The sequence below is a fragment of the Gossypium hirsutum genome, chromosome D04, assembly GCF_007990345.1.
Source record: "Gossypium hirsutum isolate 1008001.06 chromosome D04, Gossypium_hirsutum_v2.1, whole genome shotgun sequence".
NCBI lineage: Eukaryota > Viridiplantae > Streptophyta > Magnoliopsida > Malvales > Malvaceae > Gossypium > Gossypium hirsutum.
Genome location: NC_053440.1, coordinates 9,662,747 through 9,734,065, shown reverse-complemented (window position 1 = coordinate 9,734,065; position 71,319 = coordinate 9,662,747). Strand labels below are relative to the sequence as shown.

At 35.2% G+C, this 71,319-nt stretch overlaps 5 protein-coding genes and 3 long non-coding RNA genes across 9 annotated transcripts; 3 read left to right on the top strand and 5 right to left on the bottom strand.

Annotated features, from left to right (window-relative positions):
• Positions 1 to 10,788: 10,788 nt before the first annotated feature.
• LOC121216313 (uncharacterized) lies at positions 10,789 to 11,669 on the bottom strand. Its single transcript, XM_041091918.1, has 2 exons — positions 11,240 to 11,669; positions 10,789 to 11,030 (listed from the first exon to the last, which is right to left on the bottom strand). The coding sequence occupies exons 1-2, from the start codon at positions 11,667 to 11,669 to the stop codon at positions 11,023 to 11,025; spliced, it is 438 nt and encodes a 145-aa protein (XP_040947852.1). The 3' UTR covers positions 10,789 to 11,022.
• A 2,456-nt stretch (positions 11,670 to 14,125) lies between these two features.
• LOC107926031 (bidirectional sugar transporter SWEET6b) lies at positions 14,126 to 16,550 on the bottom strand. The gene is made up of 6 exons (XM_016856797.2): positions 16,382 to 16,550; positions 15,801 to 15,837; positions 15,217 to 15,436; positions 14,846 to 15,001; positions 14,628 to 14,747; positions 14,126 to 14,534 (listed from the first exon to the last, which is right to left on the bottom strand). The coding sequence occupies exons 1-6, from the start codon at positions 16,413 to 16,415 to the stop codon at positions 14,388 to 14,390; spliced, it is 714 nt and encodes a 237-aa protein (XP_016712286.2). The 5' UTR covers positions 16,416 to 16,550; the 3' UTR covers positions 14,126 to 14,387.
• A 10,319-nt stretch (positions 16,551 to 26,869) lies between these two features.
• Positions 26,870 to 29,755, bottom strand: LOC107926039 (bidirectional sugar transporter SWEET4). Its single transcript, XM_016856806.2, has 6 exons — positions 29,713 to 29,755; positions 29,574 to 29,610; positions 29,026 to 29,242; positions 28,762 to 28,923; positions 27,687 to 27,806; positions 26,870 to 27,404 (listed from the first exon to the last, which is right to left on the bottom strand). The coding sequence occupies exons 1-6, from the start codon at positions 29,753 to 29,755 to the stop codon at positions 27,246 to 27,248; spliced, it is 738 nt and encodes a 245-aa protein (XP_016712295.1). The 3' UTR covers positions 26,870 to 27,245.
• Positions 29,756 to 43,825: 14,070 nt separating this feature from the next.
• On the top strand, positions 43,826 to 55,573 carry LOC121216312 (uncharacterized). The gene is made up of 3 exons (XR_005912473.1): positions 43,826 to 44,025; positions 55,296 to 55,436; positions 55,524 to 55,573. It is a non-coding gene; the product is annotated as an uncharacterized lncRNA (long non-coding RNA).
• Positions 55,574 to 55,727: 154 nt separating this feature from the next.
• Positions 55,728 to 56,945, top strand: LOC107926038 (uncharacterized). Its single transcript, XR_005912472.1, has 4 exons — positions 55,728 to 55,768; positions 55,849 to 56,047; positions 56,295 to 56,396; positions 56,551 to 56,945. It is a non-coding gene; the product is annotated as an uncharacterized lncRNA (long non-coding RNA).
• Positions 56,946 to 57,575: 630 nt separating this feature from the next.
• LOC107925992 (uncharacterized) lies at positions 57,576 to 59,031 on the bottom strand. Its single transcript, XR_001692102.2, has 4 exons — positions 58,743 to 59,031; positions 58,352 to 58,494; positions 58,126 to 58,276; positions 57,576 to 58,043 (listed from the first exon to the last, which is right to left on the bottom strand). It is a non-coding gene; the product is annotated as an uncharacterized lncRNA (long non-coding RNA).
• A 2,598-nt stretch (positions 59,032 to 61,629) lies between these two features.
• Positions 61,630 to 64,918, top strand: LOC107926088 (uncharacterized). Of its 2 annotated transcripts, XM_016856881.2 has the most exons (6): positions 61,692 to 61,917; positions 62,865 to 63,200; positions 63,281 to 63,387; positions 63,493 to 63,625; positions 63,798 to 63,992; positions 64,406 to 64,918. In XM_016856881.2, the coding sequence occupies exons 2-6, from the start codon at positions 62,880 to 62,882 to the stop codon at positions 64,688 to 64,690; spliced, it is 1,041 nt and encodes a 346-aa protein (XP_016712370.2). In that variant the 5' UTR covers positions 61,692 to 61,917; positions 62,865 to 62,879; the 3' UTR covers positions 64,691 to 64,918. The 2 variants fall into 2 exon arrangements, with proteins under 2 accessions (XP_040947851.1, XP_016712370.2); XM_041091917.1 differs by having other exon boundaries at positions 61,630 to 63,200.
• Positions 64,919 to 67,627: 2,709 nt separating this feature from the next.
• On the bottom strand, positions 67,628 to 70,665 carry LOC107926001 (cyclic nucleotide-gated ion channel 18). Its single transcript, XM_016856768.2, has 6 exons — positions 69,941 to 70,665; positions 69,650 to 69,862; positions 69,254 to 69,564; positions 69,054 to 69,165; positions 68,727 to 68,963; positions 67,628 to 68,647 (listed from the first exon to the last, which is right to left on the bottom strand). Exons 1-6 carry the CDS (start codon positions 70,415 to 70,417, stop codon positions 67,853 to 67,855), a joined length of 2,145 nt encoding a protein of 714 aa, XP_016712257.1. The 5' UTR covers positions 70,418 to 70,665; the 3' UTR covers positions 67,628 to 67,852.
• Positions 70,666 to 71,319: the final 654 nt, after the last annotated feature.

Here is a 71,319-nt window from a genome sequence, read left to right as displayed (position 1 = left end):
TTCTCTATCCAAAAACAACGTAAATCAATAAATTTTAAAAAAAATGACCTACTTTTTTTAAATAAATTTTTTCAACATATTTCTAAAAATTAACTGCTTAGCAATCCATGAAGGAGAAAAATGCAAAAATAATAAAAATTGCAATATTATAAAAATTCAATAAAAAAATCCAAACCCTCTACTAAAATATCACTATAAAGTTTAATTAACCTAGATTAAGTGCTAGAGCTAAAAGGGAGAAAATATGGTTGCTTTTAGGAGTTAAGGTGGCCAAAGTTGTTGCACAAATTAATAGTAGTGGCTGGGGCTCACACATGCCCATGCCATGACACCAAATTTGCTTCTTCCATCCAAGCTGTAGTGTCATGGGTTGCGCATGGGAGCACGCAACCATGACAAACTTGTGCGATCCATCGTATTTGAAGGAGGTCATTTGACCCAACCAAACTGGCCCGTTGCCTGGAGAGATTAAAAGCCCATCTCAAGAGCCTGGAAAATATGGAAAGTGATCCAAGAAGATATGATTATGTAATCTTAGAGTTCTAATTGTATACAGCTTTTAATTGTGTAATCTTAGAGTTCTAATTGTATACAGCTTTTAATTGTAGCCATTGATGTACTTGGATTTACACCGATGATTTTAGGGAGGCTCAACTATAAATAGAGACCTCTTTGCTCATTGTAATTCATTCAGTTGTAAATAAGAATTTTGAGAGTATTCACTCAAACTTTTCTCTCAAGTGTTCTTTCTTTTCTGTGGCTTTTGTTCATCCTTCTGTAGTTCGTTCTTACTTCGTTCTTCTACTGTTCTTCGTGGGTGCCTTGAGGGAATTTTGTTGAATCCTTTATCGTTGCGAGATTAGGCTGACTTAGGTGTTTTTACTGTTGAATCCTTTATCATTGTGAGTTAGGCTGGCTTAGGCATTTTTAAGCAAAGAAACTGCCTAAGGCCACATGGATCGCGTGGAAAAACTCTAAGTCCGTGACAGTTGGTATCCGAGCTAAGGTTAGGAGCCACCGTTGAAAGATGTCGAAAGAAGTTGAGGGAATAGAGACCCGTGGGAGGGTAGGAAAGCTAGCCGCTCGAGGGACATATTGTCAGCTTTAGAGGATCGTGTCGTCACTCTCGAGAATTTCGTGGGGGATATCAAGGAGAGGATTGATGATGTCGATGATAGGCTCCATGATGGATTGCAGTCCATGCAGGAGCAGCTCAAAGTGTACGTGTTGGACAATGTGAAACAGTTGACGGGTAGAGATGATGCCATTGAGACTATGGTGGCGGCCTTGAAAGGGGAGATTGCGGAGCTCAAGGGTGAACTCACAATCTACAAGGCTACTTTAGGCAATGGTGGGTTAGCTGTTGTCGACCCAAGCCTAATATTGATGTTCCCAAGCCCAAGGAGTTCAAGGGAACAAGGTCCGTAAGATATGTAGACAACTTTCTGTGGGGAGAACAATACTTCCGTGCCAAAGGTATCACAAAGGATGTCACTAAGGTAACTACTGCTGCGATGTATTTATCTGACGTTGCTTTGTTATAGTGGCGTCGTAGGTCTACTGATGTGAGACGTGGTGGGATCGAAATCGAAACTTGGGAGGAGTTTCGATGTGAGTTCAAAACATAGTTTTACCCAGAGTACACCGAGGATGAGGCTCGGGCAAAGTTGTGTCGGCTTGTGCAACAAGGCACTATGAGGGAGTATGTGCAGGAGTTTAGCGAACTTATGCTTTAAATCTCAGATATGGGGGAGAAAGAGGCATTCTTTTTCTTCATGGACGGATTAAAATCGTGGGCGAAGTAGGAGTTGCAACGCCGATGAGTTCAAGAACTCACCAAGGCTATGTCTGTAGCAGAATCGCTTGCTGAATTTGGTGGGAAGAAATACAATGCCAATTCTTCTAAGCCTAGATTTAATCAAAAGGGTAATAGTAAGGGAGATAAAGAAAGGCCCACTAGGAACGGCAATGGTAAGAAGCCTTGGGACAAGAAAAAGAGTGGGCCTATAAGTTGCTTTCACTGTGATGGTCCACATATGATCAAGGACTGCCCGAAGAAGGCCGCTCTCACGGCTATGGAAGCAAAGGAGGAGTCCGATGTGGAGGATAACAATCTTGGTTCGATACTAGGGGGTTTCGAAGATAGAATGAGCCATGGTTTGATGTTTGTAGACATCATTGTGGCTGGAAGAAAATTGAATGCGCTCGTTGACACAGACGCTTCTGATTTGTTCATGTCCGAGGAGGCTGCTTGTAAACTGGGCCTCAAAATAGAAAATGAAGTGGGTCGGATCAAAACAGTGAACTCAGAAAGTGTTCCAATCAAGGGGGTTGCAAAGGGAGTGGATCTTTAGCTCGAAAAATGGTCCGGGAAGGTATCCATTAAGGTAATACCACTTGATGATTATGATTTTGTGGTTGGACTAAGCTTCCTAGATCAAGTTAATGCTCTTATTGCCTCTTCGAGTAATTACATGGTGATTTCGGATGCGAAACATCAATGCATGGTGAAAGTGACAAGGAAAAGAAGCTTTGAGGGAAAACCACTGTCAGCAATTCGATTTGCTAAAGGTGTACGTAGAAATGAAGTCTCATATTTGCAACCTTGAAGATCAAAGAGACCGCTGAGTTTATTAGTGAAACCTGAAAGAAGTGGGTCAATTGTTGCAATCATTTCGAGATGTAATGCCTGTTCAGTTGCCTAAAAGTTTGCCACACAAGAAGGAGGTGGACCACAAAATCGAGTTAGTGTCCAATGTGGTGCTGCCAGCAAGGGCCCCCTATCGTATGTCTCCACCAGAATAATAAGAGTTGCGGAAACAATTGAAGGAACTTTTGGATGCTGGATTCATTAGACCATCTAAATCCCCATACAGTGCCCCAGTGTTGTTCCAAAAGAAACATGATGGGTCCTTGAGAATGTGCATCGATTATCGAGCTCTAAACAAGATTACTGTGAAGAATAGGTACCCTATTCCTCTTATTGCAAATTTGTTTGATCAGCTTGGTAGTGTAAGATGGTTTAGCAAGTTAGATCTGAGATCGGGGTATCATCAAGTTCGGATAGCCGAGGGAGATGAACCAAAGATAGCTTTTGTGACACGGTACGGTTTGTATGAGTTCCTTGTGATGCCTTTCAGACTCATGAATGCCCCAGCTACATTCTGTACCCTAATGAATAAGGTATTTCAACCATTTCTCGATCGTTTTGTGGTTGTTTACCTTGATGATATTGTGGTGTATAGCAAGTCTCTTGAAGAGCACATGGGACACTTGAGGGAGGTGTTCCAAACTTTGAGGGAAAATGAGCTATTCATTAAGGAGGAGAAATGTTCATTTTCTCAACAAGAGGTGTCATTCCTAGGCCACATTGTGGGAGGTAGTAAGATCCGAATGGATAAGAGCAAGGTTCGAGCCATTTCAGAGTGGGCGCCTCCAACCAAGGTAACAGAATTGAGATCCTTCCTTGGGTTGGCAAATTACTATCGACACTTTGTTGAAAAAGGAGAAGGTATGAGATTAGAAACCGGAATGTGAGAAGACCTTTAATCAATTGAAGTAAGAAATGACAAGGGAACCCGTACTTGCCTTGCCAGATTTTGCAAAGCCTTATGAGGTACGCACGGATGCATCAGATTATGTTATTGGGGGAGTACTGATGCAAGATGGGCAGCCAATTGCTTTTGAGAGTCGAAAGCTTAATGAGACGGAGCGTAGATATACGGTCCAAGAGAAAGAGATGACTGTGGTAGTACACTGCTTGCGCACATAGAGACATTATCTATTGGGTTCCAGGTTCGTGGTCCTTACCGATAATGTTGCCAATAGTTACTTTCTAACCTAGAAAAAGTTGTCTCCCAAGCAGGCTCATTGGTAGGTTTTACTAGCAGAGTTTGATTTTACAATGGAATATAAACTAGGAAGTGCCAACATTGTGGCTGATGCACTCAGTCGAAAGATGGAATTCGTAGCAATTAGTCAACCTGATGGTTCTTTGTTGGAACGCATTCGAGAGGGATTGTCCCATGATCCTACGACCAAAAATTTGATTGAGCTTGCCAAGGAGGGAAAAACAAGAAGATTTTGGCTTGATGGGGAGCTGTTATACACTCGTGGACACCGCCTCTATGTGCCTTATTATGGGAAACTCCGTAAGGAAGTCATGAAGGAGTGGCATTACTCGAAATGGGCAGGCTATCCAGGGATGCATCGCACTTTGGCCCTTTTGGAGGAACGTTATTACTGGCCTCACATGGGTGCTGATGTGGAAACCTATGTGAAAACTTGTCTAGTGTGCCAATAAGACAAGGTTGAGTTAAAGACTCCAGCCGGTTTGCTTCAACCCTTGCCAGTTCCGAAAAGGCCATGGGAAAGTTTGTCCATGGATTTCATTATTGGTTTGCCTAAGTCTGAAAGTTTTGGGAGTATTCTTGTTGTGGTGGACAGGTTTTCAAAGTATGCGACATTTATTTCGGTGACCAATGAGTGCCCTGCTGAGGAAGCAGCTCGGTTGTTTCTTAGACATGTGGTGAAGTATTAGAGAGTGCCACTGTCTATTATTAGTGATCGAGATTGGCGATTTACGGGCTAGTTCTGGACGGAGTTGTTCAAGTCAATGGGCTCAAATTTAAACTTCTCTACGAGCATACATCCACAAACCGATGGGCAAACTGAACGAGTAAATGCATTGTTAGAGGCATATCTTCGACACTACGTAAGTGCCACACAAAGGAATTGGTCAAAGTTGTTGGATGTGGCCAATTTTCATACAACTTGTAGCGAAGTGGGGCCACGAATCAAAGTCCATTTGAAATAGTGACGGGTCAACAGCCACTCACACCCAACGCTGTTGTGACCCATTGTACAGGACCAAATCCGGCAGCCTATCGATTCGCAAAATATTGGCAAGGGAAGAATGACTTGGCTAGAGCTTGTTTACACAAGGCAAATAAGTGTAGCAAGAAGTGGGCTGGTAAAAAACGAAGGGATGTGCAATTTCAGGTGGGTGCCTCAGTCCTTGCTAAACTACACTTGATTTTACGATATACTGGCTTGCACATGGGTCTTGTGCGAAGGTATGAGGGGCCATTCAAAGTTGTGAAGAGAGTAGGCAAGGTGGCCTACAAGCTTGAGCTGCCAGCAAAACTTAAAGTCTATCCGGCTTTCCATATAAGCATGCTTAAGCCATTTTATGAGGATAAAGAGGATCCGAATCGAGGCAAGTTCGAACGAGCACCGATGGGGGTAAAGGTGTCATACGATCGTGAAGTCAAAAACATTGAGGTAGATCGGGTAATTAGACAAAAGTACCACCGACCACGACATGAGTACTTAGTTCGATGGAAGGGACTTCCTGATAGCGAAGCAAGTTGGGAACCTGCCGAGGCATTGTAGCAGTTCCAAGGGAAGATTGACCAGTTCCATAAAGAAGATGCGACGAGGGCGTCGCTAGAACAAGTGGGGAAGAATGTCATGGGTTGCGTATGGGATCACACAACCATGACAAACTTGTGCGATCCATCGTATTTGAGGGAGGTCATTTGGCCTAACCAAACTGGCCCGTTGCCTGGAGAGATTAAAAGCCCATCTCAAGAGCCTGGTAAATATGAAAAGTGATCTAAGAAGATATGATTATGTAATCTTAGAGTTCTAATTGTATACAACTTTTAATTATGTAATCTTAGAGTTCTAATTGTATACAGCTTTTAATTGTAGCCATTGATGTACTTTGATTTACACCATTGATTTTAGGGAGGCTCAACTATAAATAGAGACCTCTCTGCTCATTGTAATTCATTCAATTGTAAATAAGAATTTTGAGAGTATTCACTCAAACTTTTCTCTCAAGTGTTCTTTTTTTTTCTGTGGCTTTTTTTCATCTTTTTGTAGTTCGTTCTTACTTCGTTCTTCTGCTGTTCTTCGTGGGTGCCTTGAGGGAATTCTGTTGAATCCTTTATCGTTGCGAGATTAGGTTGACTTAGGTGTTTTTACTTTTGAATCCTTTATCATTACGAGTTAGGCTGACTTAGGCATTTTAAGCAAAGAAACTGCCTAAGGCCGCACGGATTGCGTGGAAAAACTCTAAGTCCGTGACAGTAGTGCCAGCTTTCTAAGTTGCGTCCCACACCTCTTTTTTCTCCTATTCCATATTTTTTTTAGTTTTCATTCCTTACTTCACTTTCAACTGTCTCCAAATTTACATCTTTAACTCTCAAAACATCTCATTAATTAATAGATAGTAAATCATGAAAAATTAAATCATAAATATTTAAAATGTTAATGTATGCAAATCTCACATTGATTTTGCAAATTAAGCTAAGAATGATATTTTATTTGAGAATCAATGAAAAGTAAGTAATAAAAACCTAAATTATATGATGTATGAGTACTTATCAAGAACAAATCAAGCTCTCCATACATGACTTTTGTAAGACTCTTAATCTTAATTGAACACTGCTACACCCAATGTTTGAAGACACCAACGATAACTCTAATGACTCCATGATATTATATTAAAACTTAGAGCTATTTTGATTAGAGGAGATGAATGACTAACCGGTAAAAACCAAAAATCGAGCTCAATGAACTCATCATCAAATGTTAAACAAGTTTGGCTTTAGGTATCAATACCTTTTAAGTAAGGTATCTATATTCTCAACATTTTTAGCCTTGACTGAAACAATTGCGTCTTTCACAATTTTTGCACATACAAAAAAACAAAAAATTTCCCCTTTAATTCCTTTAAAATTTTTAAAGTTTTAAGTTAATTTAATGGTACAATTGTATTTTGGCATTCCTAAAATTTAAATTTTAATTATGTCCTCTTTAAAAATGAAATATTTACATTTTAATCCCTTAAAATTTTATAAAATTCTATGTTAATACAATGAAAAAATTGCATTTTCAAATCTGCTCAAAAATTATAATTCAAATTCGACCATTCCAAAAAAAAATCTAGTTTCTCTCGCCAACTACATTTTCTTGTAAAAATGGGTTAGCAACACCATCATTGTCATTAATATCAAGCACATTGCTAGCATCAACCACATTAACGGTTTCCATATTCTCAGGCAAAACAGTATTTAGTGGATGTACCACTAATTTTCTCATAAGGTAGTGGGTGTATTGGAACACCTTAAACTATAAAAGGGCATTGCTCCTCACGATCCCTGCTATCAACTTTGCGCTAGACCAGTCTAGTTGTTCTTCTATTTGCATTGTTGTTAAAAGCTCCGACATTATCAGCAAAAAACACTTGGTTGGGGTCAATGGTTGTTGCATGGTCTAGTTTACGTTCAACGAAAGCAAGTTTCTCATTCATCATGTGCTCAATCTCATTGTTGTGTACTGCACAATTTGTGTACGTGTGCCTAATCCTGCCATGGTAACGAGGGGACCTACATATATTTGTATCGTAAATGCACCTCACATTATAGGGCCATCCTTACTCTTCACGAAACATCCTGCTAATAAGGTTTTCCAGGATCAATGCAGACCCTCACTCTTAGGGAACAAATATTAAGAGGGAAAGTCTCTCGCCATTCTACAGAGATAACTTCTTCAATATTGTAGCCAATCTGTACACCAATCTCATAATATGAACGGTACTCAAAGAGGAAACCCCACATTTGTACCCAAACCATCACAAAATGAGGATAAAGGTCATTGATCAGATCATCTTGACACCATGCATCAAAGATAAACAGTTGACCATCAAACGACCATAAGCTCTCAGTCAGAAATTAAATAATTGACATAAAAATAGAGAATAAAGTGACTTAAAATATGATTCTTTTTGTGTATCAACATAACACAAACATTACAAACAGTAATGGATTTATACAAAAAGATAGTAGAGAGAAACCATGATACGTGTCAACTAATCATTGACAATGGTTGTTAAGAAATGTGCTGATGACAGCTCGTTGAGTTGGTTGAGATAAAATCACACATGTTAATCTTTTGATGATGCAGCAATTTCATGGTATTGAGAAATTTTGTTGCAGTATAATATTTGACATTCTCTCGCCTTCTTCTTTTCTATGTTGCAAACTTTGTAGAGTTAACAAGACATAGCCGATTGCTAAAATAAGAAAAATTATGTGGTGGTATTAGCTTTGTAAAGATATCAGCTAGTTGATTTGCTGAGGGGACATAATTTACACTTAATTGACCAGCAAGAACTTTTTCACGAACAAAGTGTAGATCAATATCTACGCGCTTCATTCTAGCATGATGTGTAGGATTAACAGCAACTGAAATGGCAGCTGAGTTATCACACCAAACAAGGGGTGTATGGGAAGTCTTTACTCTAAGTTTTTCAAGAAGATGTTGGAAGCCAATAAGTTCAGACACACAATTAGTAAGACTATGGTATTCTGCTTCAGAAGACGATCGTGATACAACTGATTGCTTCTTTGTAGACCATGCCATGGGAGTTGACCCAACGAAAATGTGAAAACCTGATGTAGAACGTCTATCTTCAATCGAAGAAGCCCAGTCGGCATTAGAAAAGGCAACCAAAAAGGGTCACCTGGTGTGATACATAGACCATGATGAAGAGTGCCAATGAGATACCGAAGAATACGTTTTTCAGTTTTTCAGTGTGTATCCAATGGATTGTTCATATATTGGCTAAGTTTTTTGACACAATAACAAAGATCAGGACGAGTGAGGCAGATATACTGAAGTGAGCCAACAATACTTCCGTAAAGATGTCTATCGGGAAATGGTGACCCATCAGTGGAAGATAGCAAGGGACTTTCAACCATAGGTGTTGGAGCAAGAGAAGCACCAAGAAGTCCAGCTGTAGATAGTAAATCCGTGATGAACTTGTGTTGTGTTAGGACAAGACCAGAAGAATTATGAGTAACTTCGATGCCAAGAAAGAAATTAAGATTACTAAGATCCTTTAAAGAAAACTCAGCATGCAACTGTTGCACAATATTAGAAATTTCACTAGGAGAACTTCCCGTAATAACGATGTCATGAACATAGGCCATAAGATATAGTTTTGAACAAGAAGAGAGCCGAACAAACAGTGATGAATCAATCTTGGAGGGCTGAAAACCAAGTTTACCAATAAGAAAACTACAAAGAGTATTGAACCATGCTCTGGGAGTTTGACGTAACCCATATATGGCATTCTTTAATTTACAAACGAGTTGAGTACCATTGTCATCAAAAATTTCAAAACCCAGTGGTTGAGTCATATAAATCTCTTCATCAAGGGAACCCTTAAGAAAGACATTATTTACATCTACTTGTCTTAAGGGCCAATTGTTCATCACTGCTAAAGTTATAATAGTACGAATGGTAGTCGGACAAACAACTGGACTAAAAGTTTCGACAAAATCAGATCCAGCTTGTTGTGAGAAACCCTTTGCCACCAATCGAGCCTTGTACCGATCAATAGAGCCGTCTGACTTTTTCTTGAGTTTAAATAACCATTTACAACCCACTGCTCGTTTGTTAGGTGGTAGAGCGCATAAAGTTCAGGTCTCATTTGCCATCAAAGCACTTAACTCATCATGAACTGCTGCCTGCCAATGTGGAAACCTCATGACAACATGTATGTCAGTAGGGATAACATTGGAAGAATCGATTGCCTCCGTAAGGTATGTTTTTGGTTTGAAAATATCTGCTTTACTACCAGTGAGCATAGGGTGTTGATTAATACTGGGTTGGGGTAATAAAGATGAGCAAGACTTGGGATTAGTTATAGGTGCAAATGGTGTAGGTGAAGATAAGGGGCATAAAGGAGACGTTAAATTGGTGGATAGTGTTGTGGTGGGATCCATAGGAGTGGGAAGATTGGTGGGTGTTGTTGTGATGGGGGTAGAGATAGGAGAATATATGTGGGATGATGATGAATTAAAGTTTAGAGTGGTAGGGTCTGCAACAGAAGGGTTGTGTGTAGGAGATAATGAAGGGTGAATAATATGTGGGGGTTGTAAAAGGGTATTGGGAAAGGAATTAAGTGTATGTGGTGGTAAAGGGAACATGAGAGTAGAGTAATATATAGGTGACAGATGTGGCAGATTTTTTTTAAAGGGAAATTCATTTTCTGAAAAAGTTACATTGACTGATATGATTGTTTTACCATCAGGGGTTAAGCATTTATAGCCTTTGTGAATGGGAGAGTACCCAAGAAATGTATAAGGGGTCGATTGAAAGTCTAATTTGTGGGAGTTATATGGTCTAAGGTTTGGAAAACAGAGGCAACCGAAAATATGAACAAAAGTATAATCAGGTTTTCGAATAAATAGTTTTTTATAAGGTGAAATATTACCGAGGGGTGCAGATGGCAACCGATTGATCAAAAAGACAGCACTACTGAAGGCATCGTACCAATACGATAGAGGCATAAAGGCATGAGCAAGAAGAGCAAGACCAGTGTCAACAATGTGTCTATGCTTGCGTTCAACCAATCTATTCTGAGCCAATGTATGAGAGCAAGAGAACCGATGAATAATGTCATGCTGCTGAGTATAAAAATTAAGAGCCTTAAATTCTCCTCCATTATCAGATTGAAGGGTTTTTAACTTACAACCAAGAAGCCTTTCAGCCTAACTATGAAAACTCATAAAGGCAGCCAAGACATCTGATTTATTCTTAAGAAAATAAACCTAAGTGTATCGAGTATAAGCATCCGTAAAGGCAACATAATAACGATACCCATTTGAAATCATTGGAGTTGGCCCCCATACATCCGTAACAACAAGGTCAAGAGGAGAGTTATACATCGTATGAGATATAGAAAATTGTAAATTATGTTCTTTTCCAAGATGACACGAAACACAGTTACTAAGTTCTTTATTGCCATGAATGGAAACATTACAATCATTTAAAGCTTTCTTTAGTATTGAGCTACATGGATGACCCAAATGTTGATGCCACAAGTCTAAAGAAGTACGAGTCTCAGCAGCACAACAGCGAGCAAAAAATTTAAATGAAAGAGCGAATGACGGTGTAGATGGCAATCGATACAGCCCATTGTGAATAAAACTTTGAAGAAGTACATCACTTGTCTTCAAATCACGAACAAGACAATGATTAGGATGAAATTCAAAAGCAACATTATTTTCTCTTGTAAACTTTGACACAGATGAAATTTTTTTTGTTATTCCGGGAACATGAAGAAGAGAGTTCATATAAAGTGGACGAGTAGAAGACAAGAATGACGACTAACCAACATAAGATATAGGTAAAGAATTTCCATTACCAACAAACACTTTACCTGAACCGAGGTAAGGAACACTAGAGGTTAAAGAAGTCTCGAAATTTGTCAAGTGATGAGTGGCACCAGAATTAGAATACCAAGCATTATCATCTAGGAGAGCTTGAGTTGCAATATGCGCTTGAGGAGTTTGAGAAACTGATCCTGTAGAAGCATTTGAAGTCCTAAAAATAGTAGTAGCACTTGGTCTTAAGATAGGAGCACCAATAGGCCAAGATGAAACAAATGGATTCTGACCAGTTTGTGGAAGAAGTCTCGTATTCCAATGTATATTTGGACTATGTGTCATGGTGGACCCAATTAATCCTGTGTGCATCAGGGTAGTTGTATTATAAGGACCAGTAGTAGCCCAAGATGAAGCATAACCACCCAAAGGAGATGGAGAGGCACACATGCTGTACATAGCTTGAACCGGCAGAGAAGTGGACATTTATACAACAGATGGTGGTGATGGAAATGGTCGAGAAGTATTTCCTTTAAAGGATGGATCAAACCTATGGTAACATCGGTCAACAGTGTGGCCAATTTTACCACAAAATTGACATTGAAGACGAGATGACGATCGACCCCTCCCTCTACCTCGAGAACCTCCACCAGATGACGGCCTGTAACTTGGAAAAGAAGACGGCAAAAAGGCAGTAAAAGTAGTATTAGACTCAAAAATATTAGCTGATGAAGGAAATTCAGTTACCATAGATTGTTACGGGATTCAGTATCAAGTAGCATTGTAGAAACAGCATGAACTGTGGCCGGTGTGGGAGTGGCAGAAATAATAATAGAGTCAAATTCAGAGGGAAGTCCATTGAGAATGGCTGTGACTTGTTTAGGTTCACTTATAGCCTCCCCACAACTTGCAAGTTGTTGGCAAATAATCTTGATTTTCATAAGGTAGTCCTGCATTGCTAGATCCTCTTTTTTTTTAGAGTGTAATAGCCGACAGTAATGCATGAGCAGTGATGTAGTTTTGCTTCCAAAGAGAGTTGTGAGAGCACTCCAGATTTGGGAGGCGGAATCAATACCAATTAGATGAGAGAGAATAGTAGGGCCAACAGAAGAGAGCAGCCAAGAGGCAAGAGCGCTGTCCTGCTCCTCATACACTTTAAAGGCAGGGTTGATCTTGACACTCCCAGATGAATCCATAACAACCCGAGGCGGTGGCTCAATCGAACCATCAAGATACCGCTGAAGTTTGAAAGATTTAACAGCAAGAAGAATCTGCTATTTCCAAAACAGAAAATTTGTATCATCCAAAATGAGAGTAAGTTTCTTAGAGAAGATCTTACTGCCAGAAGAAGAATCAGTAAAGGTTGAAGAAGAACCATCATCCGCCACCAACGATGGTGGGTCAGACGGAGGAGAGGAGGGCATTGAAAACCTACTTAGATACCAAATCAGAAATTAAATAATTGACATAAAAATGGAGAAGAAGATGACTGAAAATATGATTCTTTTTGTGTATTAACATAACACAAACATTACAAACAGTAATGGATTTATACAAAAAGATAGTAGAGAGAAACCATGATACGTGTCAACTAATCATTGACAAAGGTTGTTAAGAAATGTGCTGATGACAGCTCATTGAGTTGGTTGAGATAAAATCACACATGTTAATCTTTTGATGATGCAGCAATTTCATGATATTGCGAAATTCTGTTGTAGTATAATATTTGACACTCTTCTCATGAATCAACTACCTATAGCTCATTTTTGAAGTGAATGATGTAGAAATTGTCTTCTTTTCCTACAATAGTAATTCTCCCCTTCAGGTTCCATGGTTTCATTGATCAATCTTGTTTTTGGCTTGCTCATACTAAATACCAAGATCAGTCATCGGTTTGAGCTATGAAGAGAGTCAATTATTTTTTTTATTAATATTGAAAAATTCAATTTGAACTCATAAATAATATTTGTTTTTTTACAAAGTTTCATTCAAAAAATTTGACTAATTTGTTTTAATTTGAATTTAAATATGAAATTTATTCAAGTTTAAAACGTTAGTATTTTAGAATTCATCAATTTGAAAAGTTAACCTTTGTAATTGATTTGTTTGGAAAAATTAGGTTTGAGGAATCTTATAAATTAGAAAATAACTATAAAAGAAGAGATATATTAAAAATGGATTCAATATGGATATCATTATAGTTGTAAAACTTTATTGATAGTTTTAATAAAATAAAAAATTTTAAAATATAATTAGAATTAAATAAAAATAAATTTTAAATTTTTTTATCTTATAGTGTGACCATGTGAATTAAATCCAATAAAATTGAGGAATTTAAAAAAAAACATATTTAAGTGGAACTTGAAAAGGAAAATTGAACTCCTAAAATCCTATATTGAAATTACTCATTAAATTTAAAATTTTCCAATATATTTACTCAAATTTTCTTCAAATCTCTCACCTAAAACACCTAATTTTCTTTAAATAATGATGATTATTTTGATTATTGTATATAATTAATAATCAGATCAGATTTGTAAAAGAAACCATTTGGAAGCTGATATGATTTTTTTATTTAAGTCTTCTTTTATTAATATGTCCAAGTCTTCCAAAAATAGCAAGTTCCAATGAAAGACCCAATGGCTTGAAATTTTGACATTGCCCATATTATGAATTACTCAACATAAAACATTGCGTGTGCAAAAATGGAAAGCTATCTTTTTGGTACATGAAAAGGAAAAAGATATTAACCATAAATAATATATAGCATATTTCGATTTTTAACCAAAAAGAAATCTCTCCCTTTAAATAAAATTTAATGCAATGTATATGCATTATAAAAAATAAAATAAATTTATAATTTTTTTTACCAAAATATTGAGGCAGATATCAGCATTCGAATTTTTAATGGACCAATCGAGCATGAGAATTGGCAAAAATCATAAGAGGAAATAGAAAAAAATATTCCAAATTATATGAAAAATATCCAACTAAAGCATATGAAAAGAAAAGAAAAGAAAAGAATTAAACCTAATCCATTACCAATAGGCAAGGTAACCAAGTCATAAAGCATAAACCAAAACTTAGAAATCCTCTGGACTACTTGAAAACTAAAAAAAAATAATAATAATAAAAAGAAGCAAAATTGAAAATTAAAGTTTTTGTTCCCTTTGGAACTCAAAATAGAAAGGGGCTTTAAAGTTTTCAGGCTGCTCCCGTGGGGTGATTAGAGAGCTGAACCTCTGATTGCTTCTTCGCTCCCTCTTTACTATTCTTCTCCCCATAGAAGTAAAAGTAACAATATAAACCCAGCTGAATCACACCAAATATTGCTCCTAGCCCATTGCTTACCTACAAACATCCACAATACTCACATTATTAATTTAATTAATTAGTTAATTAATTATTAGTATCATCATTATTATTTTAGTTTTAATTTATTACCAGGAGGAAGAGATCAAATGGTATGAGGCCATAGATGGTCCAACAGATGCCATTAGATAAGCCTGCGACTGAGAGCCAGAATGGCATATACTCCACACTTTTTGTAGTGATAACTTTTTTCTGTTAATACAATGCCCAAAATCAAAGACGGTTAAATATGTTTTCCACCATGCATATATCTGATTATGGATATGAATATTTAAAAAGAAGATTTTTACCCAGATGCCTAGAGGTGCAGCATACATAATGATGTTAAAGACATCAGCTATAATTCCAACGAAAAGAGATCTGTGTTTGTCGAAGCAGAGCATTGCAATGAGAACAACGGCTACTGTCAATGCTGCTTCAGCCAAGAGGATATGAGCAACACGAAGCTGAAATAACAATAAAAAAAACACAATATTTAAAACCCCAAAACCACATACCAAATATTGATGCGTAAGTTCAATCTAACAAATGTTCTCATCCTAAAATTCTACCAATAATGATGCCTACGTTCAATCTTTATACATACATACGGTGAATTTGATAAAATAGAAAAGAATGTAAAGGCCAATAAGCATGCAAATTAAGGTTCATGTATAATTACCCTTTTCTTCCGATCATTAGCATAAACCACGTATACGGTTAAGTAGAGCAACTCAATGACAAGGCCAACGCTGTTGATGGTCAAGACTAGAATGTTGTCTTTTTTAACAATGGGAAGACCATAAAACATCCAGAAAATACAGTTCAGAACTGTGCACAAATACGGGTATGGCTGAAACTCCTCAACTGCCTTGTTCTTATAAATTCGGAAAAAAGTTGGCCTATTAACATTTATTCACAAAAACCAACAATTGTCAGTGAGAATTTTGAACCAAAAGAAAAAGTTATGAAAAAGAAAAACTTCATTATATATATTCACATATTCAAGAAAAAAACCCAATTTATAGGTATATTTATATAATCATTTATCATTCTATATATACAACACCTGGAAAAGGAATAAGAGATTTAAGTCTATAATACTTTTAGAATTATAGTAATAAATTTACTACGGACCAGAAAAGGAAATTTGTTAAGCTTTTTTTTTTTACCAGCTATTCGTTAAGCTTTTAATTAGGTAAATCTAAAATAAAAAATAATAAAATAATAAATTCATAGCAAGATAATTAGACAGAAGATGAGTACACTGGCGAGAGGAAGAGGCCGAAGGAGATGACATTCCCTGCAAAACAATATATAAATATATAAATAAACGAAACAACGTCAAACAGAAAAAAGAAAACCTCTCCAGTCTTCGATCTTCATAGAATCGTAGATTCATTAATAATGTAAAAACTTAACATGATAAACATTTAAGTTCATATTTACTTAATGAAAAGCTGAAAAGAAATTTGAAAACTCTTATCAAAGCTTTTAAACTCCTGTAAATCTAAACGCATTAACGTCAACTCATCGCTTAATTATCATGATGAAATTCAACAAAAAGCAATTAAAACCTCTAAAATCTCCAAAACTTAACCTCATGAGCACTAAAGAACACTAAAGTTCATATTTAGTTAATGAAAAACTGAAAAGAAGTTTGAAAACTATATTGGCTTATCGAACTAAAAAAAAAAAAGGAAAACGATTAACAAAACATCGATCACCGTTGATCAAAGCTTCAAAACATCTTCAAAGCTTCTAATCACGATCAAAATCAACACACAAAAAAAAAACTATTCAAAACCTCTAAAAGCTCCAAAACTCAACAGAGAAACATAAATTACCAATAATGCCAACGACATTGCGAGCAAGTCCCATCTTCGAAGGCTTAAGCAGTAACGAGAGAAAAGGAGAGGATGAAGGATGAAGGATGAAGGATGAAGGATGAAACAGATTTGAAAGTTATATATAAAGGAAGAGATAGAGAAGGATTTTGAGTTGGAGTAGAAATCCGCGTAGATAAGATTTTACCCTTTTAAACTAAAATTCCTTTTTTGAAACACGAAATTTTAATTATCCACTAATCCTAATTAAATTCTAATTCCTTTATAAAATTTGGTACTATTTTTTGTGCATGCAAATTGCATGGCGTCGTGGCTTTGGATAATTGGGGAGAACTGGAGAAGCAAGACGCGGCGTTTAAATCGTTTGTGTGTTTGTTGTTACGGAGGATATTAATTCGGTGTTGGATTTCATCTAAATTACGACTGCTGCCATTACCTGAATATCAATGTATTCTTATTATGCGTGCCGAAAAAGAAATCGAGAAGATTTTCGTCTTTCCAAATTTCCATTTAGCCAATACAATTTTGCCATGTCAGCTTCAGTTAAGATTTTACAAATTATTCAATTTTATTCAAATATAAATTTTAAATTTTTTTGATCAATATTCAAACTGGTTTGACTCAGTTTGAATTACTAATTAAATAATAAATATTAATTTAAATAAACAGATTTTTTTGGATTGAGCATTTATAAGTTCAATTAACTCAAAATTTCAACATTAATCACCTTCAATTACTGTAATTGGTCTATCACAATATTAAATTTGATAGAATATATCCAATCTATAATTAATACATATATAATCCTTTTCACTGTCTGTCTTATCCATAGTGGGTACTAATTAAGTTATTAAATAATTAAAACATCTTTATTTTACCAAATTAAGCAATTCATATTTTGAGGTATAATTTTTTTTATATGAAAAAAAAAATACATGGGACTTAATTCGAGACATCATAACATTTACTTACTTAACTTTATTATTTCAACTAAAGTACTATTTGATTTTAGTGTCGATTATAAGTAAATATATTACATAAATTTTTTTACCCGCATCAACGGTATGCTATAAACTAATATCATAAATAGATTTTATATTATGATTAGATAATTAAATTAAATACGAAACAGATCTAATCTTTTTATGTTAAAAATAGGATAAATTCACATGATTTTGGTTCATTTTCTTTTTTACAATTGAACCATGAAAATTACAGCATAGTAATTAACTTACAACGTTTTGATCCCTCGATTGTTAAAAGTGGTGACAAACTTAATAGAGAAATCAAGTGGCATGTTAAGTTTTCCACGTAGGCACAAAGTATCATTCGTCTGTTATCATAAAACAAGAAACTAGAAAATTAAATTTAAAATTAACCCTTTCTAAGACCAAAACCCTAAAATTGGCGGCCTTCAGCTTATTTGTTTCTTTCTAGACACAACAACAATGAAGCCAAGGAAAAAGAAGAGGCCGACAAAGAAGGAAGGAGGAGGAAAAAATGGTGTTACTCGATTTCATCCGGTATGCTTTTTGTGTGGAAATTTGATTGATTTAAGAATGTCATGGTCTAATGAAGCAGAAGATTTTTTTTTTATTGAGAAAACTTCGGCCATCAATTTTGTAATTCATGTAGGTTTTTTAATTATGATCCGCCCATGACACCTCGTGCAAGAGTTGTGCTGCTTGGGCTGTTAAGAAAAATTAGAACAATGGAGATGGAGAGAAGGAAGGTGTGGATAATGTGATTATTTGCTTTGGTTGCTACGTTGATGTTAGTTTGGATGATGAAGTGAAGTTTTTGGGAGAAAAATGAGATTGAATAGTCCTATTGGTTTGTGGAGTAAGGTTTATCTTGTATTAGTTTGGCTTCTTAGTGTAGGTTTAGAGAGGTTAGGGTTGCTTTTTTGTAAACGAAGGTGAACCAAATGTAATATGGGTTGTGATGGGATTGTGAGATGAAATTTAGAATATAAAATTCAGTTTCAAAAGTATGGAATTGAGAATCCATGGTTGAGCTCAATGTTGTTATTTTTTCAAGTTCCAAATTAAATTTATAACATGAAGTTAAGTTCAATATATTAATTAGAAGGATAGTTTATTATTTTATTGTTGAGGGAAGTTGGGTCTTCGACCTTCCATGGAAGGTATTGTCCTATTAAAGGATTTTATCTCTTTATTCCAAGTAGAACCTAAAGAATTTATGAAGTTGGGGAGTACCTCGATTGAGGTAGATAGAATGCATAATTAATACTTCTAATAATACTCACACCTCTCTAATGAATTTACAGGCCGTATTTATATCAACTGAGGCACTCCTAATTCTGTGAACCCTTTCGACTCTCCTCGAAGTAGGGAGATAAAATATCTGAATGGGACAATACATTTCGTCGAGGGTCCAAGACCCAACTCCTCTCCACATGTATGAAGCGAAAATATTGTAAAAAGGATACATAATAAGTGTTTCATCGTCTATCAAGTTACAACATGAAAGTTTGTAAGAATATAAGCGTCTAATATTGTTGGAAGAAGGTACAAAATTAGTGTTCAACTTGCAGAAAATAAGAAATTTCATTCCATTGAATATGGTAAGTACTTACAAAATCGATGTTTCATACTGTAAATTTCAATTTACTTAATGACTATTCTACAACTTCACTAACCAACCAAAAGCTGATACAAAAAACTGCCCTGCTTAATAAGCTGCCAAAAAATACCTAAACTGGTCATCTGTAAAATCAACAACTATAAAAAAGTTGACACAAAATTAAACTAGAAATTACAGCCAATGCAACATATACTGTTTCTGTACCATGTGTGTCTTGTGTAGCAAAAACATATGGTCAACAGACAGTCAAATATAAGAGCATTTATCAGGTCTGAAACAATCAATGCTCAAAAAACATACAAAATATATTCAAGTATCTTCAATCAGTCTTTGGCCTCTTTGCACTAAGTGAGTCTTCTGTAGTAGGGTTGGAGACAAAAAAAACTTTCTTGACTTCGGATCCATCTAACAATAGTAATAGATGGATGTTAGATTTGGTTGTTGGTGTTAGGATCTAGTGCTTAGTGCATTTTTTTTTGTTAATGTTAATTAGATTGATTTAATAAAATTTTATCGTTCACGTTAAGATCATTCGTATTTGTTTTTGATGATTTTTGCACATAAAGTAAAATGTATAAAACAATATTGGTTCGTTGGTTATCTAACGTTTAACTAATATTAAATTGCACTATATGACCAAGTCATAATGTGAGAAGATAACTTATATTAATAAGCAATTTAAATGGTTCGTTGTCTAATAAATCGAAATTGAGCAAACAATTAAATGACTATTATGTCGTCTATCAAGTCCAAATGAGTATCAGAACGAATGACTCCCATAAATAAAAACATAGGTGTGATTATCTGGACTGACAAGACATTGAACATGACCCAAATAGAAGAAATCTTAGATTTGTTTGTAGACTTATTCACTTATGACATTCATAGTGTGGCTTATCTCAATATTGAGTAAGTGACTGATTATGCGTGACTCGTATACTTTGATGTACGAAAAGCTTGAGATCAATTGATAATAGAGCCAAAAGCTGGTGCATTGGGTATAAGACTTCTACATGGCATGACCTCATTTAGAATAGTGGAGTTCATAGTCCAATAAAGGGTAAATAATATCCTCTTATATGTATTACATAGATGGAAAAATAATATGGTCATAGGTCGTTTGTTTTAGGAAAAATTATTAAATTTCTATTTGTTAGTAACCAATTTTTTCATGAAGGAAGATGTAATGGTTATAATGAGATAAAATAGGATTATATTAGGTGAACGAATTTAACCTAAAGAGATTAATGATATCCTATACGGGTAACACACATATGACAATGTCAGTTGATGAGCACTTAATGAGTTGCTTTCGTAATAATATATATTGAGGAGAGTTTAGTCATGACACTTTTAATGGATTGACTCATTGACTAAATGATGTTGTAAATTAATAGACAAAAAGTCGAAACTTAATTAGAAATTATTTGAGCCCTAATTATATATATTCAATCAATACCTTTGCTAACTCGGTATAACTCATGACGGTTTGCATTTGAAATGATACTATGAATAAATGAAAACGATGAATTAGAGAAATAGATCGTATATATCATATCTACAGTGAGTGTGTTTTCTCACTACGAACAAGAGATGACTTGGATGTTAATTTTTTTAAATTATTATTTAATTGATTGCAATTAATTAATTGAAGTCCGAAGTGAAAATTAAATTAAATAGTTTAAAAGATTAAAGAAAAACATATAATTGTACAATACATGGATAAGGCACAATAAGCCCAATATACATGGGACGGGGGGCACACAAGGTTCCTAGAGGAAGTGTGCTGTCGCCCGCCCCTATTAGTCCTGGTAGGACTATGTGTTTTCTAATAAAATATTATTATTTGGTTTCTTCTTGTTCAGCTAAAATTGTTGTGTTTTTTCTCTATAAATAGAGACTATGAGTTAGGTCAAATAAAACGACACAAAGTATTGTTACTTTGTCAAATTTTAGTGAGATTTATTCTACAAATAAATTTTATTTTTGAGAGAGTTTGCTCTGAGTTTTTAGCTCATAAAGAGATATTGATCTTCCCCACTTGAATATTGATAGAGTTTTCATTGTGTTTCTTGGTCTAGAAATTTAGAGCCTATACTCTAAACAAACCTAAGGTTCAAGAATAATAGAAAAGAACGTGCTGTAGAAAGTCAATAAAATAATTTAGACGACTTATTTTAAAACATAAATAAAAATTTAATAAAAAACTTATTATTATAAATATCACAACTACACGATTTAAAAAAAAAATAGTATACAACAAAATCTCTTTATAAACGGAATTTTCCCAACATATGCTTCTAGCTTGGAAAGACCTTGAAGATTAAGGACCTGTCGCAGCAGATGAAAATAGTTACTATAAATAGCTTTCATGGCATATGCAAATTAAAATGTGATGCATTAGAAAATTAATGCATAGTCAGAACCTGATTCAATCATATATTCTCTGGTTGTAGCATTTCTTCCCATCTTTTTTTGCTGACTTTACCGGTAGTAAATTCATCAGCTTCCTTCTTCCTATTTTTATTAGGCCTCCTGTTGATAAGTTAAATTAAAAAAGGGGTTGAAAAGTCAAAAATGGTGGGAGGTGCAATTGGCACCGAAAGAAAAAAAATAGTTGGCAAGTTGTTTAAAGTTGAAAGGGATAATTGCAATTTTGGTCCCTAATTTTTTAGGCCATTTGCAAGTTAGTCCCTGAACTTCAACTATAAATAGGCCTAACCATTTCTCATTTCAACCATCCCAACCAATCTTTCTCTCTTAGTTTTCTCTCTTCTCCCATTTGAGAATTCTTAAGGAATTCTATTTGTTTGTAATATTTTGGAGATAGTAAAGTTATCATCTGGTGTTAGTGCCCGAGGACGTAGGTATAATTTACCGAACCTCGTTAAATCTCTTGTGTTCTTTCTTGTCCTATTTTTCTTTCAATATTTGAGGGTATAATAGTAGTATTTAATTGTGCTATTAAATTACTATAGAAGGGATATTCTGTCTAAGGAAAGACTTGGTATTTAAGAGATCCATGTGATCCACCTCTCTTCCCTGGGAATTGAACTTTGTGTGATTTTTTAGTACAATAATTTACACGCTTCCGACCCTATTGGAACAACAAGTGGTATCAGAGCCGAAGGTTAATCGTAGTATGCTCTGTGGTTGCAGTTTAAACTGATCTTCCACATCAGAAAAGATTTCCTTAGGTATATTGAAAGATTATGGAGAAAACGGTCGGTGTAGGAGCTTCAACATCGTCCATGTGGACAAGACCGACAATTGCAAACGCAAGATTGGCCGTGGAGATCTTTGATGGCACGGGCCATTTTGGTATGTGGCAAAGTGAGGTTCTAGATGCCCTTTTTCAGCAGGGTCTAGACATTGCCATTGATGAAGAGAAACCAGATGATGTACAGAAGAAAGATTGGAAGGCGATCAATCGGTTGGCATGTGGCACAATTCGATCATGCCTTTCTCGAGAGCAGAGGTATGCTTTTTCAAAGGAGACTTCTGCAAATAAGTTGTGGGTGGCACTTGAAGAAAAATTTTTGAAGAAAAACAGTCAAAATAAGCTCCACTTGAAGAAAAGACTGTTTCGCTTCACATACGTCCCAAGTACCACAATGAATGATCACATCACCAAATTTAATCAGTTAGTCACTGATTTGCTGAATATGGATGAGACATTCAAAGATGAAGATTTGGCTTTGATGCTGTTGGGGTCACTTCCTGAGGAGTTTGAGTTCCTAGAAACTACTCTACTTCATGGCAGGAGTGATATATCTCTGAGCGAAGTCTGTGCGGCCTTATACAGTTATGAACAGAGAAAGAAGGACAAACAGAAAAACTCAATCAGAGATACAGAAGCTTTAGTAGTCCGAGGTCGTTCATACACTCGGAAGAAAACTTAAAAGGGGAGATCAAAGTCAAAGTCCAGACTCGGGAAAGATGAATATGCTTTTTGTCATGAGAAAGGCCACTGGAAGAAAAATTGTCCAAAGCTGAAGAATAAGGGAAAAGCTGCTGTAGATGCTTGTGTTGCTAAGCATGATACTAGTGACTCTGAACTGTCACTGGTTGCATCATCATCGTCGTTCCATTCAGATGAGTGGATATTGGATTCGGGTTGTACCTATCATATGTCCCCTAACCGGGAGTGGTTCTCTGATTTAGTAGAACTAAATGGAGGAGTTGTTTATATGGGCAATGACAATGCCTGTAAAACTGTTGGGATAGGTTCAATCCAATTAAAGAATCAAGATGGATCAACCAGAGTTCTGACTGATGTTCGGTACGTGCCCAGTTTGAAGAAAAATCTCATCTCATTGGGAGCCTTGGAATCCAATGGTTCAGTTGTTACTATGAGAGATGGGATTTTGAAAGTGACATCTGGCGCACTTGTGATATTGAAGGGCATCAAGAAAAATAACTTGTATTACTACCAAGGTAGTACAGTTATTGGAGCAGTCGCTGCAGCTTCCGGTAACAAAGACTTGGACTCAATGCAGTTGTGGCATATGAAGTTGGGACATGCCAGCGAAAAATCCTTGCAAATTCTGGCAAAGCAAGGATTGTTGAAAGGTGCAAAGGCTTGCAAATTAAAATTTTGTGAGCATTGTGTTCTGGGAAAGCAAAAGAGAGTGAAATTCGGCACTGCTATCCATAATACAAAAGGTATTTTGGAATATATTCACTCAGATGTGTGGGGGCCTTCCAAAACACCTTCGTTGGGAGGAAAACACTACTTTGTTACTTTTGTTGATGACTTTTCCAGAAGAGTTTGGGTGTATACCATGAAAACTAAAGATGAAGTGCTTGGAGTTTTTCTTAAATGGAAAACTATGATCGAAAACCAGACTGGCAAGAAAATCAAGCGGCTTAGGACGGACAATGGAGGGGAATATAAAAGTGATCCGTTCTTCGATGTGTGCCAAGAGTATGGTATTGTTCGACACTTCACAGTTAGGGATACACCACAACAGAATGGAGTGGCAGAGCGTATGAATCGAACATTGCTGGAGAAAGTTCGATGTATGTTGTCCAATGCTGGGTTGGGCAAGCAATTTTGGGCTGAGGCTGTGACATACGCTGGCCATCTTGTTAATCGTTTGCCATCATCTGCATTAGAAAGAAAAACTCCTATGGAGGTATAGTCTGGAAAACCGGCTACAGATTATGATTCCTTACATGTGTTTGGATCCACTGCATATTACCATGTGAAGGAGTCAAAGTTAGATCCGAGGGCAAAGAAAGCTCTCTTTATGGGAATCACTTCTGGAGTGAAGGGATTTCGTCTTTGGTGCTTAAGCACAAAGAAAATGATCTGTAGCAGAGATGTTACCTTTGATGAATCTGCCACATTGAAAAAGGTAGCAGATAAAGATATTCAGACGAGCAATACTCCACAGCAGGTGGAGTGTACTCCAAAACAGGTGGAGTTTGAGCAGATGGGGATTTGCCCAGTTAATAAGTCTAATTCTCCAGCCACAATGGAGGAATTAGAGGTTGAAGAGGTTCTGACCCAAGAACCACTAAGTACACCAGAACCAGTTACAGTTGTAAGGCCACGGAGAGAAATTCGTAAACCTGCTCGATTTACTGATATGGTGGCCTACGCCCTTCCCGTTGTTGATGATATTCCTATCACTTATCAAGAAGCAATGCAAAGCTTAGAAAGTGATAAATGGAAAAGCGCCATGGATGAAGAAATGCAGTCTCTCCGGAAGAACAATACTTGGGAGTTGGCGCAATTACCGAAAGGTAAAAGGGCAATCGGATGCAAGTGGGTATTCGCAAAGAAAGATGGATCTCCTAGCAAGAAGGATATTCGCTACAAGGCAAGATTGGTAGCTAAAGGCTACGCTCAGAAGGAGGGAATTGACTACAATGATGTATTTTCCCCTGTTGTGAAGCATTCCTCCATTAGAATTTTGTTGGCCTTGGTAGCACAGTTGAATTTGGAGCTAGCTCAACTTGATGTTAAGACGGCTTTCTTGCATGGTGAGTTAGAAGAGGAGATCTATATGACTCAGCCAGAAGGATACACAGATGCTGGTGGTAGAAATTGGGTTTGTAAGCTTAACAAATCGCTATATGGATTGAAGCAATCCCCGAGGCAGTGGTACAAGCGATTTGATAGCTTTATGAGAAGGCAGAAGTACACAAGAAGCAAATATGACAATTGTGTGTATTTGCAGAAGCTGCATGACGGATCTTTCATTTATCTACTCTTGTATGTTGATGATATGTTAATCGCTTCGAAGAGCCAAAATGAGATAGATAAGCTGAAGGCTCAGTTGAATCAAGAGTTCGAGATGAAAGATCTAGGTGAGGCCAAGAAGATTCTCGGCATGGAGATAAGTAGAGATAGACAGAGAGGCAAGCTTTGTTTGAATCAGAAGCAATATCTGAAAAAGGTATTACAATGTTTTGGTGTAAATGAAAACACAAAACATGTAAGTACCCCACTTGCTTCTCATTTGAAACTTAGTGCTCAATTATCTCCGAAAACTGAAGAAGAAAGAGAATATATGGCAAAAGTCCCATATGCTAATGCAGTTGGGAGTTTGATGTATGCGATGGTGTGTACGAGGCCTGACATTTCACAAGCTGTTGGAGTTGTGAGCAGGTATATGCATGATCCTGGAAAAGGACATTGGCAAGCTGTGAAATGGATTCTACGGTATCTTCGAAAAACCGTAGATGTTGGTTTAATTTTTGAACAGGATGAAGCACTTGGTCAGTTTGTAGTTGGATATGTTGATTCCGACTTTGCTGGTGATTTAGATAAACGTCGTTCAACTACGGGGTATCTGTTTACTTTTGCGAAAGCCCCAGTGAGTTGGAAGTCTACCTTACAGTCTACAGTAGCTGTGTCTACTACAGAGGCAGAATATATGGCAGTTACAGAAGCTGTTAAGGAGGCCATTTGGCTTAATGGATTATTGAAAGACTTGGGAGTTGTTCAAAGTCACATTAGTCTATATTGTGACAGTCAGAGCGCTATTCATTTAGCGAAAAATCAAGTCTATCATTCAAGAACCAAGCATATCGACGTAAGATATCACTTTGTGCGGGAAGTCTTTGAAAAAGGAAAAATTCTACTTGAGAAGATTCCGACAACAGATAATCCCGCAGATATGATGACCAAGGTGGTAACAACAATCAAGTTTAATCATTGTTTGAACTTGATTAACATCCTGAGAATTTGAGCACCTTTAGGTGTATGGCGCTCGAGAGCGCATTTGGAGGCACTACAAAAGATAGCTTTATCGAATTTGGGGAGTTGAAGGAAGTGTGTGAAGATGTGATTATCCTAATCAAATCTTCAAGGTGGAGATTGTTGATAAGTTAAATTAAAAAAGGGGTTGAAAAGTCAAAAATGGTGGGAGGTGCAATTGGCACCGAAAGAAAAAAAATAGTTGGCAAGTTGTTTAAAGTTGAAAGGGATAATTGCAATTTTGGTCCCTAATTTTTTAGGCCATTTGCAAGTTAGTCCCTGAACTTCAACTATAAATAGGCCTAACCATTTCTCATTTCAACCATCCCAACCAATCTTTCTCTCTTAGTTTTCTCTCTTCTCCCATTTGAGAATTCTTAAGGAATTCTATTTGTTTGTAATATTTTGGAGATAGTAAAGTTATCATCTGGTGTTAGTGCCCGAGGACGTAGGTATAATTTACCGAACCTCGTTAAATCTCTTGTGTTCTTTCTTGTCCTATTTTTCTTTCAATATTTGAGGGTATAATAGTAGTATTTAATTGTGCTATTAAATTACTATAGAAGGGATATTCTGTCTAAGGAAAGACTTGGTATTTAAGAGATCCATGTGATCCACCTCTCTTCCCTGGGAATTGAACTTTGTGTGATTTTTTAGTACAATAATTTACACGCTTCCGACCCTATTGGAACAACACCTCCCTGGTGGTCTTCTTCTTCTTAATGCAGGAGGCAATATTGGCTCAATGTCTTCAACTGGAGCCTATTGCTTTGAACCTTTAATAGGGCTTATGAAGTAAGAAAGAGGCATATTTCAGAGACTAATTTTCAATATAAGCATATATCTTCTACAGCCGTACGTTCAGCTTGCCACCAAAGAACTTGGACGAAATTTTTATCTTTTCTATTTCTATTTAAAAAAAGAAAAAAGAAAAATCCTCTAAAAACATTATGAAAATCTTTACATGCATATTCGTGTTAATTTACTAGGAAAATATTTAAGAGTCCTTTTTTTGCCTTTGGACATATATTATATATATATAAACGATCAAACTGCTGGTCTAGCCGGTCCATTGCCGCCGGAGAGTTGAAGCTCAGATGGCTCGACGACGCCGTTTTCATCATCGTCTTTCGGGGTAGACTTGAAGTAGCAAGCATACAGAATCAACTGTATTGCTCCAGATAGTGCCCCCAATCCATTTCCAATCTACATCATCAACCAAACATATTAAAATTTAATAAAACAACGCTTAACCTATTTTTTCTTTTTAAAATACATTTTTATTACACTCAAATAAATTGTTATTATTATTTTATTTATGCCTAAACACTATAAAAACAAATAAATAAATTCATCATAAAAAAAAGTCTAAAATGCTTTTTGACCCATAAATTAGAAGTCGATAACTTAATATCTAAAAGAAAAAGAAAAATCTCAAAATAAATTCATATATATTTTTTGAGGTTATTTTGGCTTATATATTCTTACCAATATATAGAGATCAAAGCGAATGAGTGCATATGTGACCCAAATAACTCCATTAAGAAAGTTGGCTAATGAGAGGTAAAATGGCATGTATTTTACACTCTTTGTTTTAATCACCTTCCTCTGTAAAATTAATAAACATATATATTATATTAAATTGAAAAAAAAAGCTAAAAAATATAACTTAATTATTTCCCGAGGGATCAATTTATTAATTTAGGGATAAAATCTAAATTATCATTCATAATGTATCAAATTTATTTTCTAAATTTGTAAGTGCAATCCAAAATTGTAATTATTTGATAGATCACAAGTAGGTTGAGAGTGTGAGAAATATCATTTTTATTTTTATTTTTTTACTACATTTTATAAAATACTTGTCACACCTTAAATTCACTTGCGGAGTCTAAAATATTTGATAAATTATGTATGTGATAATTATTAAAAATGATATTTATAAAGGGTGAGCATTTGATGCATTGACAATGTATTTATTTTTTTATTTCACAAGCAACATTAAAAAAATTGATATGTGCCTTTTTTTTAAATATTTTACTATATCCTGTAAGACACTTATCAACTCCTTAATCCTATTTGTGTAGTCTAAAAATTCCATTCCCAATATACCAAATAATTTCCTATTTATAAAAAGAGAAATGCAATTGGCACGTTATGTTTCTTCTTTTATGTTTAATAAATATTAAAAATACTTTTGATACACTGGTAGTGGAAAGTTTTAATTTCACAAGCGGAGTTTAAGATTTTTTTCATGTGACTTTAAATTGTGTTTAAAAAAATTTAAAAATAAATAATACGTGGAACAAAATTTAAGTTGTACTTATGGAATTAAAAAATTATTCCAAATAATTACCCATATTGTAAAATATATAGTTAATAAATAATTTTTAACCGAGATATAAGCATGTATAAATGGATTCTAATTTTTATTTTTTATTTTTACAATTATGGTAAATATGATTATCATCCAAATAGTCTAAATTTAGACCTTATGACCCATTAATTATAAGCAAATAATATAGGAAAAAGAAGGGAAAAGATAAAAAGAAAAATGACATACCATAACGGTAAGAGGTGAAGCATACATTAATACTCCAAATATGACACAAAGAATTCCAACAAGGTCCGATCTTTGGGCATGGGTTTTGCGCAATGTCAACGTGCATGCGGCTACAACACCCAAAAATAAAATCTCTAGGGCAACCCATCCAATAACCTTGGCCTGCAATTTCAATTTTATATATAAAATTCAATTCATGAACATGTGTAGGAATGATGTATGAAAGAAAAGGTTAGAAAATGGGTGGGAAAGTGAGGTACTTACTCGGCCTTTATTGGGGGCATAAAGGAAGAAAATGGAGAGATAAATGAGCTCCATTGCAAGTCCAATGCTATTAATGGTGACAACAAGGATGCTATCGGGATGAACCATTGGTAAGCCGTAGAATATCCACAACATGCAATTCATTGCAGTTGCTATGTAAGGATCTGGCTTGAATTCCTCCACTGCCATCTTCTTGTATATCTTCACAAATGTCGGTCTGTCATAAATAAAATATAATCCATAACGAAACTCCCCTCTCTCTCTCTCTACCCATGTGGCTAAATTATATGAAGAGAAAAAAGATCAAACGACTGTACAAGTGGGTCGTGAAGAACTAAGGGGGTGAAACACCTAGAACATTCCTTTACTCCAAAACATTGGGCTTATCTCAACTTGTGGGTTTCATAAGGACAGCAAACAAAGACTACTTATTAATTATTTTGTAGAAGTAATTAAAGTATTCTTATTTTCCACATTTTCAAGAGTTTTCATGCAAATATAAACAATACAAAAAAAATGAAAAAAGGGTTTTGAGAGAGAGATTTTACAGTGGTGATGCAAATAGGAAGAATGAGATAACATTTCCTGCAAAACAAAACATCACAAATAGGATTCGGAATACTAAACTCCAATAGGATAAACATTAATCACTAAAGAAGAAGAGTTTTAAGACCGGAAAGAACTTACCAATGATCCCTAAAATAGTTCTTGCAGTATCAGCACTAACCATCTTTCAAGCTTTACTTGGTAAGAAGGAGCAAAAAATGAAGAGCCCGAAACAAAGAATATCAGAATATGTCCTAAATGAGAAGTTAATTTGCCTCTACCGACTTATATATATGGCTGGTTAGGAACTAAATTGGATTATCATGTAATGATAAAGCAGCCAGTTAAATGCTTACACATCATGTCATTGCCTACTATAGGCAACGTGGTAAGCTACTGAAAATGGGTCTGAGTGGATAAAATGGTGAAAGAATGCAATTTGAGTTCAATTTTTCTTTCTCAAGAAAAAAAGAGTGGTCAAATGAGTATATTTCATTCCCGGAAAAGTTGGGGCAATTTACTAAAAAAAGCTTAATTTTTTTAAATTTACTGAAATGAGCCCGGTATTTTATTATTTACTGGAATGGGCCCTATTTCTCGAAATCACGTCCACGTCAGGGTACGTGCCAGCAAATCGCGGCCATGTCAGGGCGCTTTGCTGACATGGCAACAAATCGCGCTTCAGAGGACGTGATTTGTGTCCACGTCAGCAAAGCGCGCTGACGTGGCCGCGATTTGCCCCGCGCGTGAAAAGTGCAACGGTCAAAAAATTGACCATTGCCCCCCCAACGGTAAAAAAAAAACTATAAATACCCCCACCCTTTTTTTTCACAAACTAATCCTCTCTCAAATTCCCTCTCAATTTCTTCTAAATTTCCTCTCAATTTGCTTTCAAATTCCTTCAAAATTTCTCTCAAATCCATATTTATTTTCAATTTGCTCTCAAGTTCCTCTTAAATTTCTCATAAATCCCTATTTTTAAATAATTTAAAATAATTTTTATTTTTTTAATTTTTTTAAACCGTAAAAATTTGTACGATTTCAGCAATTGCCGGAGAATTGACTCGTCTTGATAAGCATCACATATCGGTGGAACAAATGAAAATGGTAAGCGTTAAATTTAATTTTTAAATATTATTTAAGAATTTTTTATTTATGCATTTTTAGATAATTATTAATTTATTATTTGTTATAAAAGTCTGTAGATCGGATATTGGAATGCAATATCCGGAATATGCATGCTCCTCCATCACTGTTGGTAGAGAACTACTTACGGGAAGCGGGTTTTTGGCACGTGGTGACGGTAGGCCGGGGATGCAAGGTGGACCCGAAACAAATCAGTGCGTTGATCGAGAGGTGGAGACCCGAGACGCACACATTCCATCTTCCATGTAGAGAGTGCACTATCACTTTGGAAGATGTCAGTCTGCAATTGGGATTGTCGGTAGAGGGGTACCCAGTCACCGGGTCTGCCCAATCTAGCGATTGGCTTGCGATGTGCTACGAGCTTTTGGGCGTTATTCCGGAGAAAATAGAGGGAGGTAAGATCGAGATAGGCTGGTTACGAGATACATTCCCGGATCTGGATGAAGATTCAACCGAAATAGAAAGAATTCGATATGCTCGGGCATACATTCTTTAGTTAATTGGAGGTTATCTGATGATCGACTTGTCACAGAGCCGCGTACATCTAAGATGGCTGCTGAAACTCATTGATTTTAGAGCAGCTGGTGAATTGAGTTGGGGGTTTGCCGTCTTGGCAACGTTATATAGAGAGATGTGCGGGGCGACGCGATCAAGGAAAGCAAAAATCGGAGGTTGTTTGTCCCTACTGCAGTCATGGGCACGGTTTCGCTTTCCATTTCTACGTCCTCGAGTGGACCACCCATATACATTCCCACTGATAACGAGGTAAATTTTATATTAGATTTTACAATTATTATGTAGATTTTTAAAAATAAAAGTATGCTAAAATTTTATTTAATTAGGTGAAACCATCCGGCAAGTCATGCTCGATTACCTACCTCTCTTGAAGATATACGGCTTCTATTAGACCAACAGTCAGAAGCACATGTATGTATTAAATAAAATTGATATTTCCATCATTCTCTAGTCAATTGGTATTTAGTATTTAGTATTATGTATATAACTAATATTTCTATCATGTTCATATAGTTTCAATGGACATCATATGAGGATCCGGCAATTCGGGCAGTAATTCCGAAAGAGTTCTTACAAATCCAAATGCTTGGCACGCGAAAGTCGCGTTGATCAACTATGCGACCTGGGAGATGCACCAGTCAGACAGGGTGTTACGGCAATTTAGATGTAGACAACCGATTCCCGTGGAACCTGAGGTGTTTGACGATCACCACAAAATCGACCTTCGGCAATTGAATACAGATTGGCCGAGATTCTGGTCCGAGTACATCCAAATGTGGGAAGATCGGTATGACTATATACCTAGTATGGAACCGATCATCGTTCCGGAGTTAGCGTGCGTGCCGGAATACATGCCATGGTTTAGGATCCATGGCAAGCCGTATTTACTATCGCCAGAGGAGAGGCAGCGGCAATTACGTGTCCAAAAGGAAAGACGCGGTCCTTTAAATCCAAGACGACAGGACGATGACGCTAGCCCCTCAACGACGCCCAGACATTCACCCGGCCCAACGAGAGCACCGACACAATCACCTGACCCAACAGTTCAACCAATGATACCCACGCAACCGCCTTTTCAGATGATGCCAGGTGCGTTTCCTAGCCCTTTTATGTATCCTAACCCTTATATGTTTCCTTTTTCGAGTCCTATGGCAAGTTGGAGCCAATGGCCCGGTTCAGTTCTATTTCCTGTTACGCCAAGTGGACCGCTGATGTATAGGCCAGCGACGCACGAGGGATCGCAAGAGGGGCCGACGGGGAGCTCTTCTTATTACCAATCCCCACCACCGCATGGGTTTCAAACACCGTCGCCGTTAGTGATGCAAACACCTCCACATTCACAATTCTATCAAGGTGGCTCATCGTCCCAACTACGACAACCAGATGCCCTACTGGAAGAACTAGAATCCCCGCCGGAAGAACTACAACCTCCGCCAGAAGCTAGACAAAGGAGGAATCCAGCATGTAACCGTCGACGGCCGCCATGTGGCACTGAATCCTGCGGGCACATACATTGATTTTTGTATTTAAATTTATTTGTAAAAATATTTTGAATATTTTGATATTTTCTGATGTAATAAAATAGAAATTTTTTTGAGTTATTACTTAAAAACCCTAAACCCTTAACTTATTAAAAATTTATAAATTTATAAATTATAATTAAATGCATAATTTAATTGACAAACCTTAAACCCTTAACCTAAAAACTCTAACCCTTAACTTAAAACCCCTAACCCCTTAACCTAAAAACCCTAACCCTTAACTTTAAAACCCTAAACCCTTAACCTTACAACCCTAACCCTAAACCATTAACCTAAAAACCCTAACCATTAACTTTAAAACCCTAACCCTTAACCTAAAAACCATAAACTTTAACTTTAACTTTAAACCCTAAACCTTAAACTCTTAACCTAAAAATCCCTAAACCCTTAACCTAAAAACTCTAACCCTTAACCTAAAAATCCTAAACCATAACATTAAAATCATAAGCCCTTAACCTAAAAAACCCTAAACCCTTAAATTAAAAACTCTAACCCTTAAATTAAAAACCCTAAACCCTTAACTTAAAAACCCTAACCCTTAACTTAAAAACCCTAAACTCTTAACCTAAGACCCTAAATCCTTAAATTAAAAACCCTAACCTTTAACCTAAAAACACTAAACCCTTAACCTAAAAATCCTAACCCTTAACCTGAAAACATTAAACCTTAACTTTAAAACCTTAAACCCTTAACTTAAAAACCATAAACCCTTAACTTTAAAACCCTAACCCTTAAATTAAAAACCCAAAACCCTTAACCTAAAAACCTTAATCCTTAACTTGAAAACCTTAAACCCTAAAAACCTTAACCCTTAACCTAAAAAACTTAAACATTAACTTTAAAACCCTAGACCCTTAACCTAAAAACCCTAACCTTTAACCTAAAAACCCTAACCCTTAACCTAAAAACCTTAAACCCTAAAAAACCTAGCATTTAACTTAAAACCCCTAATCCTTAACTTTAAAACCCTAGACCCTTAACTTAAAAACCCTAAACCCTTAACTTAAAACCCTAACCTTTAAATTTTAAACTCTGAACCCTTAACCTAAAAACCCTACCCCTTAACCTAAAAACCCTAAACATTAACTTTAAAACCCTAGACCCTTAACTTTTAAACCCTAAACCATTAACTTAAAAACCATAACCCTTAAATTAAAAACCCTAAACCCTTAACCTAAAAACTCTAACCCTTAAATTTAAAAACCTAAATATTAAACCCTAAACACTAAAACCCTAAAACTATAAAACCTTAAAACCTTAAAACCCAAAACCCTAACCCTTAACCTAAAAACCATAAACCTTAACTTTAAAACCCTAGACCTTTAACTTTAAAACCCTAAACCCTTAACTTAAAAACCCTAACCTTTAAATTAAAAACCTTAAACCCTTAACCTAAAAACCCTAACCCTTAACCTAAAAACCATAAACCCTAAAAACCTTAGACCCTTAACTTTAAAACCTTAAACCTTTAACTTAAAACCCTAACCCTTAACTTAAATATAATTTGATAATTTTACTAACATTAGTACAATTATCAGTTAATAATTTTATATTCACATAATGTTAGATTTGGAAAAATGTTTTGACTGGTACTAACAATTAATAATTTGATATAATTTGATAATTTTACTAACAATTAATACAATTATCAGTTAATAATTGAAAAAATATAATTTTTTTAAAATTACATTCAACTATTGTGATTAGGGCATGATCGACTTGTATGGCCTAGATTCTTACACCATCCGCACAACTTATGTTGACTAGTTGTTTCTCGGATATCCATATTGTTACGTACTCTAGTCGAATAGGGTCGACCCTTTGGTTTACGACGCAATTCTCTATCCGGTAACAGCTTAAAAGGAGCAAGAGATACGAGCGGCCACTTACGTTCATCTGGAACCGGTGGAAAAATGTGTCTCTAGACGTTGTATATGTTTTTTAATTTGTACACTTCGTCCACATAACTCATCGGATCCAGACGAAGATTCTGACAAGCTGCAATAACATGAGCGCATGGATAACGAAGTGCATCAAACATCCCACAGTCGCAAGTCCTATTTTGCAAGTGTACACGATATTGCTCGCCATCAACACTTTGGTGCGGTCTGTCAAACTCTGTCACGCGAAACCATAAGTTGTCTCGATTGTGACACACTATGTGCATGGTGTTTGCCCGCGCCTTGGCCTTGTTAATTTCTTGAACTACCTTACTGCACCATACATGTCCTCCCTACATCTGGCCTGCATAACTTGCTGCTCGCTTTGGAAATAGCTCCGCCAAACGAAAATATGTCTCTCGCACAACCGATGTTATCAGTAGATGACACGTTCCTTTAAGAACAGAATTTATGCATTCTGCCAGGTTTGGCGTCATATGGCCATATTGTAGGCCACCGTCGTATGCTTGTGCCCACTGTTCGAAACGTATGTTACAAAGGTAGTCCGCCCCTTCTCCGTTAATTGAACGTAAAGTTGCCAACATCTCATGAAAACGGTCTTTATTTATTTCATACCCTGCAAATATAAGTTCATAGCGAATATTACATACAACTTCTACCAATAAAACTAATTCAAATTGAGAAATGAAATAACACAGATATAGACTAAATACCCATGTTGGTCACTTGTCGTCATTCGCTCTTAGATAGATATTGCCTATAGTAGTTGGAAGCAACGTGTCTTAGGCAATATCTATGGTGTGTGCGCTGCCATAAACTTTCCTGTCGATCAAATGCAGCTAGTATACTGGTGCCCCGATCTAAAATAACACAGATATCAGGTTGGCGGCACACATGCCTCCTTAACCTAGAGAGAAAGAAATCTCAGTCATCAGACGACTCCCCCGGTGTTATTGTAAATGCAATTGGAAGAATTCTCCCACCGCCATCCTATGCCACTACAAGCAATAGCCGATGAGTATACCTACCAAACATAAAGGTACCGTCAATTTGTACCAATGGCTTGCAATACGGAAATACGTCTCGGTATTGCTTAAAGGTCCAAAACAGGAGTTTGAACACTTGGCATCTACGTAGCAATCGGCCATTGTAGTACGCATGTTCTGTTTCAAGGTCTGTGAAGGCACCTGAGACGTATCTCTCTAGCACTTGACACCACTGTCATATTTCATTATATGAGGCGTCTCACCCACTATGCATCTTCTCCAACGCCTTTTGCTTAGCTATCCAAGTCTTGCGGTAAGAGGGCGTGTACCCCATTTGGCAACGGATATTGGCAATTAACACCGGCACTAAAGTCCTGGGATCTACTTTTACCGTGGGCAGTATCAAGCTAGCTAACATAGCTGAATCCATCTTCGGATGGTCTTGTGAAACACCTATAAACGGAGTACATTAAATAATGCAACATTACATAATAAAAGTATTATTTAGATACCGTCAATACTGTACCTACAGCACATATATATGGACCTTTTTACTTTTTAATCTCCCACAACCCTATCCTCTTCCTTAACGAAGCGTAGATTTTCCATGAACATGTGTCATCTTGCACCGCACACTTCGCCTCAAACTTATCAGATTTGGATTTAATGACGTGGTCGTTAACGTCATTTTTGATGCTATGTTGTTTCAAAGCACCAATAAAACTATCCTTGTTGGTAAACTGATTACCAACTTCAAATTCACTCGAATCTAGCCCTGAACTTGTACGATCACGCAACCGGTGTGGTAGATCTAGAAACTTTAACGCATTATCTGCAGACAGATCGACATTATACATGTGGGCTGGAGGTGAGTATGCTCGGAATCGTGGATTTTCTTCTTCATCTGAACTCCTTTCAGCATCTTCAGGTTCTATTGGAATAGACTCTGGTTCAGAAAATAAGCCAACTTCTGCACCATCCGGCCTGGGCTCTCGAGGTGGATCCACATCGGAGTCATCTTCTAACCCACAATCATCTGCAGCGTATGAGGTTCCCTCACCGGTTGACGTCGGAGGGAGTATATCATCCCTTCTTCTGGGTATTTCATAACGTCCCCAATTGGATGTAGATTGTCAACCACTAGAACTTGATACCATTCCCCAGTACGTATTTCCAGTATCAAACATTGAGCCACCGACGTACATGTCCCATCCACTGACAGAGTGTCTTGCAGGGGATGTGCATTCAACACCGCTACCAAACATGGGTTGTTCTGTGTTTTCTAACCCGTTAATTGAATATCGGCCAGGGGTCGTGTATACATCTCGAACACCAGTCACAAGTACATCATTTAGCGATGTAAATTGTACATATAACTCAATATAATGTGCTCCACTAGCAAGATGAGTCTGCACCATTGCCTCCAAGCTACGAGCACCTTTTATGTCGAACGAGTCATATGTCACCGGATCAACAGAGGAACTGAATCGATACGTAATAGACAGAACTTTCATTGGCGTCGTTTCAAAAATTTTACGCCTAATTCTTTTACGAAATTTTGTCAAATCTATGTTCTGGTTAAAAACCAGTCGCACCGTATTCTCCGACAAAAAAACAACACAATTCTTGGTGTGGCAAACCTCACCATCGTAGTAAATAACAATACTAATACGTTCACTCATATTTGAAACTCTAACCTTCTTAGCCTCTCTAAATTGTTTCTGCTGTGACTTATGCAATCTCAGAACATTTTTTGCCTCATTTATAGTCTCAGCCCAAACATGTTACTGTAGCAAAAGCGCGTCCACGTGGGCGCAATTTCACAAATTCTTTTCATAAAGCATCCTGCTAGAAGCAATTTTATACTATTTGCTCATAAACGTCAAGTCGAAATTATTTTTCCAGGACCAACTGTAGCAAAAGCGCGTCCACGAGGGCGCGATTTCACAAATTCTTTTCAAATAGCATGCTGCTTGCAGCGTTGTTTTATACTATTTGCTCAGAAACGTCAACTCAAAATTATTTTTTCAGGAACTACTGTAGCAAAAGCACGTCCACGTGGGCCCGACTTCACAAATTCTTCTTATAAAGCATCCTGCTTGAAGCGTTTTTTAAACTATTTGCTCAAAAACGTTAACTCGAAATTATTTCTTCCAGGACCAACTGTAGTAAAAGCGCGTCCACGAGGGCGCGATTTCACAAATTCTTCTCACAAAGCATCCTGCTTGAAGCGTTTTTTAAACTATTTGCTCAGAAATATCAAGTCAAAATTATTTTTCCAATACCTACTGTAGCAAAAGCGCGTACACGTGGGCGCGACTTCAAAAATCCTTCTCATAAATCATACTGCTTTGATTTTATGTTAAAAACCCATAAACACGAAACGTAACCCAATTTTGAATAAATTCTAATTAATTTAATTACGAAACCCTTAACCCTAATCCCTTATTTGTTTACTTTTTTCTCCAAAAACCCTAAAAATCCTAACGTGGGAGACACAGCGAAATCACGTCCACGTCAGCGCGATGTCAAGGTACGTGCGAGGAAATCGCGGCCACGTCAGTGCGCTTTGCTGATGTGGACACAAATCGCGCTTCAAAGGGTGCGATTTGTTGCCATGTCAGCAAAGCGCGCTGACGTGGCCGCAATTTCCTGGCACGTACCCTGACATCGCGCTGACGTGGACGCGATTTCGGGGAAAATGGCATATTCCGATAAATAATAAAATACCGGACCCATTTTGAAAAATTTTTAAAAAAATTGGATATTTTTGATATTTTGCCCGAAAAGTTGTACGGTCTAAGCAGCAGTGGACATTGATTGCACATTGTTTCAGATTTTGCAATCCATCGTGAATGGTGCTTTGAGTTTTCTTGGGGGCACTTGAATCTTCGAGTGCCTTCACTTTAGCATTTTTGGAAAAATGAAAAGAAAAGGAGGTTTTCTAGCTCATTAAATTCATAAGTTGAAATGATGATAAATGTGGGCCAAATCTCATACAAATCCCATGAGTAATCCCATGCTTAACTTCAACGACTTCCCAACCATTGTTCTTTTTTACTATTTTTCATGGAAATCTGCACTAAAAAACTAAATAAAACCCATCTAAGATATCTTTATCAAGATTATACTATTCCACTTTTAGAAAGATTTAGATTTTCAACAGTAAAATATCATGATTTTGAATAAATCTTTAGAAAAAACGTCAAAACAATTAATCGTTTCATATATTTTCAAAGCATCACCCTCCTCGATTTTTAAATTTTGAAACATTTTAATTATATTAAATATAATTTAAAATGAATATATAAAAGAAAAAAGAGAGTAAAATATTGTCTTATAACTTTTAAAATTAAAAACTAAAAAAAAGTGAACGATAGTTTCTGTTTCGGAAACCTCAAAACCAAAACTTTTACAACATTCATTTTTTACCATATTTATTTTTCTTTATTTTTTTCATTCTGAATTATGTCACAAAAACATATCATTTAATAATTAAATTAATGTTTTTAGTAACCAAAGAACCTTATTAATATAATATCGATAGTTTGAAGATATAATTAAAATGTTTTAAAATTTAAAGAAAGAGTGGTAGAGAATATTTGGTGCAACGTATCTCACCAATTAACTATTATATTTGTGAAATGGTAATTAATAATACTATCAAATTTTGCATTGATTCTTTCATCTATTCTTATGATCGTAACTGATTGTGATTTTTATAATTGAAACATATATATTATATAAAAGAAATTACGTAAGAAAACTTTGAAATTCAAAATATTTAAAGCGTATTTTTAAATATAGTTTTATTGTGATTAATAATAATTTGATTGTTATAACATACTGATTTATATATTAAGTTTTATCCTTATTCTATTCTTTATATTTTCAATCTCATATAATGAATAAATTAAATGATTGAATCTAACCAATAAATAATAAACGTTTTTAAAATATCTTTATGTTTATTTATGTCTGATTTTGAATATAAAAAATATTTATAATTAAAATTTTATAAATATATACTTTTTTTATAAGAAAGGAGGTAAAAATTGTATATGGATTAAACTCAAGATTTATCGATTTTGGAGCTCAAGAGAGATTGTTCAAGTTTCTTTAAGTTGGGCGAATCAGCTCTTCTCAGCTTTGAGAGTAGATTTTAAGGGTAGTTTTAAACCTCCCGTTGAATTTTTTTTTTTTTGAAGATCCAATTTTTCTTAACACTGATGGGGCAGTGCAATTAGGATCTGGAAATGCAGCCGCCGAAGGAGTTGTTTGTGATGCTAATGGAAATTGGATCTTTGGATACAATTGTCACCTTGGAAAATGTTCTTTTTTTTTTTGATAAAAGACTTGAGGGTCAAACTTCAATTAATGGCATCATTCAAAACAAAATCATGGTTCTCCGAAGCATAATCCATGTTAAAATCCATTTTACAATTGTTTGTTTTAGCCCAATTGCAAAGGGCATCAGCCACTTTATTACAACAGTTTTAATGCTGAACTTTGGGGCATTTTGGAGGGTCTCAGGCTAATTTAATGAAGGGGTCACCATGAAGTCATTATACAATCTAATAGTTTGGAAGTTGTTAAAGCTATACTTGAAAATACCTCTACCGAGGCAAATTCAGCGTTAATTAGGCATATCCAAAGTATTTTATTTCAAAAAATGCGGTGGTTATATTGCGGTACATTCTGAGATATCAAAATTAAGTTACCGACTGTCTAGCAAAACAAGACTTGATCAGAACAGATAATTTGCAAGTGTTCAATGCTCCTCATTCGATGACACGCACATTAAGGAATTGGATAAGAATAAGAATGTTTTTTCTTTTTCAGAATACTATTATGTAATTAGTTTGGTATTTATTTTTTTTCAAAAAAAACTCAAGATTTATCATAACTTTATTTCAATAGAAGATTTTTTGCTATTACACTATAGGCTTACTTGCCATATATATACATATTACATAGATTAACACATGGCGCTTTCTCTTTTTTCTATTTTAAATTATTTCTATAATTTTTTTATTATCCACTAAATTTATTTTTTAGTAATAAAATCAAATTATAGATATACTTTTAAAAGTTATATTAAAACCTGTTTTAATATTATAAAATAATCTTAAAATTTTAACAGATTATTTTTAGGTCTTATATTCCTACTATTCAAGTTGGTGAAAGCTCTTGAATTTTGTTTGTTTACACTTTAGTATATTGTTTATTGTCAAGTTATATTATTATTCTTATTTTGTCTCACGAAGAAGAATGCAAATATGTATTGGTTATGTTTTTAGTTTTATTTACTTATTCTTTTATGTTTAATTTTTTAATTGTTACTTGAATATGTAAGTAAATATAATATCGTATGTAGTATTAATATATTAGTAACAATAATAATGCAATACAATGTAATAGTAGTAACACAACAGAATACCTGTAACCGGACAGAGTTGAAAATTAGAAGAAGAATTTTGTTGAGGTCTATATGAATAGTTTCCTTAAGACAGATTCGACCTCTCTTCGGTGCTCCGAGTAACGTTGGACGTCTGTCTCCCAAGATACAACAACAAACAATTATAGTAGTAGCACAACAACAATGATCAATCAAACACAATCTTGCCTTTTTTTTATCACCAGGAGGAATGAATTTAGAAGGAATTTTTTATATTGATGGTTTTTTATGTTGTGTTTTAGAAGTCTCCTAACTTGGCTTTATATAGAGGAGAGGAAATGAATGAAGAGATTTAGACCGATTCATGAAGAGTTTTGTTGAAAAGTTAATAGATATAATTGAACAGACACAATGAATGAAAAGATGCAATATTAAACCAAAAACAATAAATCTGTTCACCAAGAGATACATTTGTTCATCAAGAAACAGAACTATTGCTTAATTTGAACATCAATTTATCATTCATCACTCAACAATTTTGAGCATATTATATAGAATATAAATCCATAATTTATTATTCAAACCTTCAATTTTATCAATAAAATAATATGCCTCAAAGTTCCAAAATATCCATTATTTTCCAACAATCCCCCACATGAATGAAACTGATGGATCAACGAGACTCAAAGACTCAAAGAGGTGATAAATTCTGCGTTCGATATTTGCATAGGATAGGTAGGCACTAACCCTTGAATTTTCCCTTGTGAAAATATATTTACTTTACTAGCTTACCAGTAGACGCAATGTCCTTGAACTGTTCTATTGTTTGTGTAAACGATGATATACCTAACACAAATACCTCACTAGCAAGATTTTGGTTCTCCTGGGGTATGCTCATATGACCATGAACATCCTCTTGGTTCTACAAGAGCTTAGATAACTATGCCCCAATAATCTTCTTGAAGTGGCCCTACTTCACTCTCACATAGGTGACTTATCACTACAGCAAAATAGGTTTTTAGCGGCGCTTAAGGCGTTTGAACAAAAAACGCCGCAATAAATCGGGCATTAGCGGTGCTTTTTAACAAACACTGCAATAGGTAAGCAATAGCAGTGCTATTTGAGAAACACCGCTATCGATAAAGCATTACCAGCGCTTCCCGAAAAACGTCGCAAAAAAAGTTGAGCAAAACGACTTCGTTTATTGGTGAGCTTTATTGGCATCAGCGGCGCTTTTTCACAAACGCCGCAATAGATCGAGCATTAGCGGAACTTTTTCACAAACGCCGCAATAGATCGAGCATTAGCGGTGCTTTCTGAATAACACAGTTATAGATCAAGCATTAGCGGTGCTTTTTGGAAAATGTCGCAAAAAAGTTGAGTAAAACAAAGTCCTTTTTTTAGCTTTAGTTGCATTAGCGGCGCATTTTAACAAACGCCGCAATAGATCGAGAATTAGCGGCACTTTTTGAGAAACGCCACTATAGATCAAGCATTAGCGGCGCTTTTTGGAACACGACGTAAAAAAAATTGAGCAAAACAACTTCGTTTTTTAGCTTTAGTGGCATTAATAGCGCTTTTTAACAAATGTCACAATAGATCGAGAATTAGCGGTGCATTTTGAGAAACGCCGCTATAGATCAAGCATTAGTGGCACTTTTTGAAAAACGCCGCAAAAAAGTTGAGCAAAACGACGTCGTTTTTTGCTGAGTTTTATTGGCATTAGCGGTGCTTTTTAACAAATGTCGTAAAAAATTAATTTATTTTAGGGTTTAAGGTTTAGTATTTAAGGTTTAATGTCTATGGTTTAAGGTTTTAGGGTTTATGATATAATGTTTATTATTTTCATATTAGAGTTTTAAGTTTAGGGTTTATGGCTTAGAGTTTGAAGTTTGGGGTTTAGGTTTAGAGTTTAGTATTTAAGATTCTTTTTTAATTACTTTTCCCCTATAATATATATTTAGGGTTTAGGGTGTAGGTTTATGGTTTGAGGTTTAAGATTTAAGGTTTATGATTTAGTGTTTAGAGTGTAGGTTTATGGTTTAGTGTTTATAGTTTTGGGTTTTGGGTTTTGGGTTTATGATTTAGGGGTTAGGGGTTTAGGGATTAGAGATTAGGGTCTAAAAAAAGTTAAGCTTTTTTACTTTAATTAATTAGAATTTAATCTTTGTACTTTGAAAAAAAACTAATTCTAAAATAATTATTAGAATTATTAAAATTTTAAGATACCAAAATTAAATTATAGATTCTAGAAAGGTTAAAAAGTAATTTTATGATTATATTCAATTTTAGTTTTATAATTTTTAAAGAAAAAAACCTTCAAAAACAATTTTATCATTTTGAGATTGCATTCACCCCTCTGTCTCTTTATAGGCTTAAATTACAAAATAGTTTCTAAATTATACTCTTTTTCTCAAGTTGGTAGCTAGGTTTTTTTTTGACACAACTGTTATCTACACTAACTCTATTACCCTGATTGTACCTAAACTATGCTCTATTACGCAAATTATTCCAACAATTAAAGGCATTAGCGGCGTTTATGAGAAAAATGTCGCAAAAGGTACGCAATAGTGGCGTTTTTTTAAAAAGCCGCAAAAAATCATTTTACTTTAAACAAAACGGTGTCGTTTTTAGTGGCATTAGCGGCGCTAGGTGAAAAACGCCACAAAAGGTCGAGCATTAGAGGCACTAGGAGAAAAACGCCGCAAAAGGTCATTTTGTTTTAAACAACGCAACGTCGTTTTGCTCTCCTCAATTTTATTCCAACCAATATACCCGAAATACCTTATTTTTTCCCCTTAAAAATTTTCCCCAAATCAAAATCCCAACCTATCTGTTGCATTGCCCTCCTCTGTTGCATCTCCCTCATCTGCTACATCACCCTCCTCGACTCGACCATCTGCTGCATCACCATTGACTGTTCCTTCTGCTGCGTTACCATCGCACTCCTCTGCTGCAAACAATCGGTATGTTTTTTCCTATATTTGTTTGCAACATTTATCGGTATGTTTTATGTTTCCTTCTTTAGACATGGGTTTTTTTCTTTTGCTCTTAATTTGGGCAGACCATTGGATAGGTTTGTGTTCTTTTTGCCATTTTCTATTTCATTGCTGATTTCGGTAATGATTAATTGCTTTGGGAAAAAAATAAATTTATAAAAATGGATTTATAAACATATAAATTCAACATTTCACCATTTTATAAAAATGGATTTATTATTTTTGCTTCTGTTATTTAAATATGGCTATTCTCGTTCCATGCATTGATATGGGGTTTTGTTTGTTCTTCATTTCCTAGTTTTTATCTGTACAGTTAATGGGTCTTTCTTCTTTGGTTGTTGTTGATCTGGGCAGACTGCAGACATGGGTTTTTGTTCTTTTGACGTTTTATGTTTCTTCTCTTTTCATGTTTTTCTCTTTTGCTCTTAATCTGGGCATATTAATAGATGCCTTTGAAACTGAGTTTGATCTTTGAAATGGAATTGGGTTTCAGTTCGACTGATCTGGGCTTTCCCTTCTTTGTTTATGCTTTTTTTTGTTTTTCTTTTTATTATTTTCTTACAACGAAAGTTGCTGTTGAAATACCTTAGTTTATAAAATATTAACAATCAATTAAAAACGATAGAAAATCTGTTTTGAAACTATTCGCTAGATTTACAAAATTTTGATATAAAATTTAATATGTCAGGATTTGTAATGTGAATATACAACTAGATTTCTTTATCAAACTTTTTTGGGTTTTTGTTTTATGAGAATAAATGATCATGAAATTTTGTAATAAATAGGATATTTATCTGGTACTAGTGACTGTTGCGCGGAAGCGTGTGAAAGAGTAAAATTATTGTACTGAAAAATCACACTAAGTTCAATTCCCAGGAAAGAGAGGTGGATCACGAGGATCGCTTACATACCAGATCTTTCCTAGCCAGAATATCCCTCTATCGTAATTTAATAGCACAATAAATCACTACAATGACACTTGCAAAATATGCAGAACAAAAATAAAGAACACTAGAATTTTAACGAGGTTCAGCAAATTTTGCCTACGTCCTCAGGCACTACCAAATATATTTCACTCCAAAAATACAAGTGAAAGTTTACAAATAGGGAGAGAGAACAATTGCCTTAAGTAGAGAATGGCAAGTGTGGGATGAAGAAAGTAAGAAATGGTTAGGCCTATTTATAGTTGAGGTTCAAGGATCAACTTGCAATGTCCCTATACAATTAGGGACCAAAATTGCAATTATCCCATGCCAACTTTTAACCCAACTTGCCAACCAATTTTACTTTCTACTTTTGGTGCCCACCCTTTTTGACTTTTCAAACAATGGGTGGGTTCCAATAATCTCCACCTTGAAGATTTGATTAGGATAATCTTATCTTCACACAATTCTTTCTGCCTTTGACAACAATACTTGATAGTGCCTTCTTCAACTGTTAAACTTGCAGGATATTAATCAAGTTCAAACAATGTTCGAACTTGGTTGCTGTTACCACCTTGGTCATCATATCTGCGGGATTATTTGCAGTCTTGATCTTCTGAAGACAAATTTTCCCCTCTTCAATAATTTCCCGCACAAAATGGAATCGTACGTCGATATGTTTTGTACGTGCATGATAGACTTGATTCTTTGCTAAATGAATAGCACTTTGACTATCACAATACACGTTAATATGCTCCTGAACCAACCCCAAGGTTTTAGCCATACCTTGTAACCAAATAGCCTCCTTTACAGCCTCTGTTACAGCCATGTACTCGGCTTCTGTGGTTGACAATGCAACTGTAGACTGTAGTGTAGACTTCCAACTTATTGGTCCTCCAGCAAGTGTAAACACATAACCGGTGGTTGATCTTCGCTTGTCCAAATCACCGGCATAGTCAGAATCAACGTACCCAATAACACCTTTACCAAGTGTATTATCCTGCTTGAACAGTAATCCAACATCCACGGTCTTCTGAATATACCGTAGAATCCATTTCACAGCTTGCCAATGTCCTTTTCCAGGATTATGCATATACCTGCTCACTATACTAACTGCCTGTGAAATGTCGGGTCTTGTACACACCATTGCATACATCAAGCTACCCACTGCATTAGAATACGGAACTTGCAACATGTATTCTCGTTCTGTATTCGTCGAAGGAGATAGTTGTGCAGAAAGCTTGAAATGAGAAGCCAACGGGGTACTTACAGGTTTGGTCTGCTCGTTCATGCCAAACTGCTGTAGTACTTTCTTCAAATACTGCTTCTGAGACAAGCTAACTCTGCCATGAGCTCTATCTCTACATATTTCCATGCCAAGAATCTTCTTAGCTTCACCTAGATCTTTCATCTCAAACTCGAGATTGAGTTGAGTCTTCAATCTCTCAATCTCAACTTTGCTCTTAGATGCTATTAGCATATCATCAACATATAAGAGCAAGTATATGAAAGTTCCTTCTTGTAGCTTCTGAAAATATACGCAATGATCAAATTTACTTCTTGTGTACCTTTGCCCTTTCATGAACTGATCAAATCGCTTGTACCACTGCCTCGGAGATTGTTTCAATCCATAAAGCGACTTTGTCAGTTTGTAAACCCAATTTTCTTTATCAGCAACATTGAATCCATCAGGCTGAGTCATATAGATTTCCTCTTCCAAATCACCGTATAAAAATGCTGTCTTCACATCAAGCTGAACTAGTTCAAGATCGTATTGCGCAACCAAGGCTAGCAAAATTCGAATAGACGAATGCTTCACAACTGGAGAAAACACTTCATTGTAGTCTATTCCTTCTTTCTGAGCGTAACCCTTTGCTACCAATCTAGCCTTGTATCGAATTTCATTTTTACCAGGAAATCCTTCCTTCTTTGCATATACCCATTTGCATCCAATTGCCTTCTTTCCCTTGGGCAGTCTCACCAACTCCCAAGTCCTATTTTTATGAAGAGACTGCATTTCTTCATTCATAGCTTGCTTCCACTTTACACCATCAGAGTTACTTATTGCTTCTGTGTAAGTGGAAGGAACATCATCATCTGCAATTGGAAGTGCATAGGCCACCATATCGTCAAAGCGAGCAGGCTTACGAATCTCTCTTCTTGGCCTCCTATATGCAATTGAATCTTGTTGCTGTAGAAGTTCTTGGGTCGAAACTTCTTCATCATTTGTTCTTTCAATATTAGCTGGATCATCATTAACCTTTTCAAACTCCACCTGCTGCAAAGTACTACTGGTTTTGTCATCCTTTTGTGAATCCTCGTTCTTCATCATGGTTGATTCATCAAAAGTTACATCTCTACTGAAAACAATCTTCCTTGTATCAGGACACCAGAGACGGTATCCTTTTACACCACCAGTTATACCCATGAATAATGCTTTCTTTGCTCTTGGGTCTAACTTAGATTCTTTTACATGATAATATGCAGTGGAACCAAAAACATGTAAAGAATCATAATCAGTAGCAGGTTTACCAGTCCACATCTCCATAGGAGTTTTTCCATTTATTGCAGCTGATGGCAATCGGTTAATTAGATGGCACGCATATGTAACTGCCTCAGCCCAAAATTCCTTGCCCAATCCAGCATTGGACAACATACATCAAACTTTCTCCAGTATAGTCCGATTCATGCGTTCTGCCACCCCATTCTGCTGTGGTGTATCTCGAACAGTGAAGTGTCGCACAATGCCCTCATCTTGACATACTTGTAGAAATGGATCATTTTTGTACTCAGTACCATTATCTGATCGAAGTCGTTTGACCTTTCGACCTGTCTGAGTCTCCACCATCTTCTTCCACTTCAGAAATGCATCCAAAACTTCATTTTTTCTTTTCATTAGATACACCCATACTTTTCTTGAATAATCATCAAGAAAAGTGACAAAATAGTGCATACCTCCCAAAGAAGCCACTTTGGTAGGTCCCCACACATCACTGTGAACATAGTCCAGAATTCCTTTCGTATTGTGAATTGCTGAACCAAATTTTACCCTCGTCTGCTTGCCCAGAACACAATGTTCACAGAATTCCAATTTGCAAGAATTTGCACCTTTCAACAAGCCTTGCTTCGCCAAAGTCTGCAAAGCTTTTTCACCAGCATGTCCCAATCGCCTATGCCATAACCTGGTAGCCTCTGAATCTGCATCTTTCGCAGAAGCTGTTGATGTTGATCCAATAACTGTACTTCCATTTAAATAGTACAAGTTATTTCTTCTAGTGCCTTTCATCACCGTCAATACCCCAGCTACTACCTTTAGTAATCCATCTCTCAAAGTGATTGTGAGCCCTTTAGATTCTAGGGCCCCTAATGAGATGAGATTTTTCTTCAAGCTGGGTACATAGCGAACATCTGTCAGAACTTGGATTGAGCCGTCATGGTTCTTCAATTTGATTGTACCTACACCCATTGTCTTACAGGCACTATCATTGCCCATAAAAACAACTCCACCTTCTAGTTCTTCAAGACTAGAAAACCAGTCCTTATTAGGACACATATGGTAAGTACATCCCGAATCCAATATCCACTCATCCGTTTGACATGCCATTGCCATGCCAACCAAGCTAAAGTCTGACTCCTCATCATGCTCCGCTACACATGCATTAGAAATAGACTTGCCCTTTTGTAACTTAGGACAATTCTTTTTCCAATGCCCTTTCTCACGACAAAAGGCACATTCATCTTTGGCGGGTCTCCCTTTGGACTTACCCCTTCTACCAGGTTTGCTGCTGTGTGAATGACCTCTTACTGTTAAGACTTCTGCAGTTGTATCTCTGTGATCTCTTTTATCTTTCTTTCGAGTCTCAGATCTATACAACGCACTACAGACTGCATCAAATGTGATTGAATCTTTCCCATGAAGCAATGTGGTGGTAAGATGATCATATTCATCAGGAAGGGAATTCAACAACAATAATGCCTTGTCTTTATCTTCAAATTTCTCATCCAAATTTAGCAAGTCTGCTAAAATTTTATTGAATGAGTTCACATGGTCATTCATCGACATACCGGGTGCATAAGTGAACCGAAAAAGTTTCTTTTTCATATAAAGCCTATTTTCAAGACTTTTCGTTAGAAACTTTTCTTCCAATGTATCCCACAGCTTCTTCGCTGATGTCTCCCTCATGACGGAGTACTTCTGCTCTTTGGCCAAACATAGGCTGATTGTACCACACGCCTGTCTATTGATCTTGGCCCACTCCTTGTCATCCATCTTGTCAGGTTTTTCTTCAAGGGCTATATCCAGCTCTTGCTGACATAAGACATCCAGGATCTCACACTGCCACATACCAAAATTATTGGTACCGTCAAATTTCTCTACTTCAAATTTTGCATTTGTCACAGTAGTCCTTGCTGATGACGATGCTGCTGCCATTTTTCTCCTCAATCCCAACTACTGTATACGTGAACAGTACCGTATACGTGAATAGTGCCGTATACGTGAATAGTACCGTATACGTGAATAGTGCCGTATACGTGAATAGTACCGTAAACGGTCGTATTCCCCAAGTACGAACCTGGCTCTGGTACCAATTGTTGCGCGGAAGCGTGTGAAAGAGTAAAATTATTGTACTGAAAAATCACACTAAGTTCAATTCCCAGGAAAGAGAGGTGGATCACGAGGATCGCTTACATACCAGATCTTTCCTAGCCAGAATATCCCTCTATCGTAATTTAATAGCACAATAAATCACTACAATGACACTTGCAAAATATGCAGAACAAAAATAAAGAACACTAGAATTTTAACGAGGTTCAGCAAATTTTGCCTACGTCCTCAGGCACTACCAAATATATTTCACTCCAAAAATACAAGTGAAAGTTTACAAATAGGGAGAGAGAACAATTGCCTTAAGTAGAGAATGGCAAGTGTGGGATGAAGAAAGTAAGAAATGGTTAGGCCTATTTATAGTTGAGGTTCAAGGATCAACTTGCAATGTCCCTATACAATTAGGGACCAAAATTGCAATTATCCCATGCCAACTTTTAACCCAACTTGCCAACCAATTTTACTTTCTACTTTTGGTGCCCACCCTTTTTGACTTTTCAAACAATGGGTGGGTTCCAATAGTGACATTTTGGAATTCTGACCATAGGTAATTATTTATGTAACTAAGTAGAGCATTAGAATGTGTACATCCCTTTCATAATTTGTTTAAAATTTCAAAACTGGAGAAAGGTTTTCAATAATGGATTTTATAAATCAGCTTCCTTGTGGTCACAGTACCTACCTGTAATCTCTAAATTGATTAGAGTAGTCACCAAAGTTGTTGATCACATTAAAAGTTAGCCTTGAGATTGATCATGATTGTTTACTTTAGTATTTGAGTGGTGGCAGTGGTATAATTTACTATGCGCATTCTAATTGCACTTGTGATCTGATTCTAATACATTGCTAGATTCTTATAGGTAGGTTGACTTTGATCAGTGTTTTCTTTTAATAAACTAGATAAGTAGGGGATTTAGTATTGCAAATGGCTTGGAATTGGATGTACTGTTTTCTTCTGCCATATTATACCTAATGTAGGTAACTTGGATAAATTCTTAGTGAAACTTTTAAATTCTGGTGTACTTTTATATTGTTTCATTTGAACTGCCCTTATTATCTATACCTAATGAAAGTCAACATTTAACTTTGTATAGTCGACTGTGTTTCAATGGTATTTTGACTAGAAATTTAAGGGAACACGTTATGTCAAAGCATGATGTTTGTGAAGATGGTTGAACTTTTCCTGGTTTTTGGTTCGGTTTTTGGTTAGTCGGTAACCTAGGTGAGATATATAGCACTAGTTAAGGTATAGTACTAGTAGTACCCAAGGTTACAGTTTTCTTGATGCTAACAGAAATGGATCGTAACCAATTAGCAGCTATCAATTTAGTGTTGAAATGAACTTCTTCCTTAGTTATGTGATTTGTATCATCTGAAATCTGAATGGTGGCTCTATGTCTTACTGTTTTAACTTTTTTACAAGAGCGTCTTACTGCTATTTGCGGCATCAATCCGCTGCTATTGATGTGAAATTTGTTCACATTGCTATTGAGGTCTTTAGTGGTTACAATTTGTACTGCTACTACAGATTAGCATTTGGCTGGCAAAACAAGTGTGCTTCCAATTTGGCTGGAGGAATTCCTGCTCAATTGGCAAATTTGGTAGCTTTCATACACTAAATCATTACACAGAAAGCCTAGATAACCAGAAAGTTAATTAATCTTTTATTTTTTTTCGTTTTTTAAATTTACATTTGAATTTGGGATCTTTGTAGTTGGGACTATTTTAACTTATATATATCATATCATAACTTACATAATTCACATAACATACATAACTTAATAATTTATATATATCATATCATAACTTACATAACTTAATTACACTTATAAATAAACAACTTACCCGTGTAATTTATTATCAACTTTAGACTTCAAGAACTACGAAATAGATCGGTCTTGAATGAATTTGTCAAGGGTAAGCAACGACTATCGAAATGGAGTACAAACTTTTCTAAATTTTACATTTCAAAATGCAAGCCAATAGAATATGATTCTTTACCCGTGTAAGAAGTATGGCAACATCAATTGGCATTTTTGTGAAGTTGTCTACAAATATCTAATTGTTGATGGGTTTATTCGGGGGTATAAAAAATGGATTTTCCATGGAGAGTGCACACCTAGTAGAACCTCTTCAACGATTAATCCGGCTTATCCTCATAGTGCTTACCATCAGTCTGTTAGAGAAGATGACATTGAAGGTATGTTGCGGGATGCATTTAATATGCGCAGTCATGGTTTGCAATCGTTCCACTCGACTTTATTGCATCCGATGATTGTAATTTTAGTGGAAATGCTTTTATCGAAACGGGAAGAAGTGTACCTGATGAAGAGCCGAATGGAGAAGCGGTAAAGTTCTACATGTTACTTAATTAAATGAATGAAGAACTTTATGAGGGATCAAAATTTCCAAAATTGTCTTTTTGTATTCGCCTTTTTCAGTTAAAATGTTTGGGAGGGTGGACCGAAAACTATTTGACAATACTGTTAGAGTTTTTGAGAGATATTTTTGCGTTTGCAAAAATCTCTCATTCATGCAAAGATATGAAGAAACTAATAAAAGATTTAGGCCTTGGGTATGACAAAATTCATAGTTGCCCAAATGACTGCATGTTGTATTGAGGTGATCGAAAAAACCAACAGTCTTGTCATGTATGCGGTAAATCTTGTTGGGTGAATAGAAATACAGAAGATGTGAATGAGGATGAATATGATGCATAGTCAAGAAAGAAGCCAATTAAGATTTTACGATATTTTCCGCTAATACCAAGGCTTCAAGGGCTTTTCATGTCGTCAAAGATAGCCGAGTCTATGACGCGGCATCATGATCAACGAATCGATGATGAATTATTAAGGCATCCTGCGAATTCTTTAGCTTGGAAATCATTTGACAGTAAATTTCCAAGCTTTGCAAGTGATCCTCAGAGTGTGAGGCTTGGGTTAGCATCTGATGGATTTAATCCTTATAAAATCATGAGCACTTTGTACAGTACTTGGCCTGTAGTGCTTGTTCCTTATAATTTGCCTCCATGGATTTGCATGAAGCAATATTCTTTTATCTTATCTATGATTATCCCTGAAGAGAAAGGTCCAGGAAATGATATTGACATTTATTTGCAGTCATTTATTGAAGAGTTAAAACAGTTATGGTGGGTGTTGAGACATATGATGTATTGAGAAAGGAGAACTTTAATTTACGTGTATCTTTGTTGTAGACTATTAATGACTTCCCGGCTTATGCCAATTTATCTGGTTGGAGTACCAAAGGACGTTATGCTTATCTTTTTTGTGCTGCGCAAACATGTTCGAAGTGGTTATATAATGGGAAGAAGTTCTCTTATATGGGGTGTCGTTGGTGGTTAGATGGAAATCATAGATTTAGATTTTAGAGTACTCTATTTGACGGTACTGAAAAGTTCAGAGAAGCTCCTAAGTAGACCATTAAATCTGAAATCTTCTTCATGTTGAAAGATATCAATTTCAGTTATGGGAAAATGAATCAACCGCCCAACACGTAAACAAAGAGAAGATCGAAGGATGAATCTGATGAAGGGGATGAGCCTAATGAAGCGGACTTGTGGAAAAAAAAGAAGTATTTTTTTGAGTTGCCTTATTGGGAGTATTACATTTTACGATACAATCTTGATGTCATGCATATTGAGAAGAATATACGCAAGAGCATCATTGGGACAATTTTGAATATCGATGAAAAATCAAAAGATAATCTTTAGAATCAACTTGATTTAATTCACATAGGAATTCGACGTGATCTTCATCCCCAAGTACTTTCGAATGAGAAATATCGGTTGTCGCCTTCTATTTTTTCAATGTTGAAGAAAGAGAAAGAAGTGTTCTGCATGGTGTTGAAGGATATAAAGGTCCCAGATGCGTATGCATCAAATATACCTCGATGTGTGAGTCTTAAAGATCGAAGACTATATTCCTTAAAATCACATGATTATCACATCTTGATGCAAGATTTACTGCCAGTTGTTTTACGGTGTTGTATGTCAAAAAAGGTGACGTCTTGTATAATTGAACTATTTAATATAATGAAAGCCATTTGTGGCAAAGTTTTGAATACTGAAGAACTTGAGAAAGTACAAGATTGAGCCACTTTGACTTTATGCAATTTGGAGAAGATCTTTCCACCTTCCTTCTTCACTATTATGGTGCACTTGCTAATCCATCTCCCTCATGAAGCAATACTTGGTGGACCTGTTTTCTATCGATGGATGTATCCTATAGAATGGTGCTAATCTATTTGTAAATTATTCATTTATTCACCTTTATGCCTTTAGTTACAACTTTTGATAATGTTGTATATGGTGTTTAGGTTCCTATGCAAATTGAAGTCTTATTGTCGTAATTAGCGTTATCCAGAAGGATCAATTGCTGAAGGTTACTTGGCAGAAGAGTGTATGACTTTCTGTTTTAGATATTTAGAAGATGTTGAAACAAGACTAAATAGACCAAGTAGAAATGTTGGGCTCACTGATCATAACTTGGCCGAAACTTATTTATTTCAAAGTTATGGAGAACCAATCAGTAAAGTTGAAATTGCAGAATTAGATGATAGATCATGGATACAAGCACATCAATATGTTCTTTTTCACCACGATTCAATGGAACCATTATGCAAATAAGTTCTAGAATTTGATAAATATTCATCTTTTTAATTTGTTTATCTTCTATCTAACAAATTAAACCTCTTTTTAACATAGCGAGTACAAACAAATCTTGAGATCTCATTCACGCTCTTGAAGATTACAACATCGAGAGATTAATAAGTTATTCACAGAATCTTTTCATGAATGGTTAAGCCAAACGGTATGCAATTGAAGCTTTCATTGACAAATAATAATGTTTTCTCATAACATTTATAATTACTCAATTTACTTTCGATTCAATAGGTTTGGAGTGGGAAAGACGTCAATGACGAAGTTAAATGGCTTTCCCAAGGTCCAAATAGAGTAGTAAAAAGATATAGTGCCTTCCTCATTAATGGATTTAGATTTCATTCAAAATATCGCAAGAGATTGAGGAGAACTCAAAATTGTGGAATAGTTGTTAATTATTCAATTAAAAGTTATGCTAGTGCTAGGGATAGTAATCATGTTAAGGGAAATGTGGAGTATTACGGACTTCTTACTGACATTATTGAGTTAGATTACTATGGCAAATGGAAAGTTGTCTTATTTCGATGTGATTGGGCTGATGTTCTTACTGCTCACGAAATTAAAAAAGATCAATTTGGTTTTATAATGGTGAACTTCTCTTGATTGATTCACACAGGAAAACAACTGATAGATGAGCCGTATATATTTTCTTCTCAAGTGAAACAAGTTTTTTACTCAAAAGATCCAACTAATGAGGGTTAGTACGTTGTACTCCGTAACACCCTTAGAAACTTGTTTGACATGGGTAATGGAAGTAGAGATGACATCGACGAAAGATCAGAAACTTTACTTTTTTCAGAACAAAACTTAAATGAAAATAACCCTAGTACTAGTACACAATTTCAATGGGTTCACTAGGATGTTGATGAAGATATTTACGAATTATGATGTAGTAAGATTTTACGATTTCTTAATTATATGTAATATCATAATTTAAATCTTGATCTTGTTAAATATTTCAACTATTTTATATGTAATATTATTGTTGTAATTAGTTACTAAATTTTCAACTATTTTATGTGTATTGCAGATAAAATGCCTAGAAAAAGATTGCGAGATCTAAGTATTGTTCAAAATACTCCAAATTCGGAAGAGACAAATAGTAAACAACAGACTGCTATTGGATCTTCAAATGTTCTGAATACACCTGACGAACCTGCAAAAATTCAAAGTAATGTTAAATTTAATTTACATGTGTGTTGACTTTTATTATTGATTTCATTTTCAAATTATTATATTATAATATATCATTTTTCAGCTGAAAGTGGTGGGACGCGCAGAGGTCGAGGACATACGCTACTTAAAGATTTATACAAGTTAAATCCTGTCGAGCGTGTCAAAGTATCTAGAAACAATCTTGGTCAGCCTATTGGATCAGAAGCCCGACTTTTAGCAGGATATTTGGGCATTATAGCACGAAATGCCAATATGTTGCCTATCAACTACGAGTCATGGCATCAAATGCTTGATAGTAACAAAAATGAAGCTCTCGATAATATTAAGGTAACAAAATGGGAATGTAATTTATAAAAATTTGGTTTAAGTTTCATTTATATTTACTTTTTAAACTTATGTTTTTGTAGGGGAGATTTGCTTTGGAGGTCTCGGATAATTATGTCAAGAAGGTATTGGAAAAAAGATGGAGAGACCATAAAAATACTTTAAAAAAAGAATATTTTAAGACAAAAATAAGCCTTGAAGAGATTGCGAAATGTCCCGCCAGGAATGCTAAGGCACCAATGGGAAGATGCAGTTAGATTTTGGAATACAAAGAAATGAGAGGTATTACGTACTTCCAATCTCTTATAATTATTTCGGTTTATAGTATTTACTATATACGTAATAATAATTTCATAATGTAGGATCGTGAACGAGTTGGAACAAGCAGCAGGTAAAAACAGAAATTCACTCACACAGTTGGGTCGAAAAGTTTTGCTTGTGTAGCTGAGGCCGAGATATTTTGAATTTATTAATTGTGTCAAATATTTATTACTTTCTATTAAATAATATTTTTACTACTATATTGTAGGAACTGTCGCCTGGTCAAAAAGTTGGACGCCTTCAGCTTTTTGACATTACACATAGGAAGAAAGATGGATCTCCTATGACTTCTGAAGCTGTAGAAATTATGGTATGTTTACTTAATAAAATTTGAATTATTTTAAATATTTGTAGTGTTTAATTATAATTGTTTAATGCGTCGTTTGTAATGCAAATAATGTTAAGTTATGTTGCTTTTGTTTTTATTATATATTTTGTTTCTAACTCTTTGATTGATTTATTAGGAGAAACTAAAGGATAAAAATACGGAGTATAAAGCGGTTGCTTCGAGTGATAGTTCTGTTAATGTTGACGACATTAATAACCAGATTATTATTGATGTTTTGGGTCCTGAAAGGTATGGTCGGGTTCGATTTCAAGGATCTTTTGTTAACTCAACCCAATATTTTAGATCCAGCTCACAGCAATACATGCCTTCGGGGAGTCAGGCTCAAGTTCAGCGGTTAAGAGACCAGATGGCTCAGATGCAATCGAGCTTTGATCAACTTAAAGCGGAGTCAGCAGCGAGGGAAGCAGAGCAGAGCAGAAAGTATGACGCACTCTAGCTACAGCTTCAAAATATGATGAAGATGTTTCAGCAGTCACAAAATCTGCCATCTTAGACATTTGTTTTCTTATTGTAAGAATATTTTTAACATTATTGTAATAATATTTTGAATTTTACTTCAGTTATCACTTTATATCATATATCTTTCGTTGAAGTTGAAGTATCATTTAGATTTGCTGTTTTTGGTTGGATTTCATACTACAAGAAGGGTTGTATATGGATGGAAATTGAATGTTATAAATTTGCCAAAGTTAGTGGCGTTTTTTTTTTAAAACGCCTTTAAAGAAAGGTACTTTTTGCGGCGTTTGTGAAAAAAGCGCCGCTAAAGAAAAAAAACGCCGCTAAAAGCCTGTTTTGCTGCAGTGTATGTTGTTCGTTTCACCGAAACACACAATGGTCATTAAAGCATTGCTTAACCTTTTCCACATTTTAATCATTATTTTCATCATAGGAATGTATTTAGGATAAGAACCCCCACAGTGACCTCACAAGGTCTATGCAAGTAGGTTGTCCCATTGAACCAAGATCTTGAGATCTTCAATCAACTAGATTGAGTTTTCCTTCACATAGCGCATTAAATATTCATGGGCTTTAGTCACATTCCTTTCAATGTTTTATCAACTTGATCTTGGTTTAACCCTTTGGTTAGCGGATCCGCAGTGTTATCTTTTGATCTTACAAAATCAATAAAGATAACTCTAGTTGAGATCAGTTATCTAACGATATTGTATTGATGATGCGTGTGTCTCAACTTACCATTATACATTACGTTCTGTGCTTTACCAATTGTTGTTTGGTTATCACAATATATGCATATTGTGGGCACAGGTTTCGGCCATTCAAGAATATCCACTAAAAAGTTTTGTGGCCATCCTACCTTTTCTCCAGATTTGTTTAGAGCTACAAACTCAGATTCCATTATGGATCTGGTTATAATCGTTTGCCTTAAGGATTTCCATGACACAACTCTTCCTCCCAATGTGAAAATATAACCACTTGTGTCTTTGGTATCTTGAATATCAGATATCCAACTGGAACCGGAGAACCCTTCTAACACAGTAGGATCTCTGGAATAATGTAATCTATACTTCAGAAGGCTGATTCAGAGTAGAAGTTGTCCCATGTGCAAGCTGGCTATTGAGACCCTCTAGTATGTCTTCTACGAATATCCTGTTTCAATTGAGATGTGAAGGAAGTTAAATTGTGAATAGGTGGTAAGTAGACAAGTTTTGGATATTTTTGAGTTGCTTACCCAGGTTTTCGAGAGGAGCTCTATGTCTTAAAGACAGCTGGTTTGTTGTGCTATTTGGGCTCTATGAATGGATAGAAATAGGAACATTCAAGAAGGGAAGGTCCAATCTAGTTTAGGAGTGACTAATTTCATTATCAACTATATTCAGGAGCTGGACAGGTTGGAAAAGGAAATGAGTGCCTATTTTGGAGTAAAGGAAGAATAGAGACCGTGGGAATGCTCATACCTCAAAATCCACTTTGATGCTGTGAACGATAGCCAGCACCACAAATTTGCCTCGGGGGTTATAGTAAGAAATACGAAAGGGGAGGTTCGGGTCTTGAAGCTGCAGTTGCACACTGGTGTGGGGTCGACCTTTACAGTAGAGGCCTTCGTATGTTTAAAGGCAGTGGTTTCAAGGGTTGGTAGAGGCGATAGTGGAAGGGGATTCCAAGTCCGTCATTACCAAATGCAAAGCAGTTTTAACAGACATATCACAAATTAGCACACACATTAGAGATATTCAAAGAGAAAAATAAGGATTTTGTTCTAGTCTATTTAGACATGCACATAGATTGGCTAATCAGTTAGCGCATAGTTTAGCCACGACGATTTTAAAGGAAGAGGAAATGATTTACCTAGTAGGTTGCATTCCTAGTTACGCTCATCGGCGAATGGAGATGGGGAGGCCAAGGGAACCAGATTGAAGCGTCTTTGTTGAAGAAGGAGTAGGGAGAAGAAGGGTCTCAAGCTGAACAATTAGACTTTCTTTTTGGAAATCTGGAACAAACAAATTGAAATAATAATTATGGTAGATTGGGTGCCAGTGCAATGAGTCAGACTGGGGTTTGCTTTTATTATGTTTCTAGAATTCTCTTTATCACGGGACTTTGAAGTTTTGGGCTTGCCTGGAACTACTTTTAAATTGGTTATGTTTCTTATGTTTTCTTGGTTTAAATAAGAGCCAAGTTTGATTTTTTTTAAAAAAAAAAACTTATTTTTTCAATTCTCAAATGAAAACATACATGTTTAGGTTCCGTTTGTTTCATCGTAAATATTTTTATGGAAAATATTTTCAACCATTTCCGACGTTTGTTTCATGCAAAATAGGATGGTCAACGTAAAATTACTTCATTATTCTCGTAAAATGTCTTACCAATTTTTTTCGTAAGACATTTTCCAAATTGATAAGGCTCTGTTCACTATAACACCCTTATACCTGTCCTGAACATTAGGTCAAAACACCAAGATTTTACATTCTCTACTACATTATTCACTTATCAAATATTTTATTATAAATTTTCATAAAATTTCAATTTAGTCCTTTTTTGTCATAAAAGTTCAATATTCAGTAATTAATCATATTCAATCAATTTTCTTTCTTGTTACACTTTAATCACATAATTTATCTCAATATGTTGTTTCACATATCAAATTTCTATGTATTTCACTTCTATTATTTCATTCACATATTTTCTCAAGTTTAACAATTTTAGTCCTTGTCATTATAAAATTTTCATATTTTTCCACAATTCACTTTTGTAATACTTTATGCATATTTCATTATCTCATAACACATTCATTAAACTTTTATCATAATTTCCTTATTCACATATTAAATTGTTTCACACTTAAATTGTTATACAATTTTCAGTTTAGTCTCTATTGCCAAGTAATTTATTTTTCGTCATATAAGCACTTTTATCAAATAATTCATTATAATATCTTATTTCACATAACAAATTTTCATGCAGATCACTTCTCTTGTTTCAATTATAAATTTTACAAAGTTTATAATTTAATCCTTAACACCATGAAGATTCATTGTTTAATATAATTTCACCTTAACATCACTTTGTAATGAATTCACTACTTCATTTAAAATCTTTATCATAAATCTCAAATGTATATTTGTTTAATTGAAAACAACTTTTATGAAATATTTTTAGAAAATTTGTCAAACAACAGAAAATATTATCTTTTTTCTAAAAAAATAAGTAATTTTTCAAAAATTATTTTCAGTGAAATAAACCAATATTAGAGATTTATATGTTGAGGGAACATCTAATTGAATAAAGAAAATCATTTGAAATGCAGCTATTTAAGTACAATTAGATGTAGTCATAGGTCTAAGTAAGGGTATGATTGTCGCCATCACAACATATCGTAATTGCATTATTAGTTGTTGCACGATTAAAATAAGAAATAATGATAATTAAAATAATTTCTCATTAAAATAAAATTCAATAATAGTCGATAGATAGCCAATCATACAGGTTACTCATAAATCAATGCACTCTTAAACTTTGTAATAGGACCAAATTTCAACTAAAAATTGTTCAATTATGGACCGCTTTTCAGGTTGTTCTGGAAAAATAATGATTGCTTTAACCACAAGTGAACACTTATTAATTATATATTAATAACTTCATGGAATAAGTACCTATATAACCAAAAAAAAAAACGCATGTCCATTTAATTTATTTAAAATCTATTTTAATAGGATATAAATAATGAATTATGAATTGTATGTGGTGGTCTGATGGTTAAGGATGTTCATCGCCTTAGGTGTGATTTAGATTCGAGTCGCGCTAATCGCATTGGTTATTTGGGTTTCACCCTGTCATTGTAATTCACTAAAAAAAAAATATTATCGTGTGTGCTAAAAATTTTAGTATGATATAGTATGTTATTAGGGGTAATAATATAATAATAAAATAATAGAAAAGGACGTTTGACATGTGAAATATTTTTATTGAACAGAAATAATGAAAGAAAAAAGATTGAAATAAGAAGAAGAAGAAGTTGAAATTGACATCCCATTTGTATAAAATTTTAAAAAAGAGACAGGAGCATATGGCTTACTTAAGGCCCATGAAAATTACTCATTGTCTCCTCAATAATGGCAGCCCAAATTATGGTGCACCGACACTAGTTTCCCATGTGAAAGGTTTTTATTTTATTTATTCATTTTAGAAATCATGAAATGTTTAAAAAAAAAAAGAAGAAGAAAAAATCATTTATAAATTATTGGTTCGTAAATGGAATGAATGGGATGAGGATGCCTGCTTTTAATCTTATTTGCAAAATTAAAAGTGGTGTTTATCAATTTATAAATGCACATATGAAATCATATAAATAAAATGTAAAAATCAATTTTATTTTCTATAATAAATAATAAATTAATTATTTTGCTACAAAATTATAATGATAGTGTTGTAATCACCTAATCTACACAACATGGAAAAGGAAAAGCAACCCATTTCATGGTTTTCCTCTTTTAAGCTAACTAATGTTACGGCAATGTATGATTTAAAAAGAGGAAATATTAATTAATGTGTAGTGACACCATATAAAAAAGTCAATTAATTTAATTTTTCCTAAAATAATATTATGAATTTATGAGAAAAACATGAAGCTTCATAAATCCAAAATGAAGGGAGCCAAAAGCCTTTTCAAATGATGAAGCATCCTTTCAAAAATCAAAATTTCCTTTTCTATTTGTTGGACCCTCAACTTCAAAAGAAAATGGAACAGTGGCATTTTCGGTATTTAAAGCCAGACCAAGGTCGTTTAGAAAATAAATATTAATTTCAACAGCGAGAGAGAAAGACAAAAGGCCGTCTCTCACACTCACATGCAATAGACCCGTGCCTGCCGGCCCCGGTCGGATTTTCTTCCCACAATACCCTGAAACGATATCGTTTTGGATCAGTTTGTTTCCTTTTATATAAAAGACTCGCCATTTTCACTGGTCAGTCTTAACGCGAGTCACAGTGTTCGCCGATCGCTTCGCCTCTCTCTCCATCTTTGGTATTCTCTCTCTCTCCCTTCCTCCCTCCCTCCCTCCCTCTCTCTCTCTCTATATATATATATATAATTAATATTTTGATTTCTGTTTCGTGAAATTTAAATCTCGGAGAAAAATTGAGCAAATTTCTCGGTCAGATCTTTCATATATATATAAATTTAGTATAATATAGTTTTATTTTATTTTATTTTTAATTTTTATGTAATGTCATTTTCGACATCTAGATCTCTCTTTGCAATTGCTTTGATTATCTTTTTAAATTTTGTTGTGGAAACGGGAACTTCATAATTTGTGGAAACCCGTGTATTTTTTATCTGTATTTAATCAAAATTAATGAAGATTTACTTAGATTTGTTCGTTTTCGTTGATTATATCTTTGAACGCAGATTCATAATTAAATATTGTTTTGGTGTATATTTGTTTTTGGCTTTTTTTTTCTCTCTCTTTTAAGTGGTAAATTTGGTTTAATTGACGCTTTAGAGTCTTTAACTGGTAAAACGTTTTTCAGATTATGGCAGTTTAGAAAGAAAAATTTGAAGTGGAAGTACGCAGTTGTGTGGCTCAAATATTGCCTAATTTGTGAATGTGGGTTAAAATGTTGGCAGTTAGGCTGTACAGTAGTAGGTATTATAGGTATAAATTATTAAAAATGAGATGAAATTTGTACAAGGAAAGATTCAAGCATTGAACATATGATTACTGCTTAAGAATTCTCGATTGCTTGGCTTAGAAGCACTTTGTTTTCTGTGTTGATCTGAGATGAAAGATGAGTAGTCATTGAATAAGCAGGAAAAAAAAAGGGATTTTTACTGTTTTCAGCTATGGAGTTCTCTAAACCAACTGGCCAAGCAATTAATTTAATTTTGCTGCAAGTTTGTAAGGTTTGTTCATTGTTGATCACTATCTGGAATATGTCATTGTTTGTCTATTCCTTGCCTTTCAATTTCAGACTTTAATTTCTATAATGTCGGGGAATGCATTAAGAGATCTCAATACTTTACCTACACCTGAGAGGAAGAATGACAGCTCCAGTAAAGGGAATTTTTCTAAGCCTTGCAATGGGAAGACAATTGATAATGTTGAAGAGCGGCTGAAGAAAAGCCTGTCTTCTGTTCAAATAAATGGAGGTGAAACTTTAAATGTGCAGCACAATAAGAGCTCCGCTTCTGTTCAAATAAATGGAGGTGAAACTGTAAATGTTGGAGTGGAGGTAGCTAATTCGGAAGTAGAATACATTGAATCTGAGAACTTGAGTGATCTAGAAGATGTTGATACATGTCTTAAGGTATAATTTACTTTCGGTTTACACTTCAATTTCTAATATTTGGTGTACTGTTTGCTGATTTGCATATATACCTATTTCAGAAGCTCTTACCTGGACTTGACTCTAAAGATTGGATTCTGGTTGTTGAAACACTCAATAATGTCCGTCGATTATCAGTATTCCATAAGGAAAGAATGCATAGTATGCTGTAAGTCTCCAATTCTTACTTGGTTATCTGACTAGAAAGACTAGAGCATCGGGTGTCTTAGATTTAATTTGACTAGTGTATTCTGTTCCTCGTTCTAATGTGCAGGGGTGATTTGATCCCTCTTGTAGTTAAGTCCTTGAAGAACCCTAGGAGTGCTGTTTGTAAAACTGCAATTATGACATCTGCTAATATTTTCAGTGCGTATAATGATGATTTGATTGATTCTTTGGATCCCCTGGTACTTTCACATTCCCTACGATTTATTGCATATTAGTCTGGCTGCTCCTATGCCTTCTTGGATGGTGCATTTCCATCTTTTATATTATTCTCTTTTGTTAATGTTTCTTCATCTTGGGAAACAATTAAACCTATTCTGGATTTTCTGATGTGTTCAAATATGATTGATACAGCTTGTACAGCTTCTTCTTAAGGCTTCACAAGACAAAAGATTCGTATGTGAGGCAGCTGAGAGGGCCTTAGAGGCTATGACTACTTCAGTTTCCCCTATGTTGTTGTTGCCCAAGTTGCAACCCTATCTGAAGAACAGAAACCCACGAATTCGAGCAAGGGCATCAATGTGCTTTAGTCATAGTGTTCCACGTCTGGTAGGCAGTTGGGATCTGATATGCTTACTGCTATTTTATTTATCTGGAAGGAAGTCCAATTTTTTTTTCCAGTCTTAATCATGTTCAATTTGTTTCATTGGTTTGGATGGTACCGTTGTTTTGCTATATTTGCAGCAACATAGTTCATATAGATTTCTATTAACTAAGTTCATTTAAAGTAGTTAGCGTCTAGCTATATATGGGTATTTTTGGTATATATGGTTTACAAAGCTACTGTTTCTTTTTCCTTTTTATCCCACCACTTTTTCATGCATACTGATGATTATTTGGATATCAACCTCTGATATCCTTGTTCACTTATTTTCATGATTGTTTGCTTTATTTTATAGGATTTGATAGATGTCCTGTCGTATTTTATGATTTTTCTTTTTTTATTCATTTGATTTTATCAGGGTGTTGAGGGAATTAAAGAATATGGAATTGACAAATTGATACAAGTAGCTGCATCCCAACTAAGCGACCAGCTCCCAGAGTCACGGGAGGCTGCTCGAACCCTTCTTTTGGAGCTACAAACTGTATATGAGAAGTCCCACGGTCTCTCAACTGTAGTATCTGAGAATCCAGAGATGGGCTCTTGGGAGAACTTTTGTCTGTCAAAGCTCTCTCCTTTAAGTGCACAAGCAGTGCTTCGTGTGACAACAAACATCGCTCGGGAAGGTCTCGTTATTGGTTCCTAACGTTGAGTTTTATATCGACCATATATGAGTTTGTAGCAAGTAATGTCTTCTTTTTAATTTTGGCCACAAATATATGAGCTTTAGTGAGCAGAGTCTACAGTCACCTATTACTGTTTTGGCTTTGGTTTTGTCCTTTTTCCTTGTAAATTCTCTTGAATCATTGTCTCCCATCTTGGTTAAGAAATTAGTCGGATTGGAATTGAAATCGAATTAATGATATTCTTTGCATATGGTTCCCGAAAATAGTATACATTTGCTTCAGCTTTCCCTTTTTTTTTTTTTTTTGCGCTTAATCTTATAGCTGAATGTTCTATCATATATGTTACATAATACCATGTATACATGCTGTGAACTGAAGACATATAATGGTGTTATTGTTTGCTAGTCTAATTTGTTAAATCTTCACTCTCTATTTTTTTTATATATATTTAGAAATGAGGTATGATGTTTTAAATATATGACAAGAAGTTTTAATTTTTTTTTAATATACTTTTATTATATATAGATATAGGTATAGATATATGCATGTATGTATGTATCTAATATACCCATCCTAAATCTGGGTTACGTGTCTAAGAGTTTGGGTTTATTTTAGAAGTCTTTATCATATGTTCACATCTTTTTATTTTATTTAATTTTAAAAATGTTTATGGTCCTCTCCATTTCTTAGCTTAAGCTATAAGAAGCTCAAGTTGGAGTCAAAACTTAGCTCTAGCTTCCGCATTTGTTTGGATAATAATAGAACAACTTGTTTGATTAGGTTGGAGCTAAGTTTTAGAGTTTTTATCATTATTTCATTCAAATAATTTATATATGAAAAATATTTTAATTAAATTTAATTATAAATAATTAAAAATATTTGTGTAAATTTTTTTAAAATAACAGAAATAAATTTAAATATATTGTGGAAAATTTTGCTCATAATACACTAGGTCTATTTTTATATGAAATTCTTTTAATATAGTGTATTTAAAAATATATATATTAAATTTAATCTTAATTATTTTAGAGTTTGTATCATTGCTTAAAAATTATTTTGTACTAATATTACATGTCCTTTATAATTAAATTTGCATAAAAATATTTTTGCCATATAACTAAATATCTTATTTAAAATAAAAAATTTGTTAAAATTTGATTTATATGAATCGAATGAATAGCTCAAGGTTTGGAGAGATTTTATTACTATTCATGGAGTAAATAACACATTTTTGAAATTTTAGAACAAGATATATATTTTTATATATTTTTTAAAAGGTGAGCATTTGATATACGTAGTGTATTTTTATTATTCCACAAGCAACCTTAAAAAAGTGACAAATATTTTATTTTAAAATATTTATTTTTAATATTTTATTTTACCATTGTAGGACGCTTGTTATATTTTGAATTGTTTAAAATGAATTTAAAAAAAATATTTTTAATTTAATGAGTTTTCATTTTTTTTAAAATTACAATTTTATTGAAAATACTAAAATTACATTAACTGTTAATATTTTCTTTTGTGTTTTTAAAGGTAAGGATTAAATTCCCATAAATAATGGAGCTAAAAAAGTTATTCTATCTTTTTTTTTAACAAATCAACCATTCTTAGGGGTTAATATTTTTAAATACAAAAAAAATATGAAAATTTAATGTTTCAAAAATAAAGTATATGTATTAAATTTTAAATTTCAGAAAAAATATAATATCATTTGGCATATTTAAACCATTTATTATAATTATTTTTATTTTTATAATTGATCATATTTCCCTTAGATCATACCGGACAAAATCAACATGGCTTTAAATCGTGGAGAAACGAAGAAAGATGGGATTGGTTTAGTGCAATTCTGGACAGGGGATGCTTGAGAGCTGTGATCAGCCATTAAAGTTTGCTTGGTGGTCACTGCTCTCAACCTATTCCTTGGCATACATACCTATCCTCTTTTTATTAGATGGATATCAGAATTAGACCCCGCCAAATTTCTAATATGAAACAACTGCAAAAATAAGGAAACAATCAGAATTTAAACAAGAAAGAAAAAAAAAACCGTGGGGAAGCAAAATATGAAAGGGGAGAACCCAGATTTGCAAGCTCTTTTTTTTTTTCTTTTTATCAGTGTTGAGTGTTTTTCCTTTTCATCTTGTTTGTTTCCCTTGTCTAATCACTTTGTCAAACTTGTTAGGCAGAAAAGAAAGGAGAAGGCAATAAAAAGAAATTGAAACCAAAATTAGGATTTAGAAACTGGTAAAATACTAAAAACCCACATGTTTCTCTCTTTCTCCAGCTTTATCCTTTAAACTTTGTTTTTCTTTTTGGTTACTTATGTATTGTTATTGACCAAAATTAGGTAGAGAAACTTTTTTTTGGTGATTTAGTATTTCAACAAGAAATTTCTCTGTGGGACAAAATTTAGCCTTCGAAATTTGTCCACAATAGAAGAAGAACATTGGGGAAAAAACCCTAACCCAATTTAATGGTGGTGCAAGTGGTGGTGGCTGGAGTACTTGTCGGTGTTGTTGGTTTGTTTGTGGGGTCAGTTGTATTAGGGTTGTTGGAGACTTTGAGAGGGATTTTACAGTCTCTTCTTTTTCTTTTTCTTCTATGTTATTAGGGTTTTTTTTCAATTTCTTCTTAAATTGGGCGGGTTTTCACTATGAACATCCAACGTGGCTAGTTAATTGGCCACGTCAGCTAGTTAACTGGCCACATCACTTATCCTGTTAGGTCTGTAACAGAAAATGCTAGTGGGTACGTGATTGATTTGTCACTTTTTGATAATGTTAGTATCTGTTTTGTTATTTTTCTAAAGTTGAGTGACTAAAATGAAACTAATGTGACTGTTTTGTCAGCTATCTCAAAGTTGAGTGAGTGTTGATGTAATTTACCCTTTAATTAAATACTCGTGAGATTTGTATTCAAATAAATTGGATGGATGGATTTGAACATTTTTATTTAATGGAATATAATCATTAAATGCCCTTGAATTGTATAAATATGGCTTTACTTGTATTTCATCTTATAATTTGGCTTATAGGGTTTAAAGTCAACATTAAGGATATTTAAGAATGTGATTTTTTTTAAAATTCTACAAGTAAAAATAAATATACAGAGATAGGGTAGTTTTTATATTAATTTGTCTAACTATTGTTTTTTTTTTGTTCTTTTAATTTGTCTATCTAAACATTTTCAATATGGTCTACCGAGAAATCAGGCTCGTCTGGTTTAAACAACTTGGGCATCTTTAAACTATCAGCAGAGGAATCAATCAAAGGAACTTTAGATCCTTTTTTAGTGTTTTTAGCAAACTTTGAAGCTAAAATGGTTGCCCCAAGTTGAAAATTTTGTTGATTATCCATGGATGATGATGATGTTCCGTCAATGTAATCTTCATGGTCCAGTAACCCTTCTTCCATATCATCAATGTCGTAATGATAATCATCTTGATCACCCAATGTCCTGTAATAGAAACTGTTCTCTCTTTTAATCAACTCTTTCGCCATCTTCCTCTTCTTAAACCTTCTCCAAGCAGCTTGTATGAAACATGCGCCCCACGTTCGCCATTGATGAGAATAGTATCGGAATGCGTGCTGGAGCTTCTTGCTTTGAAGCCTTTTGAATTGATGTGCGAAGAACTGGAGGTCATCGGCTTGGAGTGCGAAAGCTTCAACTTCCGAAACTGCTTGGACGGTTCGAGTTGAGAGGGGCAGGTTGAGGGTGGAGTTGGGCATTAGAGCCCATGTGAGAAGCTCTTCACCACAAAAATCACCCGGCCGGAGGGTGATGGAGTTGAAGAAGCCGGTTCTTCCTCCACCAGTCGTGGAGCTCTCAAGTTGGCCTCGGATGATGAAGAGCATCTCGTTGACCGGTTCTCCTTCTCGGACGATGTAATTGCCTTCGGTACTCAACGACGAGACTAGGCGCTCGCACATCGCGTCCAAAAGTTGGTCATCCATTTGTGCGAAGAAAGGAACCTAGCCAAATAAATAAAGAGTAGATAAATTTTCCAATAGATGCTGATATTTGAACAAGAAATACAGAAAGATGACGTACACGGCGAACAAGAGAAAGGCACAAGTGGCGTTGAATTTCGCGGCGGAGATCCAACGGCAAAGATTGCAATATAAACTCTTCATCGACACCTCGAGTGGCTAGCCATTTGTATTGAACAAATCGTCGAACACGTTCTTGCAAATCTTCAGGTAACTGACGATGCCTCATCCACTCCTCTGTATCCCTTCGTTTAAGTCTCCACTCCTCAATCCTTACAGTCATTGATTGCAATGATGTCTTCCAGGATAACAAGTTATATTATTATTTCTCATACATATTCGGACATGGATACAATCTATCTTAATGCAATAGCTAGAGTTTCCATACCTGCATGTTGCCAATCAAGAGTGCGAACAGAACCAATCCTAATAAACATATGGCAATTGCGAAAACATTCTCCCAAATATATATGGTTGTCTCCAAATTTTGCCCATATGAACTGCAAAATTGAAAGGAACTCATAATTAATGCATAATAAACATCTTGCAAGCTAAGAACCATCATGAACACTTTAGGTGATGTAATACCTTAAATTTCTGATACCCCACCAAAGGCAGTACAAGTACTTGATAACAAAGTTTTTGGAAGCAACGTCAGTAGTGAAGGCAGCTGCAAACATTCCAAATTTGAAATCAGTCTCTTCGTTGGAGGCATCGCAGTTGTTGAGCACGTTGGTCACATTCGCCCAATATTCCCTCTCCGGTTTCACCAAGCTATTGCAATCCAGGAAACTTGGGATGCAAGCAATCACCTTCAAGGCATTCTCCTTCGCGCATTCCTCTTTCCAACACGAGAATTGCCTCGCTATTGAACACAGATACCATATTGCTCCCAATACCTACACGCACCAGAAGCATCAGTTTATAATTTTAAAAAGAAAAGAAAAAAATAATTATGAGGTGGATTGCGGCTGCATTTCTTACATGACTGGCGAGGACATAGAGAAGGAGATTGTATACAGCACCAGCCCAAGCTGTTTTGGCAATTATTCCATTGGATTTGATGATCTTTGAGTTAAGAGGGAAGATAATAAACAACCTTGGAACATATTGAAGGAGCACAATAAGAGCAATGGTGTTGTTTGCATGATCCGTTCTTGAGTGTCTTGTGGTTGGAATCAATACCCATATCACAAACTGCATGCACAAAAAAACCTTAAGAAAAATGACTACATTAAAGTAAAATTTATAAGAAATGAGAATATTGGTTGAAACCTGAGGTAGTGGTAAGGTAGCTGCAAGATCAATGATAAAATCCTTCTTCAAGTACCGTATCGCAATCTCCCTGGCATCCATAACAAGCTCACCCTTTCCGAAAACCCTAGAATTGGGGGCAATGAAACCCGTCCTAAACTTGATGACCATGTTGAAAAGATATAAAAGATCGGCCATAGACCTTAAAACAGTGATGAAGACCCCCATGCTGGAGTCGGAGGCCAAGCATGCAGGTCCCCCCACGTAAGGGAGGAAGAAGTAAAGAGGGTCTATGAACAACGCCATAATGCAAACAATCAAGAACACATGGTTCCAATAGGAAACAATGTCGCTGCCGGGGTCCAATATTTGGTAATGCCATAGTAGGGAGAAGTCGGTATTATCATTGTCTTTGGATTGTGGTGTAGGACGTGTGGCGGTGGCGTTGGTGGTGGAGGTGGAAGGTAAGTAGCGGAACGAAGGGAGTACGCTATTCATCTTCCATTGCGGATTCCGATGCTACACCGATTCCGCGGCGAAAGAGAGGAGGATAGAAAGAAAAAAACAAAACAAAACAGAACAAAACGATGTAACTTAAAATTGCATCAAATAAGTAGACATGAAAAATGTATTGAAAGAAAAATACAAAAAAGAAAAAGGGCAGAGAAATGGTGTGGCGGCGATACAAGGGAAGGAGAGAGAGGATGGATTGTGGAAGAGAAACTGGTTTAGGAGAGAGACGAGAGATTTGCGCCCAACCTTTCAACCTGCATGAAGCTCGGACCCTGCTTCTTTTTTTATCAGGATTTTTAAGTAAAATCAATGCCCACTGTTATGATTATTTTGAATTATTTAATCTTTAAATAATTTTTAATTTAAATTTAGTTATGAAATATTAATATAAAATATTTTCCTATTTTTGTACACCAAATTCAAGTTTTGATTAAGTAGTATATATATATAGATACAAATTAATGAAAAATGTTAAAATTATATTTATGTTAAATTACAATTGAAGATTATAAAAATCATATTTATATTTATATAAGTTATATTCTATTTATATTATCATTTAAGTTCTTAATAAAGTTTGTGTCACGAGGCAACTGGACACTAACTCGATTAGGTGAATTACGAAAATATTCTTTCGTATTTAAAATAAGTTGTATTATTCGATGACACTTTAGCCTTTTATTTAAAGAAAAAAATTACATGTGCCATTTATATAATAAAATCTTAATTTTACCACTCAACCAAAATTTTATCTTTAAATATTCTGTACATTTTAATTTTATTATGCATATTTTATTATCTTCATCTGATTGAAATGGTGTCTCAAGTCAACCAAGCACCAACTGGGTTAAAGAAATTATGAAAGTATTATCCCGTGTTTAAAATAA

What these genes read in the sequence shown, in the direction of transcription:
- LOC107926031 (XM_016856797.2), bottom strand. Translation starts at nt 16,415, where the DNA reads ATGGGACTTGCTCGCAATGTCGTTGGCATTATTG. An exon ending in CAATGTCGTTGGCATTATTG is followed by an intron (nt 15,838 to 16,381) that starts GTAATTTATGTT and finishes ATTGTTTTGCAG; the next exon opens with GGAATGTCATCTCCTTCGGC. An exon ending in CTGCACCTCTAGGCATCTGG is followed by an intron (nt 14,748 to 14,845) that starts GTAAAAATCTTC and finishes TTGTATTAACAG; the next exon opens with AAAAAAGTTATCACTACAAA.
- LOC121216313 (XM_041091918.1), bottom strand. Translation starts at nt 11,669, where the DNA reads ATGTCCACTTCTCTGCCGGTTCAAGCTATGTACAGCATGTGTGCCTCT.
- LOC107926001 (XM_016856768.2), bottom strand. Translation starts at nt 70,417, where the DNA reads ATGAATAGCGTACTCCCTTCGTTCCGCTACTTACCTTCCACCTCCACC. An exon ending in CTACCTTACCACTACCTCAG is followed by an intron (nt 69,863 to 69,940) that starts GTTTCAACCAAT and finishes TTGTGCATGCAG; the next exon opens with TTTGTGATATGGGTATTGAT. An exon ending in TGGGGTATCAGAAATTTAAG is followed by an intron (nt 69,166 to 69,253) that starts GTATTACATCAC and finishes TCAATTTTGCAG; the next exon opens with TTCATATGGGCAAAATTTGG.
- LOC107926039 (XM_016856806.2), bottom strand. Translation starts at nt 29,755, where the DNA reads ATGGTTAGTGCTGATACTGCAAGAACTATTTTAGGGATCATTG. An exon ending in TTCCTATTTGCATCACCACT is followed by an intron (nt 29,243 to 29,573) that starts GTAAAATCTCTC and finishes TATTTATGACAG; the next exon opens with ACCGACATTTGTGAAGATAT. An exon ending in CTTCACCTCTTACCGTTATG is followed by an intron (nt 27,807 to 28,761) that starts GTATGTCATTTT and finishes TTAATTTTACAG; the next exon opens with AGGAAGGTGATTAAAACAAA.
- LOC107926088 (XM_041091917.1), top strand. Translation starts at nt 62,880, where the DNA reads ATGTCGGGGAATGCATTAAGAGATCTCAATACTTTACCTACACCTGAG. An exon ending in ATGTTGATACATGTCTTAAG is followed by an intron (nt 63,201 to 63,280) that starts GTATAATTTACT and finishes TACCTATTTCAG; the next exon opens with AAGCTCTTACCTGGACTTGA. An exon ending in TTGATTCTTTGGATCCCCTG is followed by an intron (nt 63,626 to 63,797) that starts GTACTTTCACAT and finishes TGATTGATACAG; the next exon opens with CTTGTACAGCTTCTTCTTAA.